This window comes from Hetaerina americana, unplaced genomic scaffold (genome assembly GCF_022747635.1).
Source record: "Hetaerina americana unplaced genomic scaffold, ioHetAmer1.1.p SCAF_3, whole genome shotgun sequence".
Classification (NCBI taxonomy): domain Eukaryota; kingdom Metazoa; phylum Arthropoda; class Insecta; order Odonata; family Calopterygidae; genus Hetaerina; species Hetaerina americana.
The window spans coordinates 84,593,026-84,665,114 of record NW_027286874.1 but is presented as its reverse complement, the minus strand read 5'-3'; the positions used below and the strand labels follow the sequence as shown (position 1 = coordinate 84,665,114).

General features: G+C 37.1%; 3 long non-coding RNA genes across 3 annotated transcripts; 2 read left to right on the top strand and 1 right to left on the bottom strand.

The window, feature by feature from the left end:
* Positions 1-1,224: 1,224 nt before the first annotated feature.
* On the top strand, positions 1,225-2,324 carry LOC139690037 (uncharacterized). Its single transcript, XR_011701447.1, has 3 exons — positions 1,225-1,308; positions 1,904-2,003; positions 2,209-2,324. It is a non-coding gene; the product is annotated as an uncharacterized lncRNA (long non-coding RNA).
* A 31,519-nt stretch (positions 2,325-33,843) lies between these two features.
* On the top strand, positions 33,844-45,507 carry LOC139689970 (uncharacterized). Its single transcript, XR_011701446.1, has 3 exons — positions 33,844-33,943; positions 34,801-34,977; positions 45,393-45,507. It is a non-coding gene; the product is annotated as an uncharacterized lncRNA (long non-coding RNA).
* Positions 45,508-45,941: 434 nt separating this feature from the next.
* Positions 45,942-61,404, bottom strand: LOC139690938 (uncharacterized). The gene is made up of 3 exons (XR_011701538.1): positions 61,331-61,404; positions 55,639-55,748; positions 45,942-46,351 (listed from the first exon to the last, which is right to left on the bottom strand). It is a non-coding gene; the product is annotated as an uncharacterized lncRNA (long non-coding RNA).
* Between the last annotated feature and the right edge of the window lie 10,685 nt (positions 61,405-72,089).

The following is a 72,089-nucleotide window of genomic DNA, read 5'->3' as shown; positions in this document are numbered from 1 at the left end:
ATGTACTAAAGACTAGTCTTGGGCATTACTTATTTAAATACTTTCATGTTAAGGGAACAAAACACACTGCATTACACAAAATAATTAATCAGCACACGACCAAGGTTTTGTTGCTAGCCATAACCTGATGATGGTGCACAGTATCGAAACCGTGCACGTATGCTAATAAATTATTTTGTGGAATTTTAATATTTTTCAGCCTCATTATTCATTTACTAACTTAGCTCATCGATGACCAAATGTTAGGACACAATGTACTACAATAATGATGATGGAATATGAAGTCATGCTAAGTCTTTTATTCAACTAAAATTCACTCTGCTGATGATGAAAATCTCGATAGATAGTGAAAACATAGGGAAGACTAATTACATTAAAATTAGTTTTATTATTTTTATCCCTAACCACTCATTTAGATGTCACCTCATTTTTAAACAAAAAAGTGTTGCCCGAATTAAGAATGACTATGTTAATTCGCGGATTTCATTACTACCTTTCACATTTCCGCATATCTTGTCTAAGTTTCTTCGGTGACATATGATTGTTATTGACAGATAATTGCTCATAATAATGCTCTCCGTAAGGAGAGACCGTAATGAACTGTACTTGAGTATTTCTTCATTCAATCTATTTAAGCGACACAAGCGAAGGAAAAGCTCTCGCTTCAAAATCAAAAATAAATTTCGAAAGAGCTTCTTTATCAATTTATCAATTGACTTGAGCTTTCTGAAAAAAGCGAAGTTTGCTTGATCTTTAGCTAAGGCGGCATTATAAAAAAAATAGACTTAATTATGAGAAAAATGGAAGACAAAAAAATAGATTTAAATACTAAAATGTTATGCATTTCATCCAGAGAGACTTACGAAAGTGTTTAATCTTACATCCTTTTGGATAATTAAAACCTTTCTTAGGCTAATGATGACGTTTCATGACCATGATAAAGATGCGAAAGTTCTAGAGGTCAATATAGATGCTTTTGAGTCATTCATATTTCTCTAATCAGCTGGAGGAGTAGATATTCCTCGTACAAAATGGCGTATTTCGTCTTTATATTTCCCATTCAGTTCTTAGTTTTCCAAATCGTAGTCACAGCGGCTCTTCTAGATCCTCCCTGTGATACAAATTCCACGTCGAACCAGGCATTGAATGTCTTCATTAACAGTTGGAAGGAAGCGGACGGTGAATGGCTGACAACGTTTCACGCTTCCAAATCAGATTCCAGCACAACCAACATTACTGTGGACTTGACGCAAATTGTTTATCAGTGCCATAAAAGTCAAACTGTTCATATAAAGGGAGTAATCAAAGGTGAATTTTCTCCTAATTTCGTTCAGAATATTATAAATAAATTTATAAATTATAAAGTTCCTTACAGTTTCTGCCTCTATCATTTCATAGTAAACATTTTTATCTCACTAATATCCCTTGAAATTGAATGATAATCGAAAATAATAAATATTTTAAAATCCTGTAATACACCGCTTATTTTTGCATAAAATACTAATTTGAAGTTTTACAAAAGGACAAATAGCTCAAAATCGATTTAGTCTGTGTTATCTAAAACTTTCCTGATCGTTCTTTAGCGTTCGAAATAGATTTTTTAGACTAATTCCCATGTTATTTTTAATATAATTAATTATCAATTGTAATATATAATACCTTATATCATTAATAATCAACTAACATGTACCATTATATCTTTAAGATATTCTATCACTGCCTTCTACATACACACTGTTTAATGATGTTACTAGTTTGGCTTTTTAAAGATAATTGCTTCAATGATAAATCCATGAGATAAGTGAATAAAAAAGTAGATTTTTTCGATTCTGGTGTTAATTTTCAACATTGATTAAAATGTTGACGTAAGTAAATATAAACAGATTTTTTTTCTTATTTTCAGCGAACCGAAGCAACGGTTCCCTCAATAGACTCACATTCCATCCGAAATGTGGCACTAACGTGGCAATTAGTAATGACGGAAGAACAGCGGAGAGGATAAAGTGAGTGTAGGGGTTAACAATAAACTATGACTCAATGATAAGGAATGTGTCCAAAATTCTAAAATTTCGAAGCCTGCATAAAGCTTTGAGAAATGTATTTGTTGAATGATGACTCTAAAATATATATTTTTAATGATAATTACTCCACCAGGACAATTTATCTTTTAATTCTGTGTTTTCTATCATTTAAAATTTTCTTTTGAAGTAAAAACGAGCCATTTAAAGCGGTTCTACTGACCCAAAGACCGCTCAGGAGGAATGAGTTGTTCGAAGTACGTCTGGATAATAAATTAACGAGCAAATTCGATTTCTGCTTGGGGATTGGAGTAACCAGTTACATTCCGGAGTCATTCGATATACCTGATCACATGTATCGTTTAAAGTAAGTTGATGATGATTTTAATACCTGGAGTACACGTTCTTTTAGACTGTGTAATTGGTTAATAACATGGATGTGATATAAAATTTGATCAAGGATTCTTTATGATTCCTCAGCTCTTGTGCTCTTACTATCGATACCACCTACATTAATATTCACCTAGAGAATATTAGGCTAACTAAATTTTATTTGCATGATCACAATCTCTTTCGTGATGAGCTTCAGAATAGACTTGCCTGCCGTTTGAACAGCATTTAATTATTACCCATTGTACAGGGTTCGTCCGGAAAATAAGTGTACTGAGCTCAGGAAAAAAAATTTATTACACTTTTACATATCTTAAGCTAATACTATATTCCTCAAATTAGGACCCTTGTGAGTCGATACACTTGTTCCAGCGGCGTTCCCATTCCTGGAACGCTCCCGCGAAGGCATCATCGGGAACCTCTCGAAGACACGTCGTCACGGCCTCTTTGACGGCGTCCAAAGTCCCGTATCGCGTTCCTTTCAAACTCCTCTTTATCTTCGGGAACAGAAAGAAGTCCGGTGGTGCCAAGTCCGGGCTGTAGGGCGGGTGCGGCAGCGTTGCCACGCCGTGCTTGGCCAAGAAGTCCGACACGACAAGCGCGGTGTGAGACGGCGCATTGTCGTGATGCAGCCGCCAGATGTTTTTGATCGCTGGCCGGACGCGGGCGACTCGTTTTCGAAGCCTGTCGAGCACTTGGACGTAAAATGCAGCATTTACAGTTTGTCGTTCAGGTACAAATTCGTAGTGGACGACTCCCCTTTTGTCAAAAAAGACAATGAGCATCGCCTTGATCCGAGATTTGCTCATGCGAGCTTTCTTTTGACGGGGTGATGATGGGGTGTGCCACTCCGCACTTTGTCTCTTCGACTCCGGGTCGTACTCAAAGATCCACGTCTCGTCACCCGAAACAACGTTCTCTAAAAAATGTGGATTATTTTTGCAGTGATCCGCAAGTTGTGTCGCGATTTCCAAACGATTGAGTCTTTGATCATCACTGAGCACTTTCGGCACCAACTTTGCACAAATTTTTCGCATCTGTAATTGCTCCCTAATAATCTCGTGTACTATTGTTTTTGGCACATTACACTGCTCTGCTATCATCCGAACACTAAGACGACGATCAGAGTTCAGTACATCGCGAACTTTTCGCACATTTTCGTCGGTGAGTGTCGTTGATGGGCGTCCAGGCCGTGGTTCGTCGTCGACCTCTTCTCTGCCCTCCACTAACATCTTGTGCCACCGAAAGATCATGTTTCTGGACATGGCTGACTCCCCGTAAGCCTGGTTAATCATACCGACAGTTTCGGTAGACGATTTCCCAAGCTTTACCGCAAATTTGATGGAATAACGCTGCTCCAAAAACTTCGGCATCGCGTTCCGTGACGTGGGTCGAGCGTGGAGGTTCGCGTTAACAGAGCTCCTCACTACACCACAGCTCAGAGCCGACTGCCTTTTTCAGGGTCGCTTGCCAACATACCCCCCTCCAATCGCAGCCCGTCAGAGCGGTGCTGGGCGCGCCTGGAGCGGCGGGAAAAAATCAGTACACTTATTTTCCGGACTAACCTTGTATCTTGGTCGGTAAAAATACTTGTGCTATACCATAAAATTACCTTTCGCCTAGCCACGGATGAGGGCTTGACTTAATATTTATTAGTTGGCCCACGCCTTTAAAATATTTAGTTTTCGAAGTGCAAGTGCTCCAGCTTGAAATTGAAGGCATCAAATATATTTTAAATTTCTTCAACAGCACATATTTTTCATTATCCAACGCATTTTGATAAGAGATAGACCCACAAGAAGATAACCTCTATTGTTTTCACTGAGGTACAGGTGTAATTTAGTGATATAACTCATGTGCTTTGTCAATAATTTCCCTGCTAACTCAAACCAACTACAAATTTAGTATTTTTAATTTGGATATGACATAAATATCCTTAAATAATTTAGCAATATTATTTAAAAAGGTTTTGCAGTTATTGCGTAACAAAGCTCAAATAAAATTCTTTTATTTTCATCTAATTAAATTTTAGTACCCAGTTTAATCCAACCCATCCAACCAAATCAATCCAACCGCATCCCGCCTCAACTCAACTCAAACAGCTTACGTTTTGTAGAATATTTTTTGTCAAGATCGAATTATTTTTTACATATTCAGTAATTTTCAGAAATCGCAACCGTCATCGTCGTTATTCCATTGTATCTCACTAATTTTTAGAGGCATACTAAAAACAATAACAAAAGTCGATAGTCCTTTTCGAAAGGGCTTTTCAAAAGGGCATTTTTAATGACACATTCATAGTTAGCGTTCATTCTCGTCAACACAGTGACTGATACATAGTTATTTTCTGGTACGTAGCCGATTCGGCATACCACTTAAATGTTCCCTTTTGGTGTTTACTATTGACTTTCTGGAATGTATTGTTACCATGAAAATTCTATTTCGCGATCGATTTATTTAGCCCTCATTTCAGGATTTTCAGAAGTCTCCCTCGTAAATGTCGTATTTCTGCCTTATACCAATTGTTTTCTAAGATATGCAATAACTAAGTTTAACAATCAAAAGAACATCAAATGATCTTCTCAAGATCGTGAACAAATATACTTTATCGTCCAAACAAAAAAAATACGAGTTTCTTTGGGATGAAAAAAATTCGACGTTCACTTTTGTGTACATTTTTGTCGTTTACTTTTATTATCATGACTTTAGAAATTGAATACATTGCATAAATTACTACGCTTTTCCATAAGGTTCAAAGCATATTCTCTTATTAATTTCTGAATGGATATCATTATTCCTCAGCTCAGAAAATATGTGCTCTATTTTAACTGGTACAAAATTTTTTAGCTCGACGTGAGTGTCTCCGTCGACTTCAACCTTGGCGAAATTAAAATAAATAACGAGTGATCACGGCTGATCATGACGTTTTCAATCGAAACACCAAATTGCCAGACATATTTTTTATACACAGGAGGTAGGTGTACATCTCCTCTTCTGCAAATGTTCTCAGTGTAATCCAATTGTTAAGCGGGTCGCGATCTTGAAATTATGTAACAATGAGGGCCCAATAAATCAGAGTTGTGGGCATAAGTGATGCAGATAAGAGCAGAATGAAGTGCCAAAAGCACAATGGTCCAAAATCTTAATGCAATGCTTAAAATGCCGTCTCTTTATATATTGATCGGACTCCTTGCTGTACTTCACTCAGTGGTTAGTAGAGGGTTTTAGCTTTAGTGCAGACTCAAACGACGTTATTCTTACCGAAATTCTATAAGGTGAACTCTCTTCCAGAAAGTTACAAATCACCAATGTTTACGTACGTTCAAAATATCTACATGTCCAAAATAATTTCCCTTTACAGTTATTAACTCTAATGATCCATAATTGCTTAGAAATGGATATCATCTTACTTTTATCTAATGATTGTATACATAATTTTGCCTTCTCTATTGATTTCTCCACGCCATCTCTTCCGCCAGCGGCGTCCTTAGCGCCGACTCTTGGCGCTCATAGCCTCAGCTGCAAAGAGCCTTTTTAGGCAGAATGCGGCATGTTTTCCCCTTGTGGGAACTACAAACGCTACTATGTGGTTTATATTAAATCTAGTTTATTTCGGTACCTACTGTGGTAGTCTAAAATGGCCTTGTGTTAATTAAAATAAATAAAATGCATTCATAATTTGCCATTCGGAGAATTTTTTTCTCTCCCTTCATAAAAAACAATATTTTTGTTGAAATCAAGTGACCTTAATTGAATTTTTGGAAATGTAAGGCATTAAATTTTAGCACAGAACTATCAAACTATTATGAACCATATTTAAAAATTATGTGTTCAAGTAAAAGTAATCACCCGCAAACAGAGATGAACAGCTATCAGGTACATTTTTATTTCAATTACTGGCTTAGAATTATATCTTTGAAATAGCTCACCCTCATTATAATGGCTATTGTTTTTTTAAGGTCCGGTAACTGGATGATGTACCATTCACATGTATATAAAGATGGAGCTGTAACTGTTAAGGATTATGGAAAAGATTTAGACCTCTTGCAGGAAAGTGTCTATTTTATGCCATTCATGTTTGTCCCTGTGATCACATCCAATGAAATTACTGAATTTAATGCTTCAGCATACTGGTTATCATCATCAATACTTCCACTAATACTAATATAAAATAAAGAGAATTTATTTATATCAATTATACTTATTCATATACGCAATATATCATCAGAGGACTATTGATGTGGTCAGCGTAGACATTGCCAATATCTTTTCATAGTAAATTTATTCGATGCATCAAAATATTTTAGGTAAAATGCTAAGAGTTTTCAACCTTCCTTTCTTATTAGAATAATGATATTCTTTTCGTCTTCTTAAGGTTGGAGATCGTGTTGGTGTAATGGTTAATGACTTTGGAACGGCGCATTTCTTTGTAAATGGTGTTGATCAGGGCCCTGCTGCATCAAACGTGCCGTTAAAAATTCATGGCGTGCTCGACATGTATCATAAAACGGCAAAAGGAACTATTGTCAGTTAATTGACACATGAATTAAAGACTAAGATGTTTGTATGTTCTTCTCAAAAAATGTATTTTTTTCTAAATTGCATTTTGGCACTTTTTAAAAATGACTGAATGTTTATCAAATGCGGTTTTACTATTTTTGCAAAAATATTTCAGATAATATTTTGAGTATATTTCTTAAAGTGTAATTTTGTCTCTCATTCAGTAAATTATTTCCCGAACTAATCTCTTCACTAATTCATTGATGAATAGAATACTTTGTCCACTTTAGACATTAGTATGAAGATTTGTCACGTTTAAGCATATCGTAGTTAGAGTAATTACTTGTTTAGTTCAGTTTATTAGAATATGAATAATTTGTTTCACAGGTAGACGAGCTAAACCATTTGCATAGCCATTAATTATTCAAGGTAGTTTTGGTTAATACCTACATTTCATGTTCATTTCCTAGAGTTATATTTTGTTAGAAAATACGCATTTCAAACAAAATGTGGAATCTGAATAAATTTCACCAAAATTTCGAAGATATTATAGCCAATTTTCTAACTCCAAATTTGCCTTTTGGAGTTTCATAATATTGCAGCGCTCTGATAATAAATTGGTGAAGTTCAATGAAAAATTAGTGTTAGGTGTTTTTGCTTCCAACATTAGGTTTATCCTGAGGAAATCAAAATCCAAATTTCCGCGAAAAGCATCATACAAATCCTTTCTGGGGACTCATAACTAGGTAAACTTAATTTATATACGTAGAGGAAGATGATGCCCTAGCATACTTGTAGAACCAATTGACTCAGGTTTAAACGTGTGGAAATACCCAATACCGTTAAAAAAATAAAACAATATTTATTGTTTTATCGCATTTACCCTTTAACCTCAATCATGATTTCAACTGCCAACTGTTGAAAGATGGATGTCATTAAATATTAAGAGGAGAAGAATGTTGAATTAAAGAAACAGAAATTTAAGGGAAATATGAGGCCGTAAGAATATATTTAACTGCTCATTTGGGTACGAAAGTGAGTACCTTTAAAAGGAATGACATTAATTTTCGGAAACTAATGTATGTACTTTTGTTAGCCAGATTTGAATTTGTATAATCATTGTATTTCCGAATAGAGATTACCGAACGCTTACTTGCATCAAGCCTTAGCATTTCATCCTCGTAAAAATACAATTTTTTCTTGATTCAGAAGGAGCCACAGCGATGGAATATATTTTTATGGCACAGCAAAAGAAACGCACGAATAGGAAAAGAAGAGTTCGAGCAATGCCCTAATTTTAAGACGAAGAGGGTGAGTCAAGGTGTGTGGCAGTCAAGTGAGTACAACTCAAGGCTACTGATCGTGTAAAAGAAATAAAAGACGCAAATATGAAGGTGGCAGAAAAGGTTATAAACAATATTTTATCTTGATGTTGGCCACCAAAGAAATCTACAAAAGCCTACAAAAGAAGTTAGGAACCAGGTCACAAAGAAATGCAGAGAAGAGAATGTAATGTTGGCCATAGAAATCGTCAAGAAAATTGGGAGAGCAAGAAAGAATGGGATGCAAGCTGCCCATTGTTTTAACTTAAATCTCTGCAACAAAAGTCAACAACGATATCCACTGTTGTAAAATATAGTATAAAGAAGGTAACATGCAATTTAACAGCGATGAGATATGTGAACGTTGGAAAGAGTACGTTGAGGATCTGTAAAATGATTAAGACCTCGTCGATGAAATAGGAGTAATAGAAAAAATCTAAGATACTTGTATAAATAAATATAATTTTATCCTATAATCAACAAGAATGGAATAAGATATTCATTGCTGAACCTTAAGGTTAGAAAAACAACAGATATACATCTAGATGGCAAATCAGCTGAGTTTCTGAAAAGGATTGGTGAAAATGAAGAATTGTTTATTTTGAGTGGTCACAGTGTGTAACAAACTGGAAGAATGCCCTGAAAATTTCGCGTAAGCAAAAAAAAATAGTATTACCTGTAAATTAAATACCATAAACTCCAATATTATTGAAGCGTTTCTCCATTGTATCGCACGTAAGAATTATTTTCGAATATTTTAAAGAATAATAATAATAATTAGGCTTTATTCGGGCGAGATTGAGTCAGTGGCAGTCCCTTCTTCCATCTAGACCATCGTCAAATAATAGAATAGGATTATAAGAATACAGGCAAGAATACCTGTAGAATTATAAGCAAGATGGGAATGTCAATCAGAATCAGTTCAGTTTTAGAACAAGCAAAGGACGCCCTGCAATTGCAAATAATATTGGAAAGAAAATGGGAAATTGAGATGGCAACTTTCTGGTTTTTTATGGACTTGCAAAAGCCTTTTTGCGTGTAAAATTATAAATTGATTAATTTTAGCAAATTTAATATATCATTACCCAAAGTTCTTTTGATTTGAAAATGATGGCATTATCGATTTTCCACTCAAACTTTTGTTTTCATTTTTTCATTTTATTGGGTGCATTCAAGGATGTGAATGAACTCATCATAGTCTCGTTAGAAAGCAAAAATTGCCTAAACACTTTACATTGTGAAAAAATTGCAGAGCACTCGTCTTTTTGATTACAATTATTTTTGAAAACATGATTTTAATGCGTTCGACCTCGATTTCTAGTCCGCGCGATTACGCCGCCGACGATGACATACTGAAAAATGATTCCTTCGACGTCTTCAGTGAATCAATTCAAGAAATATTGGTATTTTGAAAGTGAAATCACAGGCGATGGTGAGGGCAATTGAAATATAAAAAGCAGATATGGCAAAGATAATTTTGTATAGGATGAAAAAACTGCTATCGACATGTTGAATTAGTCGAGTTGATTGCTCACGGATTTTTCTAAGGCGTCGGTCTAATCTGGGAGCTTCACCTTACGCTCCCCGCGACACAGCTTCCCTCAACTCCGCCACCACAACCGCCTCTGCGCTGCCTTGATCAAATCATTTCCGTTGTGATCGCCTTGACAACTGAGTGTACCCCAAAGCGACAGGCGGAGAGACTACGCGTATTGTGGGTTGCCGCTTCCCCAGGATACCAACCACATGGTGGGTGGCTTGCTTTCCGGTGGCTTGCGTGGAGACCGGGGAGACGAATGCGAGGGATAGGAGGCGTTCTGGGAGACTTCGGTGGCGGGGGGTCCCGGGGACAGCGACAGTGGGTGGGGTATGGGATACGAGTGGCAGACGACGGCAAACAGGCTTACCCGACGAGTGGGAGTCGGGGACAAGTTGTTTACGTACTTGTTCGAAGGAGGCTTCCGTGAGCCAAAAGGAAAGAACTTTTCAAAGTAGAGAGCACCTCCGTATGAACGTAAGGCAATTCCTTTTTCACTTAAGCTACACCAACGCATTGAATAATTTTACTCATGCTTTCCTACATATTAGTCCCTCCCTCCGCAGAACATTTCTTCTCTGCCATAATGATAATCACGAAGTCATTTCAAGATTGAAGCAATTTGTTTCAGGCAAAAGTTGCCCAAGAGTGACTATGCTACTTCAATGGGCTACATCACTGTTAATCCTCTGCGTCTGGCTTGCTAAATATCAGAGATATATTTTATGATATGCAACTCTTTGTTTGAACTTACATGCTTAGCAAACGAAGATATTCAGCCAAATTTCTAAACACATACGAGGTCATAGGTCGTAGGTCAGGAGTTCACATCACTTAAATTATGGTGTACAAATAATATTTTAATGAAAATGATAAGCAAATTTGCTGTTTATGAATATTTTTATGGAAGCATTTATTTTATGGTAAGAATAGAACTATAGTCACTGAAGCGTTCATTGCAAAAAAAGCAATATCTTCGTGGCGTGTACGAGGTGGCGCGAAGAGTCGTATACTTTTCACAATGGTGAGTTTTCTTTTACCCGGCATCTGCATGCCTTTCTATTCGCACGCACGCTAAACCTACTGTTTTCTACCTTGTTTGACTCGACTAATCTCTCTTTCCCTTCACCGTTGTGTTCCTTATGACGGTTCTTATCTGTGTAAGAATTGGTATTACTCGAATCTTCGCTCCTCTTTCATATTACTTCTTCGCAATTTGAACCCAATTTGTAATTCAATTGTGATTTATTCTGTTAATGAGAAAAATCTCCATCGTAAATGAAAACATTTGAAAGCCAAATTAAATAATAAATGTTTTTTTTATCATTTATCTCTTAAGTAAACATCAAGTAGTAAAAGAATGTTATCCTTAGCAAGTCTTTCAACTGCCATTACACTTATATACAGTCTTTCAACTGCCATTACCTGTATATTCAAACTACCCTCATCGGAGTGAATATTGAACATTTTGATCCAAGGATTTCGTTTCCGAATTTAATTAATCAATGCAATTTCATCAAAATTTCTTCAATGATTCATATTTCCAATTAAAAGTACTCATAAATACGTTCGTCACTAGATGAGATGCCAATGAATTTCTTTGGAACCTTTGACCATTTAATCCCTTCATAGAGATTTTAAAACAAGAAAGAGAACCACGGAGCAGAATGAAAAATAGCTTTCTAAATGGTTTGTTTTCAACAAAGTACAAGGGCTCATAGTACTTACTACTGTACTAGTACTAGCACTTGTACTCGTAGTTGATCTTAATCTTCCGGAAAAAGTAGACGAAATCATTTCCTTAATCTTTAACTCTGGCAGCGGAATTAGAAAATCAGACCTCAATCTTTGAAAAAGGAATCAATGAGATGAGATAAGTAAAATTAATGGGATGAATATTTAGTGGCTACTTAAATATTTAATATAGCATTCCATTAGATAATCAAAACCCCTCCTCGACAAATGAAGACGGACATTCTAGAGGTCCACATAGAAAATTCTTGGTCAATGCCAATTGGTAGAATTAGCTGGATGAGTCGATATTCTCCATCCTTCCATGTCTCATTTACGATGTCACGTTTCATGGAGCAACGATATGCGATATAATTTTGTGTTTAGCTTGAAAAATCGAGTTCTGAGACTATAACCATGGTTAAGGATTCTTACAGAGATGAAACTATGTCCCAAGGAATGTTTTTCCGCCGGCCCAAGTTGTTTCGGGAGAGTGGAGAGGGGGTTGACGACGAGAAATTCCCACGACGTTCGTCGAAGACTAAGCGCGACGAAAATGTGCAAAACGTGAGAGACATGCTCAATTCCTATCTACACTTGATTGTCAGAATGTTATCAGAAGGGTGCATCATTCCGAAATCCACAGCGCATCACAAACTTACACAAGATTCAGCCATGAAAAACGGTGTGCCAAGATTGTCGTCAAGTTGCTGTCGGCAGCAGAATAATTTTAAGTTGGGTTGGCATGTTGCAAATTCTTGACCTGCGAGCAAGCAAACCCCTCACTCGCGGTAGGGACTCGCTTGTCGCATCCCCCTCGAGCGCCCGTAACCAAGGACGACGGAGTGAACTTGACACTTCTGCTTTTTTCATTCGACGGCCGGTCATTCCTCTCTCCCCACCACCCCGGTATTCCGGTACTCCTGACCCTCATTCTCGGATGGCTCGGCGCCGCATCAAATGCAACTTGCCTCGAGGGAACAAATCCCCGAATTGCATTTCCCCGAAATTCTAACGCCGCGTGGGCACCGCTGCCTGCCGTCTTCCAAGCGAACCATTCACTTTCTCGCTCGGCTCCAGTTGGCACGCATCGTACATGGAGACGTGGATCACGAAGAACCGGATTCTTCACGTGATACAAGAAGTAAGTATTCACATGCGTGCAAATTATTATACAACTTAAAATATCTGTTTAGATAGTAGCATGTGTCGTAAATTTTCGTAATTATTACGAATATTCACTGCATGAAAGAAATTAAACTCACGACCTCTAGAATATGAGACGAGGGAGCTAACTCGCCGCCGTCAAAGACGGCGGGAAGTTAACGGGGTCCTCATTTTCATTATTTATTTGTTGAAATCCACCGAGGAGGAGGAGATTCATTCAATGGTACTGATATGGTAACTAGTTCGAAGTAAGGATATCGCCTAGAGGTCATCGGCGAGTGAAATATATATCCCTATCTCTTTACCATTAAAGTTACAAAAATATTTTTCTCCTTTGTTGAGATCGCAGTGAGATGACTCAGTAAGACAATCTGACGTTATAATTAACTGTTCTTCGCTTCCATTAACGTACATTCTCCCTCCCTATATACTTTACAACATGCCTATCTCCCCCCCCCCTTCTTCGCTTGTTTTACGTCTTCCCCTTCATCAGGCTTTATCATTCGATCGCTTATCGAAATCCTTAGCATCCACCTTTCCTGCCTCCTTTGGATTTCTCTGTTGAGAAAACATGCCATCACCTCATCCCCTCGACAGGTCCGCCTCTCAGAGAAGCATTAGTTCCTCCCAGAGTGTAGGATTCGATCCGCTGCGTGCGTCCGAGCACATACTCTTGTCCCAGTTTAGACCCGAATGTGTTACATCCATCAGACGGCCGCGGGTGTAGACGAAATGCAAGAGAAATTGATGTGCACTGCATACGGTAGCCCGAGGTCGGCATATGGCAGCTCGTACATGGGCTGTTTGAGGTGTAAAAGATGGATAAGAAGGGAGAGCTTTGAAGAGATTGGAACTTGCAATTTTTTACCAGGGTTAGCAGGAGATAAATCCTTTTTTGCAGTATGTTAAAGAAAAAAAGAAAACCAGAAAAAAATATTCAGAACATTTACAGTGGAATACTTAGTGATATGGACGGATCAATGTAACAAGAGTTACTTTGATCCGTCCTTTGCTATGCCTTTTGTAGTAGGCGTGCACAATCCTGCAACAAATGTTTACTTTTGTTTACTTTTTATTTTCGGTCTATCATTTCAAATATTTGGATTAGCACTTTTTCATTTTTTCCAATAATATCCAAGTACATGATATAAGCTGAATAGATTTATTTCCATTCGTTGCACCGGACATTGCTTGATGACACATTAGCTGAACAATAACTGTGGGAAGTTGTTACTGAACGCCTACAGTAATGTAATAAACCATAAACGCAGTAATCAACCCAATTGTTGGTGTCATAGGTGATGGTAGAGTTCACCTAATACTAAGCCCGATGGTGGGAGAAATTGACGCATCTGGGTGGGGGGAGCAAAGCCTTTCCCTGTGCCGTGCAGTAAGTTCTGGTCCTCGAAAAATCACACAACATGGGGTGAAGTGAGGTAACTCAGAGGCGTCCTCAGGAAAATCGAACTCGGAATGACTCGAACTCTGGTCAGAAGTCCAACAGTCTACTCCTCGACTACCACATCCCCAGTAATGTAAGATGCATTTCATTCAATTCAGCCAAACAAGTAAGTTTCAATCATCACGCCCTCCCTATACCAATTCCAATTTCATATTCGGTAGGACGCTCTACGAAACATTTTACTCTTTTAGTTCTTCCATTGAATGTGTCATGAGTCCATTCGTTTCAATTCCACTGCTTTTAAAAAATCTCTAAAAAGGACACGTCATCTTGCGCCTAAGATATAAAGTAAGTTTCCAATAAAGTATGTATACCCGATAGTCTTTGATAGCGTCCTCACACGCTGGTAGGAACCGAAGTGTCATCCAAACGAATACCAGCCAATAACAACAGACATAAATGGCGAATTGTTTTTCAGTCCTCAGTTTCTAATTAAATGCACAATTCCGATCTTATTTGTTCACCAGTCTCGTGAGGGACCGTGAGGAATAAGACAGCCTTCCATAGATGCTTATGAAGTAATTAGTTTTGTGTTATGGTAGCAGGAGTAGTAGTTGTGTTTAGGGGAGGCGACCGACAGCTAAGGTCATTTGCGCCATAGGGGATGGACAGGAAAGGATGAAGGGCGGAGAGAAACTCGGCATCGGCATTAGCCTACTCTTTACGAAAGGCGCCAAGGGGTCCGCAGTTTAACGTCCCATCCGACGGACGGCGTACTCACTCAAAGTGCCCTCCACAAGCACCTCAAGTAGGGATCGAGATACCTCTGAAAAATATTCAACACCGCCGGGATTTAAACGCGAGCCCTCAGGGTGGGAAGCCAGCACGTTAGCCTTCGCACCATCTCGATCCCCACTATGGTAGCAGGAGTGGCAGTTGTAGGCTAATGCGTGTTCATGTTATTACTTTTTTGAATCAACGTAGAAATGAACCCCGAGCTAAGCTAATCATTGCTAAGCTGTCTCCATCCTCCAGGCAATTCAAGCGATTATGATTCAATGTTATCGAGTATTCATTTCCTATCTAAATATAGCAATTCATGCAAATTTTATCTTGAAAAAAGGTCATGGAGATTTTGATTAAAACGGCATCCTCGCATCCAAAAAAGGTAGATTTTATTGCGTGGGGATGCTATTGACTTAGGTCTCAACTTAGGGAAAACTCATGGAGGGAATATAATTTAGCTATCACTAAGGCAATCGATGAAATTTGTTTTTGTCAATTATAGAAATCATATTTTATCAATAGAGGAATGTTAATGCTGATCATTGTGAAGAGGATCAGCACAAAAAATAAATTGGCAATAAACACGGAGGATTGACTCTGTCAATACTTTTGGTTCTATAAAGAAGTATATGATAAATGTTGAAATTACCTTTAGATTAAATATGATACGGAATATTTAGCAGCGTATTTAATCCATCTGCAAAAGATTATCATTGGTAAATTTTGTATCCATAATATGCTTTCACACGATTTCTCAAGGATCCAATATTCTGTTCGGATTCCTCAAACAATATATTTTGTTTCTAATTACCTTGCGATATAATGTGTGGTGGACATAGTATGCCAGTGAGTAGGGCACTGTACTCCTGACCCGAAGGCTCAGGTTTGATTCCGGATGACATCTCTGGACACCCTCAGCCTCATCCAACCTGTGTGATTTTTTGGTATCTTCCAGGAAAATTATTAATGGCACCGCAAGAGAAACTGGCTCCCCTACGATGCCCTGTGATTTTCACAAAATTTTGGGCTTAGTATTGGATGAGCTATAGATCATCCTATTGCCTCAAATACCTGGTCTTGTATCCATAAAGTACTACCCTTCATATTACAGTCACTTGGGAAGTATTAAGGAATAAAGAGGATATAGGTGTGTGAAAAGAATCAAGTTGTGCAAGAATGTGTATTTGATGCACCAGTAATATGAAGTTTGAAAGGTATGTGCTATGCAAATGTGTTAATATTAAGAGAATGGATGAGATTCATATCATCAAACAGATGTAGGTAAGAGAGAGGGCTAAATGTTTTGAGAGCATGAGTTAAACAGGGGAATACAGTTGATGTGACTCTGAAGACAATGAATAATAAGTCTCTAAAGAGAGGATTGCGTATAAAGCAGGGCATGAGTATGACTGAGGCAAGGGAATCATACCAGGCATGGTGAAATTAGTAGAGGAAATAAAGCTCTTCAGATAACTACGAAACAAATTTATTGAATATGCACTCTAAAAGGAAAAAAAAATTGGACTGTAAACATCTGTGTGTTCAACTAATCTTTATATCATTTGATAATTAATTTATCTTCTTATTCTTATGAGGGTGGTCTGAAAAGTCTCGGACCTCAAAAATTTCATAAAAAATGTCTTGTACACTTTTCAGACCACCCATGTACCTTCCTGATAATTAACCCAAAGCACGTTTTAAATAGGTTATATTAGAGCTCACATCAACCAATCCTTTATGTGTGTGAATTTCACACCTTTAAGGTAGGGGAACTTCGGTCATAGGTTACCCACAAATTTCTAGTGACCTATCTGCCACCGGAGTATTGGAAAAGTATTTGAATATTTCAAATATTTTATTTCAAAACAACTAAAGCAATTTTGCATGATAGTTTCCTTCAATTTTCCTTTCAGTGTAGCTGAATGGTATTAACAAACTGAAGTTAACAATTTTTATTTATGTCAAAAATTTGCATTTTCTTCATTTTGAATCTTTCAGTTTCCTTAATTGTAAAGGAAAGAAAGCTTCCATAACTGATAGTGAGAGGGTAGTAATTATGTTTTTTTGCATAAATATTGAATTTTATGAGAGTGTTATAGTTCCTGTGAAAATGTTTATGAATTTTGAAATCAGCATGAATATACATCAAAATGGAATTGATGAAATGGCATCTCAGTTGGAATTTGCTGTTTTATGCGACACATTTATCATGTACACCTTATTCAAGTGAATTAAGCACTGTGAAAACTTTTTTATGCCAAAAAACTGAATTTAGAAATGAGAAAATTGAGACAAATTCTTGAAAAAGTTGAGTTTTCAAGCTGTGTACATCTTAATGGCAATGAAATCATGATTAAGTTGATGACAAAATTGAAGACATGCATGATCCATTTAAACTAATTCTACAATAGTGTTTGTAAACTTTGCTTGGACAGAAAACTCTACAAATTCATTTTTGTTTTAAGTTACAACTGCTTCAGCAAATTCAAAATGTCATCAAAATTAAATATGGCAAAATATTTTGCAGCAAATCGAGGAAATGCCTTACTAATAGTTGTTTGCATGTAGAAAAATGCTTCCTTGGCATTTTGAATATTCAGAAACTTTAAAATACCATGCTAGACCATCAATAGTTGAATAAGTTAATAGTATTGATAAAGTAAGTGAAATACACTCTTAATTCCTCTCAGTGAGAAATACAATTCGACCCATTCATTCCAAATTTATATAATTAAATGGCATTTCATTTTGAATTATTTTCATGAAATTTAACATCTACCAATGAAACCATTTGGTTCCAAATTTTGTTTTCATATAGCATAATACCAAAATACATCTTTGAAATTATTTATTTAACAAAGCAGCCAAAAACGTTGAAAAGGCTTTTACATTGGATTGGATGGGCATTGCTATGAAAACAACCCTTTGCAGAACTATGAAGATGAATCAATAATAGTCCCTTTAGCTGCATTATAGTACAGCTCAAAAACTCCATGAAGTGTTAATGGTAAGTTTGATGCAGCAGGACCTTGGTCCACACCATTCACAAAAAAATTCAGGACTCCATATTTGTTCACCATAACACCAACACGATCACCTACCTAAAAAGTATGGACAAAAAGAAAAAATGTAATTTATTAAAAGGCTCATCGACTGTAGGAAAGTTTTCAACTTCCTAAATTGGAAGCAACATTGTCTGAATTGCAATTGCATAAGAACGTTTATGTAGTATATTTTTTATATCTACTTATTAATGGGTGCCATTAGCAATGACATGTATTCCATTCTATTTCAAATATTTTGGGTTATAGTATCCTAATTTTTTCTGACAAATTAGTGAAAAAAAAATTGAAACTTCTACTACCTTCCAATGTTATGCTCTCATAGAAGTATGTTTGCTATTAATCTATGGCTACCAAGAACACTTCTTTAGGGATATCCACTGGAAAAGCAAGCTGGGCCATCACTGAGGTCTTTTGGGTTAATTGTCACACCAAGTTATTCGGCCTTCTTTGAACTGTCACACCCATGAATGAACCCTTTTTACATTCATCATACCATCACCGCATACCTCACTCAATTGATGATAAATTAAAATGAATTACATTGAGTATTACTGCACAAAGGGAATAATGATGGCAAGCTTTTTTCATTAATCAATGCCCCTTTAAGTATTGAAAATTCTTCTCACTGGTAGCAGCGATATCCATACTGTGTACTTAACAATGCAGCCCTGTATGTTTGGAATTAATAATGACTGCCCAAATATTTTTAGCTCAACCATATCTTTATTATTACTCCATTTTGACTAATAAGTAACTTTATAATTTGAACGCACCTCATTAAACCTAAATTCCAGTGTTCAAATAAGCACTGCAATATGTTCCTCACCTTTATTAATTGTGCAAAAATATAAATTTAATGCTCCAATAATAACAACAATAAAAAGAAAGCTTTGAGCAACTAGTAGTTCTATGTGGTGGTCAGATCTTTAGTAATTGTAATGATTTTCGTTTTAAAGAATATAGTAAAGAAGAAACATGTATATGTTAATTGCATATATTCGCATGCATTTAAGCTTTGAGTGGTTACCTACAACTATAATAACTTTAAGATCTGGTGCTTTCCCGGCGTATTTGCTTGATGAAGTTTTCTCGGGTCTTCCACCAGGTTAGGGGTTCCATGTTGGCCAATATGGAACCCCTAAACCCAGTGGAAGACCCGAGAAAACTTCATCAAATATAATAACTTTGTTTTATGATGAGACTCTTACCTTAAGTTCATTAAGATTTCTTCCATAATTCGAGATTTTTTGAGCTCCATTTTCATACAAATTAGTATGATACATCATCCAGTTTCCAGACCTGAAAATTGAAGATAATTTAATTGAAGAAAAATGTTGCACAGAATTATCCTTGGCTGTTTTGAAGACTAGGTGACAAATTGATTGAAATTCATTTCACTTGTTTATCACAACTCTTTTAAGGATTTCCATTTTCATTGTCTTAATTCAAGAAATACATATGCATTTCATTTTTTGGCATAATCTTTTAACTGAGTTGTAAATGCCAGTTGAGTTATTTGTATGAAATGTATATTTCCAGTGATTAGAGGAAGAAAGAGAATATGATATAAATGAAGACAGCCAAGGTATAAATAATTTCCAATTTGAAACTTTGCTGATAGATAAATATACAAACTAGACTCTGGGAATAGGTGATATCTCCACAGAACTCTCACAAGGTTAAGGAAAATGGGGAAGGAGGATTATTTTGGACTCAATTCTACCATTTATTAGAAGCAACTTGGCCAGAGGACTTTGTTTGATTAGTATCAATATCCAACCCTAAAAACAGAAAAGAGTAGCATGTGGCAAATATATTACCATAAGTATGATTTCAAACCCAAGGAAGTTGGTGCATAGGATGGTAGCACTATTAACAAGTTGATGGAGAATAGCACAGTGTTTAACTAGGAAAGGAATAATTTGGGTTTAAAAACAGAATGAGTACCTGCAATAACATGGCAGCATTAAGATCTTAGAAAAAAGGTATAGATTATAAAACCAGGATTATTTAGTTTGCATCATGGATTTCAAAAATTGAAATTCAATTGAAATTTTCCTTTTGTCTGAACAAATCATCAGCTGGGACCTATTTTATGACTCAGGAAGCTTATGGAGAGTTAGGACTTCAGCACAACTAGAAGATGGTTTAAAAGACTTAAACTGGGGAGACAATTTAATGCAAGGTGAACAGTAGAGCTCCAGTCACTGGTTTTATGGAACATTGACGATCTTTTCAGAAATATTGGTTATTTCATTGGGAACCACTTACCTATTGCTAACAGAATAAATTAAATGTGAGACATGTTTGCATAGGGTGGATGCTGAGACTGCTTATACCCAAAAAACAGGATGCTTGCAAGCAGCTTGGTTTGCTGTTCAAGTTTGATTTCCAGGAAAATAAGGAATTTTTTTCTAGGGTTATCACTACTGATGAATTTGGTCAAATCATTTTGATCCTAAGAGGGAAAAGCAAAGCTCTGTGTGGAAATCACTAATATTGAAAATAGCCAATGTTGTGGACATCTTCTACTGGGAAATGTATGGTCATATTGTTTTTTTTAATTTTTCTTCTATTTTAAATAGCTCTCAGTATGTTACACCAGCCCATACTACTACTTAAGGAATTGGAATGTATTGAAATTCTCCAAGACAATCAAAGGTCCTTAATTGTGAATTTTGTTGCTGAATATATCATGAAAATCACAGTGAAGTAGTAGTTCCTCATCCTCTCTATACTTCTTATCTAGCCCATTTAACAGTTTCCTGTTCTCCAATTAGGGAAATTATGTCTGTGGAAAGCATTTGTATCATCAGAAGTAGTGGTAAAGCAATGAAGCAGTGCTGTTGAGGAAATGTTGAAGGATCTGCAAAAAAAATGGCTTCCAGGATGTCGTACTCAGTACTGCAGTAAACAAATGTGGAGGTGGATTTGACAGGTGACTGTAGAGGTCAACTCATACTAAACCCTCTGCCATGTGAAAATCATACATCAGAGTAGCAGGGAATTTCCTTCCCTTACAACACCTGTGGTTTTCCAGGAAGATCTGGCGCCCAAAAAATTACAGTATTGGTGAAATAAGGCTGAGCAGAGAGGTCTCTGGGAATCGAACCCGGGCCTTCTAGTCAGTATCCCGATGTTCTGTCCACTAGAATACCATGCCCACTTACATATCATTGATTACTCGAAATAAATTTGGGGCAAGTGAATTGCATCACAGGGGAACTATTTTGAGAATGACTATCAATACCTGGAGGATGATGAAGGTATGTTGTTGAAGAAAGGTATGATCATTTTTTATTGAACAGCTCTCATGAATGCAAATAAAGTGGTAAGAGAGACTTTGGAAGGACTGGAGATAGTAATATGCAAAGTAAGTGAGGAACTAACAAGTTCAGTTGGATCTGCAGATAATTAAGCTTTCGTTATCCAGTCATCCTAAGGATAATAATCATCACTAAGTACATTGGGGTCAGTGAGATAGATATGGAATTAGAATGTATGATATATATGATGAAAGTGATTAACTCCTACAAAAGTGGAGAGTCTTTATTAAACATTAAAATGAGGGGCATCCCATACTACAAGGGACCAGGCAGGAAGTGACATTTACCGTATTTCCAAGCCCATAAGTCGCACTATGACTTTTGAGGTCAGAATTTACGAAAAAACTTAGATCGGACAGAAAAGATCAAAGTATTTTGCTATTAACACTTAATACGATGAAAATTGAATTAATACATTAAAAAATTAGCATCTAAACGTACAGCAATGTTTATGATCCCAGGAATTCATCATCAGCAAAATGCCTGTACGATGCATTGTTTCCATTACCTGAAGTTTCATTCCAGTTTAAATATAATATTGAATGAGACAACTTAACTCGCTGGCAAGTATCTCTATCAGCCCATTCAATAAAATTGTCAATGGTGTGCCATATGGCTGTGCTGAATTCAGGTACATTTTTTCACTATTGATGGTACAAAAATAACCAATAATATGCATGCATGTTATATTCATCCTTGCAATATGAGAATTTCCCTAGATGGATGACTGTTTTAGGGTGCATGATATTTATCCAAAACTCCATCCAGCTCATCTAAACTGGATAATGGGGTATGAATTTCAAATGGTAGTTTTTGGAATCTTGAAAATCCAAATTAAAATTTCATACCATCAAATCAGTCATTTTAAAATTGGCTCATAACCATATTTGAGGAAGGAAAGTATTAGGCAAGCTCAACTCAATGAAGAGAGGCAGAGAGTAGATGGATTCAAACAATGGTTTTATGTCTAGTAGAAGAGTATTTTTGGTGTTTTAGGCAGTGTTTTGAAAATGACAGTGTTTAGTTCTTCACTCCATCAAAAAACTTACCCTGACCCATAGATGGATGTCAAAAAGTTACTCCTAAAATCATATCACCACACACTTGGAGTAAGACAATGGAAATATGCTTTTATTATATCCATGTGCATACAATGATTGAAGTTTTTAAATCCAAAAGAAATGATAAATTTTAATAACGGGGAACAAATGAACGGAATATAGTCATCTTGAAAATTAGCTAACTAGGTCATAGTGACAAACATTTTAAAATTTCAAATCTTTTTTTAGGATGATATTGTTGGTATATTATATTTTATGTTGAATGGAATGAACACAAAACATTTTATTAAGAATGGCATTTTTACTATTCATCATATCTTGATACCAAGAGAGTAATTACGTTTTTAACTATGGACTCCTTTAATCAAGTAGCCCTAATTTAATTGGCTTGTAAACAAATAAAAAATGTCTCATGACACAAATTTTGCATAGCCCTACTTTCAGCATTCGACCCTTTGAATATTATTTAATAGAAAATAGGTTCACCAAATCACTAGTAAATGATTTATTACTTACTTTAAATTATACATGTGATCAGGTATGGTTAATGATTCTGGAGAGTAAATGGTTACTCCAATACCAAAACAGTGATTAAATTTGTTGTGTTTTTTATCCAAACGCACTTCAAATAGTTCATTCTTTCTGAGAGGCCTGTGTGTGAGAAGTACTCCATCAAGACCGTCGTCCAATCTGAAAAATTAAGATTTAAGCAGAATGGGAAAAAAATTTAGCGTTAAATTATATTTACTTTCATAAGAACTTGATTTCATGCCAGTTTGATTGGAATTGTGATTCAGCAAAAGTAGCATCAGAATTTGTAAAAGCAGAAATATTTAAGGAGTTAGGGTTTCATAAACAAATTCCTAGTTCTCATCGTTTTTTTCCATACAGACTCACTTTATCTTCTCTGCCGATCTGCCATCATTACTGATAGCTGCATTCTTTCCACAATTTCGATGGAATGTTAGAGTATCCTTGGTACTGTTGCCTCTGCTTGCTGAAATTTGTAAAAAAGCCTTTCTTCCACAAAGATATGTCTGGTGGTACTTTTTTGAAACACCAATCAATTGGTGAAATTATTTTCTTAAAAATATTTTTCATGCAATTTGCAAAATCAGGTACTATTTCAAATCATTAGAGAAAACTATTAAGTCTATTCAACATCATTATAAGAATATTTTATGCGTCAGCAAAGAGGGTAGATAGATTTGAGCGTAAGTACATGTAAGAATTTAAACCCAATGGCATACACAGTAAATTTACAAGGTAATTCTAAGAAGCATCATACATAAATAAGTACCAAATTCGAATACTAATTGTGAGAATATTAAATTACTGAGGGGAAAAAAAAATCTGGACTCAAGATGTGTAAAAATTATGCAGTGTAAGAATTCTCTCTAAGTTTTGAGTATTTGATGGAAGAAGTTCTTAGCTTCGACATAAAAAATCCAGGAATAACTTCATTCTCCAACATGTAATATCCCTCAATTAATATTTAGAATATAGCTTGATTCTGAAATTAATTTTTCTGTTAAGGAATTACTTGCTCACAACAAGCTATTCTTCTATAATATTTGGATTTTTAATATTTAAGAAGCAGAGAGGCATGCAACGTCTGTATCCTGTTTTCAAATTTTATAAACAAATCAACTAAATAGAGGAGCAAGCACGAAATCCTCTCTTTATATCAAAATAATTGAATATTTTTACCCAAGAATTACGAAACAAAGATAAAGGCACTTCAAAATGAATTACTGTCAAATGAAATCTAGAACGAGAAGCATAAGACTATAAATTAAATAATAACAAGGAATGATAAACTTAGAAAGAAACACTCACTATGAATCAATCCTTTGATGTGAACAACCTCACCATCTTCAGACTCGTAAACGCTATGCTTCAAGTCCAGTGTGATGTTGGTTGTCCTGTGATCTGATTTAAAAGTGTGAAATGTTGTCAACCATTCACCGTTGGTGTCCTTTCTGCTGTTAATCAGGAGATTTAAAGTTCTGTTGGAGGTTACCTGTGTTTCGCATGTGGAATCAGTCAAAAATGCTTTCATCACACTTTGCATCATGAGAATTTGGAAAAGAAGAATTAAAATTGAGAAGGCCATGCCAAAAGGAGAATTTTCACTCTTTCTTGCTGTTGCACTGATACCAATGAGCAAAATGGAATAATATGTGGCTATGAACTGTCTTACCCACTTATCTTCTCAAAATACGTTTCCATTGGTTGAGGAGTATTGCGTAAGGTTTGACAACAGAGATATATGTTTTTCTAAAAATGATGTATTTATTTGAGACTTATCATATTATTTATTTGGCATCTCATGTCTTAGATATGGGTATGAACTCTGATGACACTTTGAAAGTCAAAGATCAAGGAGAAACTATTTTTTTGTTGCTCTTTTTATGAAAGTTAAAATCACTTACAGCATTAATAGCTGAGCATATTCATAAATATACTCTGATTATTTTCCAGCTTTGTTTTTACCAATTGAAAATTATCTCCAATCAACTTAAAATAGCATGAAATCACTAATCACCCATCACTAATAATTCAAGAGTATTTCACTCTTGAATTATTAGTGATGCTATTTCCTGTCATTTCATTGCCACAGTGAACCCAGATTTTCACAAATTTTTCTTAGCATTGTTATTCATTATTAGCTAATTTTTTATAACAATCTCTTATCTAATGTAGAACATTCCTCTTCAGAGTTTTTTTTTATAAATTGCATTTGGTTAAATTGCAGTAGAAGCTGAGGTTCTTTAAAAATTATGATAGTGATAAGTTATTATGGTATTTTTTTGGATAGGTTAAACCTCTTGTCAAGAGTAATCAGTCCTTTGAGATAATGAAAACTGGGCCATCACCCACAAAGTCGCTAACTGCAATCTGCATGAAAATAACTTGTGTATTAGCTATTCACATGCCTTTTTAACCATACTAAAGACAGTAATCAACCCGAAGGTCGGTTTAGTAGGTGATAGTAGAGTTCACCCAGTACTAAGCCTTATATGGTGCCTGAAATTCACACATCAGGGTAGGGGGGCCAGTTCCTTTCCCTGTGCTGGTTATGGTTTCCCAGGAAGATATGGTACCCAAAAAATCACATAGCTTGGGTGGAGCTGCAGGTGCCCAGAGTGCCTTGCCTGGGAACCGAACCAGGGACCCTCCAGTCAGCAGTCCAATGCTCTACCCCTGGACTACTGCGACCCACACCTTTAAATCAAGCTAAATATATTGTACCCTCTTCTTGTATCTGTGTCCCTTTAAGAGGTTGAGTTGGTAAACCTTACAGAGTCAGTCTTCACTTCGTGGAAGTTTTGAATATCCATTAAATTAAAGAGAGAGAATATTTTTCAAATGGAATCGCTCATATTGTGGGAACCAGTGAACAATAGGAAGTAAAATTGTAATAATTCTGCAGGATAGGGAATGACAAGAAATCAAGGGGCAGGAGAATGTGGGGAAGAGAGTTGCAGTCAACAAGGTGTGTAGGGATAACGAGAGGATTGTGGAGGAGGGGTGATGGAAGGGTAGAAGTGGAGTATGTGGGGGTTTATTGGATTCAAATGTGCAGAAGATAATTGGGATAGGAGGGGAAAAATTTGTTCATTGCAGTGTGTTACACTTGAGTTGGATGAAGATGTTAACATTTATAACTGTTCAAGAGAATCCAATTTTAGACCTTTAGGCACAATATGTAACATTTCAGGAATAAAGTCACTGTTGTAATTTGGGGTCTTTTAAAGGCTTGACGAAAAGGGAGGTTGATGCAGAATTTTTAAAACAACTGAAATGCTCTAGACTCCGTTTTCAGATGGTTTCTGCCAGTGTGATGGATGCATATTGTATTGCAATTGTTCTATTTTAATACATTAACTCCTGGTTTTAACAATTTATTCTGACCATCTTTTCCAATGCAGAGAAGTTGTGAAAGGGCCCGAGATACATGTATAAAAGGCTGCTCTTAAGGAGGTTGGGCCCCAGGCGATTTGATGATTTCTAAGAGATAATATACAGAAATCTAAGGGAACAACATTTAGTATTAGTTGGTTTTTGCAACTGTACAAGTGAGAGATTTGATTGATAGCTACTTTCTTTGGGTTTTCTTAAATATATTTTCAATCAGGCAATGTGTGTAACCAAAAACTTTTATTTTTTTATTAAACCGTTATTAACGCTGAGAATATGAATTAGCAAACAGAATTTTGTAAATGGTGACTGAATTTGCAATCCTTTAATTATCATCTTATGATGCAACAATTTTGAAAGTGTAAAAATCATTTGCCTTGACTGATATTTTTCCACTTTTATCCTAGTCAAGGCGAATGAATTTTACACTTTGGAAGTTGTTGTATTGTAATGCGCATTAGTGGATATCTCTGTTAAAAGCTACTTGTTGGGCACCTCCCGCAGTATCTTTGAATTTAGCTTCTAATGCATTATTTTGTTATTTTAGGCATGCAAGGAAAGTAAAGATATCTCTTTTAGTTGCTTTGGTTATGATTTTTCTGTGGATACGATTTTAAAAGCTATTAATAATAACAATTTGAGGTATTTTTCTGTTATATTTTATTCGTCATGTAATGCAAATATTGTGGGAATTGTCATGGGTGGTACCACGAGGTGAGATTGTATCCTAGACGTCCAGCAACTCACAATACGCCTGTTAATAGTTTTTCCCTCAGTGGAGAATACTGAGATGTTCGGGCATGTGAATTTAGTCTCGTCCGTGGGATGACAGCAAAGAAACGATGTAGTACAGATGGCGGTACAAAACCTTGGAAAACGGATTTTATTGCTTTAAAACCCAGAATCAGGAACAAATCTCTTTGCCGGTCACTGAAAAACATTAAGATACATTTACTTCGATATATTTTCTAAATTTGAAGTTTTTATGGATGTCATAAGGTGTTCATAAAATTCTTCGCGAGGTCTTTTCCCTGTGGCCAAATGTCAAACGTATGGTCTACGTTCCGAGGGTCGGAGGACGGTTTTCAATTTTCGCACCCCATAACAAGGTTTTCGTAATTTTTCCCAACATAAATCAGCTTTGGCGGGAAGTAGAGGATGACCCACTGTCACCCCTCCTGTTGCACGTTTATTTACCAATTGAAAGGGAGATGCCTACTTTGTAAGCAAAATTCTGAAAGTTCCTGGGCGTAATTCCCTAATCCTTAAATGGATAAGTTCTTGAGAATTTCGATTGAGCGGTTCCATGAACCTTGATAAAAAGTAACACCACTTCAGAAACTCCAAAAGTGTCGCCATTCAATGTTAATGAACCTTTCAGAAACTAGATGAAATGAAACCAAATTATTTTATATCAATTAGATGAGTTCTACTAAGAACTCGATATCCCTTGCTATATATATATATATATATATATATATATATATATATATATATATATATATATATATATATATATATATATATATACACATATCATTAAACATATATTATTTATTATTAGGTAATCTACCGGTTAAGGTAGGTTTTTGGATGGACGTAATTACTAATTAAATAATTTGTGGCCCCCAGCAAAACACAACATCCTACTCTACATCAGGTCTCTCTTCAGCTCTGGGAACTTTCTTCCTCCCTTAATCCCGTCCAACATCCCTATCCTGTTCCTTCCCTTTGCTCGTTTGCCTAACATTCTCCCCTGAATTACAGTCTTCAACATCTCGCTGCCGGTCAATACCCCATTCAGCCACAATTCCTGCCTCCATTGGATTGCTCCCAACAAACCCCTCTCTTCGCCCACCATCCCAAGTACTTCCTCGTTTGTTTTCTTCTCTGTCCATTTCACCTTCTCCATTCTTCTCCACACCCACATTTCAAAAGCCTCCAGTCTATGTCTATCCTCCTGCTTCAACGACCACGGTTCCGCGCCGCATATAGCTACGCTCCATATCAAAGTTTTTACAAGTCTTTTCTTAACATCCTTACTCAGCGTCCCCGTCATCAACTCCCTCCTCCTTGTGAATGCCTCTTTGCCTAGCACAATTCTTCTCCTTACGTCCCTACTACTTTGACCGTGTTGGTCCAAAACGCTACCGAGATATGTGAACTGTTTTACCTGCTCTAGTTTTTGCCCTCCTATTCTAATGTTAAGCTTAGCCTTTTTCTTTCTAGAAATCGCATAACCTTTGTTTTATTAATATTGATTCTCATCCCATACCTGTCGCACTGAATTTCCAATTCACTCAGCAATGCTTGCAGCCCCTTGGCTGACTGACAAACTAAAGCTTGGTCATCAGCAAACCTTACTAATTTCACGAATCCCCCCCCATTTTCATTCCTACCTCCAGTTCTACCCATGCCTCTTTAATCATTTCCTCTGCATACAGGTTGAATAGCAACGGTGATAATGGGCAACCCTGCCTTACACCTCTTCCTAACACTGCCCATCCTGACTCCCCGTTTCCCACCCGCACCTGAGCAGTCTGAGGCATGTACAGTTTGCGGATTAGCCTCCTGTCCCTCCAATCTATTCCTATTTTCTGCAATATACTCATTAGTTTTTCCCAATTCACTATATAAAATGCTTTTTCGAAATCTACGAAACAGGCAAATTACTCCTGGTTGTGTTCTATATTCCTCACGATTAAAAATCTCATTACTGCAATGGAATCACGCCTACCTCTCCCCTTCCTACACCCAAACTGATCATCCCCTAAGTAATCATTTGCCCTACTCTCTATCCTTTTGTTTATGATCCTGAGAACAACTTTAGCTGCGTGGGATATCGAACTTATCGCCCGGTAGTCCTCACATGATGTAGCCTTTACCTTTTTCGGAATAGGAACTAAAACTGATCTCACAAAGTCTTCCGGCCATATACCTTCCTGATAAATACTACGAATCAACCCATATAGCCTCTTCCTCCCACATTTCCCTAAACATTTCAATAGTTCCGCGGGAATGTTATCCACCCCCACGGCCTTATTTAGTTTCATCTCCCTTAATGCCCTTTCTATCTCATTGTCTATTATGCCTGGACCTAAGCTGTCTTCCTCTACGTCATATTCTTTTTCAATGTCCAACTTTGTTGGTCTAAGTTCTTTACTATACAGTTCTTCTGTATACTCCTTCCATCTATCTTGGATCTTTCCTGCGTCAACTATTACCTTACCCGCCTTATCTCTAACTGTTAGCATAGCTCTTCCTTTCTTACTTCCCGATAACGATTTAACTTTGCTGTACAGCGCACCGATTTCACCCTTCCTCTGCAGACTTTCCATATCCTCGCACTGCGTCTTCCACCATGCTTCTTTTGCTTTATTTGTTGCCCGCCTCAATTTATTGTTCAATTCTTTGTACTTCATTTTGCCTAATTCTGTATTTACATTCTTCCATTTTCGCCGATCATCCATCTTTGTAATCATCTCATGCGTGATCCATGGTTTCCTAGTCCTTTTAGCGTTAACGGTTCCAATAGTATCTTTTTCGGCTTTAGACAACCCTTTCTTGAAACATTCCCATTTTTCTTCGATAGTACTTAGTTCTTTACCATCCCCCATGATTTTCTCTACCGCCTGTTTTTATTCCTTCCTTTTCAAACCATTTAATGCTTCTACATTCCATTTTCTAACTCGCCGCCCCTGCCTTATCTTTTTGAAACGGACGCTACATTTCATAACAACTTAATTGTGGTCATAGTCCGCATCCGCTCCCGGGAAACTGTGCGAATTCTTCACACTGTTCCTAAACCTGTGTCTAATCAGGATATAATCTAGCTGATACCTTTCTGAGTCACCTGGCATTTTCCATGTATACCTGCGTCTTTTGTGATGCCTAAGCCATGTGTTGGTGATGACTAAACCCTGTCTCCTGCAGAACTCAACTGCTTTCTCCCCGCGGTCATTCCTCGTGCCTAAACCGTAGTCCCCGACCTCGTCACCATCTCTTCCCTCGCCTACCGTCGCATTGCAATCCCCCATCACTATCAAATGTTTCCCTGCAGGAACACACGCGATTATATCCTCTAACTGATTGTTTATCCTCTCGACATCTTCTTCCTTATGGTTGCTCGGTGGCATGTATACCTGAATAATAACCAAGTTGGTCGGTTCTGCTTTTATCTCTATTAGTAATAATCTATCCGTTACCTGTTCTATGTCGACTACGCTTCTTCCTACCTCTTTATTTAATACTATGGCAACCCCTCGTTGGCTCTCGTCCCAGCCGCTGTATATTATTCTATAATTATCACTCCAGTAATCCCCACTATCTTTCCATCTCACCTCGCATAGACCTAAAATATCAATATTTCCTCTTTCCATCTCTCGCTTAGCATTCGCCAATTTCCCTGTCCTCATCATTTTCCTAACATTCCACGTTCCAATTCTAACTAATATGGTCTTCTTCTCCTTCGTCTTCTGTCCTGCTGCTGCTGGTTTTCCCTTGCAAGGGTTTCATGGGATGACGACCGCGGTAGCCTTGCCTCCCCCGCTGCCGGGCACGACACACGGCCGGTTGGGACCGATCCCCGTAGTTGCCAGGACTCAAAATATCTGTATAGTCCATCATGTTAATCTTGGGAATAATAATTGAGGTGGTTTCCCGTTGCCTTCCTCAATAGTGTTTTTGACGTGACACCATCACTTACTGGCCGCCCCCCTGGGGTCAGACGCCATTGCAGCCGCCTCACTGAGGAACAGACGCTGCGTGGACTAACTTTCGTTGGCTCCTAACCTGCGACCTATCTGGCATGGGTGACCATACCAGGAGCAATAATTATTACTCCCGCCAGCACAGCTCTAGGGGTCATCGGAACGCACAAGTCTTTCCACCACGTCAAGGTTGTAGTCCGAGGAGGGATATATATATATATATATATATATATATATATATATATATATATATATATATATATATATATATATATGCATACCTACACGTGGGCAATTTGAAAAGTAAGGTCTCTTATTTTTTGTCATGAAAAAAACAAATTTATTCTCAACTTTGCGTACATCGTTGGAAAGGTTGAGTATTTAGCTATTTTTTACATAGACGCCTTGACAATCAATCACTTTTCGCACCCTTGTAAGCAGCTTTGTAATACCTGCGTCGTACCTTTCTTCCGCCGCGTCGCGAAGCCAACTGACGGCTTCTTCTCCGATATAAATTCATCGCCATTTAGTGGGGAGTGTACGGTGAGAAGTGTATGGACATCAAAAACGTGCGGAAGTGGCGCAGTGAGTTTTTTATGGCCGGGAAAATATCCACGATGAGCAGCTGTCGGGGCGGCCGAGTTTGCCGTAATCAACGGTGGCTCCAATTGACGAGATGGTGCGCAATAGCCGGAGAATTACCCTTCATGAGATAAAGGAAGGTCTTAATGGAGAAAGGGGCTACTTCTCTGTGCAGAATATTGTGTCGGAGGTCCTCGGTTACAACAAGGTGTCTCACCAAAGGAAAGTGTATGCATCATGACAATGCACGTCCACATGTGTCACATCAAACGACCACCCTACTCAATGAATTCGGCTGGGATATCATCGACCACCCTCCTTCCAGCCCAGACGTTGCCCCCAGCGACTACTACGTGTTTACCGCTCTCAAAAAACACCTTGGAGGACAGAACTTCAAGTCAGACGAGGAAGTTCAAGAAGCGGTCGTTGGTTGGCTTCGTAACGTGACGGGAGAAATGTACGACGCCGGTATTAAAAATCTGGCAATAAGGATGCAAAAAGTGATTTATCGTCAAGGCGACTATGCAGAAAAATAGCTAAATGCTCAGCTTTTCCTACGATGTACACACTCACACACACACACACACACAAACACACACGCAACGTTATTCCGTGAAGTTTTGTGCGAAACTCGGGAACACGGCAACTGAGACCCTCGATATGATCACGCAGGCTTATGGGGACACTGCCTTAAGCCGTTCCACAGTATTTGAGTGGCAAAAGTTGTTTAAAGAGGGTAGGGAACTCGTTGAAGACGACCATCGCTCCGGACGGCCGTCGACGGCAAGAACCGACACCAATGTGGACAGAGTGAGGACACTGCTGAACACAGACCGACGCTTAACCAGTGAAGAAATCGTAGACCAGTTGGGTCTGTCTGCATCCAACGTCCAACGCATTATTTCACAGGATTTGGCCATGCGCAAGGTGTGCGCCAAGATGGTGCCGAAAATTCTGCCATGGCGCGCTCGTCTTCAGACAGCTCCTGGCCAAATACGGCGTTGCCACGTTGCCGCACCCGCCCTATTCTCCCGATCTGGCACCACCGGACTTCTTCTTCCCCCTGATGAAAAGACCGCTCAAGGGACGACGTTTTGACTCGATAAAGGCCGTTCAAGAGGCTTCGACGAAGGCCATCAACGGCATCCCCAAAGAAAATTTCCAGCGGGCGTACGGGGAATGGGAGCAACGTTATACTAAGTGTGTAGCAGCTCAAGGAGCATACTTTGAAGATTATTAAGTCGATGTAAGTATATCGTCAATAAAATTCTTAAATAAAAGGAGACGGTGGGAAGACAGTTCGAACAGTTCGGCGCGTAAAGGGATGTCCCGTGGATCCACGTTTTGATTTCCATTCAAATTTTTAACCAGTGACCTTCTAGTCGATGACTGGTCAATTTGAGCATACCTCCGGCCGGCGCGAGCGGAAATCTGACCCGTGCTGAAGGAACACACTCGAATTGTCGACGCATTAATCGGACCCGGGGTGAACTTCGTCTACTCGGGACTATCTAAAGGGGGCAGTTATTCAGACGAAGGGATCAAAATTACACCGCAGTCTAATTGAGAACGCCTTTGACTTCAAGTAATAGAAAAATGCCCAAAGATACTTGGAAACTTTCACTCTTTCAGTGTTAATACCTAACAAGACGGTTGTGCTCTGAATAATAATTGCAGAAAATTTGGATTACTTTTATAGATCCTAGATCATGTTCATTGCCCAAGCCTGGATCTTTCATAGCCTAGATTATGTTCATTGCCCAAGATGTTGTGTTATTGTCTTCTTGGTGATACTCTTCAGCAGTTATTGGTTTTAATTCTTTCGGTTAGAACTTATCACGTGACCTTTTAGTTTTTATTGTTATTAATATCTACCTCCTCTTGCGCGAACGTCTTTTTTATTGAAAAAATAGGAAATAAAATGCTTTTTTGTTTGCATATAAGATACACCTTTCGCATCAATGAGTGTGCACAACTCAAGCAAGAGCATTGCATTCCAATCAGTGTTCTGAAATACTTTACTTTAATCACATATTTGTATTTCGTATGTAGTTCCATCAACAAATGCTTGTCTCATTTCGCGTTCAGCTGCCTCTCTGACATTATTTCGTCATCGCCCACTTTCCCTCCTACCCTCTCAGAAATATTCCATATATTCCATAACCCCTATATCCCTCCTCCCCACCCAAAACTACATCCCCCCAACTCTTCCCCTACCTCCTTCCCGTTAGTTCAAACCGCCCCCTTCCCCTAACTTCGCCCACCAATCCCCAGCGTCCGCCGAACCAGGCTCTTCCATTCTCTCAACATGCCCTGGCCTGGGACGACGTACTACTGAGAAGGCGCCCAAGCTTTTACTGCATGGGCGAAGGAAACGACATAGCGAGAGCGACTGAAGATCACGCGTGGCTCGAATAAATCTAGTAAGTGGCCATGTATTCTTAATTCTGTCATTTTTCTGAAAAACTTAAATATCAGAATATTCGTAATATTTTTAAAACATTTCCCGCGATCATGACTTTCTACTCTGAGCTCGATGTGATTCTCTCGTAACCTACTCATTTTTGTTTGATACATAATCTTTTGAAAAATACTGGTTCACGTTTAAAAGGATACATTTTTCTATGCATACTGCCGTAACTGAATTGAGGTATCGAGGCACATCGCAACCTTCGAAATTTTGGGAAAGGCGACTTTTGACGCGAGGTTACTGAAGGCGCATGTTCTTCTCTTTGTGGGGAAAAATACTGTTCGGACCTTATATTTGACTTGGGAGAATTAAGTATCCCTTTAAGAATGCTCGAGATTTGTGGAAATACTTTGGAATAAGCGAATCTAGTAACTATTTATTTGGAATTATTTTTCAGTAAAATTTAAAATATCGAACTGGATGATTGCTCAAAAGGAAAACGTGCCAAATTTGATTTGAATCTCATGCTTAATAATACGTGATGTAATCCATTATTTTCGGTTTGACTTCGGTGTTCACCCGAAGGTGGTGTGCGAGGTAACGCAACTGGGGGGGGAGGAGCGGAGTTTAATGCATCACAATTTCCCGTCAATTGCAATTAAACCTGCTCTGAGCATTGGTGATTCTCTGGCAGAGTATTAAGAGTCCAGCTATTAATTTGAAGAATTAATGAACATGCCTAATTTTCATACGTCAGTTCCATTTCACTTTGTGAGCTTGCTGATTTTGCGACGATAACAACAAAATCTTACTTTATCAGCAAATTATTTTTTCCAAAATCTTATCCTTACTGCTCCCATTCCTTTGCAGACGCTTCAAGCTCAACCTGCCGATCGAATCACTTGGGACTCCTTACCAATTCACGGCGGGAGGATGCATTGTATCGCCATTTCATCAAAGGCCCGCGTCGAAGTGGGAAGACGAAGAATGCTCGCTTCTGATCGGCGTGACGGGAATCATGATGCTGGTTATACCCATTTCAGAGAGGTAACCCCAATTTTAGCGCTTTACCTCTAGCCTTTAGTGAATTTTGACAACTCTGAAGATTCATTTTACTGGATTAAGTGTAGTACTTAGCCGCGGGTGCAGCTATATTCCCAGCAGGATGAGCATCTCGTACTCGCTTACAGGATAAATTCCGCCTTTTGACTTAACGTAACGATTTAACATCTTTGATAGATTATTTACGGTGTTGATATTAGGATTTTATATTTCCACTTGTCTGATGACTTGTATGTGATATTCAAATCCACGTCAGGAATGTCTGAAAATCCTGTTAAGCATTGCTTCTTGCCGAATATTTTTCCTCTCAATTTTGTTGACGACCACTGCGTTGATTTCGGCCTACAAATTTCCGGGCTGATTATGTAGTAATTAAGACAGAATTATTTATTTCTGTTTATTATTTTGGGTCGCGGTAGTCCAGGGGGTAGAGCGTTAGGCTACTGACCGGAGGGTCTGGGTTCGATTCGGGCAAGCCTCTCTGGGCACCTACTCCACCCAAGCTGTGATTTTTCCTATTATAGCCTGCCGAACCGACCTCCGGGTTGATTTCTATTTATGGTTTTTATTTTTAAGGGTTAACATGTTTGTGATTTGTACATGTCTACCATGGTTTTTGTCTGTTATTCTCTTTCACTCTAATTTAATTTTTTATTGTATATGCAAAGTTAGATGTTTCTAAACTAATGACAGACATAGTCGTACTTCGCGTTCTAAATATTTCTTAATTTCATGAGACGATCGTCTGAATTGTAAAACTTTATTTAATACTTAAATAGTCGTAGATGATGTACTTAAGTTTTGTGCCGTAATTGCAGTTTCAACCACTTAACAGGCGGTTACATTTGGCATACCAAAAATCGTATTTTAAGCCTTTATGCTTGAAAGTAATAACTCTAATGAAATAAATTTCATAATTGTAAAAGCCCTCCCCGGACTACAACCTTGACGTGGTGGAAGGGCTTGTGCGTTCCGATGACCCCTAGAGCTGTGCTGGCGGGAGTAATAATTATTGCTCCTGGTAGGGTCACCCATGCCAGATAGGTCGAAGGTTAGGAGCCAGACGAAAGGTAGTCCACGCAGCGTCTGTTCCTCAGTGAGGCGGCTGCAATGGCGTCTGACCCCAGTGGGGCGGCCAGTAAGTGATGGTGTCACGTTAAAAACACCATTGAGGAAGGCAACGGGAAACCACCTCAATTATCATTCCCTAGAAAAATATGATGGACAATAGAGATATTTTGAGTCCTGGCAACCACGGGGCTCGGCCCAATCGGCCGTGTGTCGTGCCCGGCAGCGGGGGAGGCAAGGCTTCCGCGGTCGTCATCCCACGAAACCCTTGCAAGGGAAAACCAGCAGCAGCAGGACAGAAGACGCAGGAGAAGAAGACAAAATTAGTTAGAATAGGAACGTGGAATGTTAGGACAATGATGAGGACAGGGAAATTGGAGAATGTTAAGCGAGAGATGGAAAGGGGAAATATAGATATTTTAGGTCTATGCGAGGTGAGATGGAAAGATAGCGGGGATTACTGGAGTGATAAGTATAGAATAATATACAGCGGTGGGGACGAGACCCAACGAGGGGTTGCCATAGTATTAAATGAAGAGGTAGGAAGAAGCGTAGTCAACATAAAGCAGGTAACGGATAGAATACTACTAGTGGAGATAAAAGCAGAACCGACGAACTTAGTTATTATTCAGGTATACATGCCACCGAGCAACCATAAGGAAGAAGAGGTCGATAAGATATACGATCAGTTAGAGGACATGATCGCGTGTGTTCCTGCAGGGAAACATTTGATAGTGATGGGGGATTGCAATGCGACGGTAGGCGAGGGAAGAGATGGTGACGAGGTCGGGGACTACGGTTTAGGCACGAGGAATGACCGCGGGGAGAAAGCAGTTGAGTTCTGCAGGAGACAGGGGTTAGTCATCACCAACAATTGGTTTAGACACCACAAAAGACGCAGGTATACATGGAAAATGCCAGGTGACTCTGGAAGATATCAGCTAGATTATATCCTGGTTAGACACAGGTTTAGGAATAGTGTGATAAATTCCCACAGCTTCCCGGGAGCGGATGCGGACTCAGACCACAATTTAGTTGTTATGAAATGTAGCGTACGTTTCAAAAAGACAAGGCAGGGGCGGCGAGTTAGAAAATGGAATGTAGAAGCATTAAATGGGTTGAAAAGGAAGGAATAAAAACAGGCGGTAGAGAAAATCATGGAGGATGGTAAAGGGCTTATTACTATCGAAGAAAAATGGGAAGTGATCAAAAAAGGGTTGTCTAAAGCCGCAAAAGACACTATTGGAACCGTTAACGCTAAAAGGACTAGGAAACCATGGATCACGGATGAGATGATTACAAAGATGGATGAGCGGCGAAAATGGAAGAATATAAATACAGAATTAGGCAAAATGAAGTACAAAGAATTGAACAATAAATTGAGGCGGGCAACAAATAAGGCAAAAGACGCATGGTGGAAGATGCAGTGCGAGGATATGAAAAGTCTGCAGAGGAAGGGTGAAATCGGTGCGCTGTACAGCAAAGTTAAATCGTTACCGGGAAGTAAGAAAGGAAGACCTATGCTAATAGTTAGAGATAAGGCGGGTAAGGTAATAGTTGACGCAGGAAAGATCCAAGAGAGATGGAAGGAGTATATAGAAGAACTGTATAGTAATGAACTCAGACCAACACAGTTAGACATTGAAAGAGAAAATGACGTAGAGGAAGACAGCTTAGGTCCAGGCATACTAGACAATGAGATAGAAAGGGCATTAAGGGAGATGAAACTAAATAAGGCCGTGGGGGTAGATAACATTCCCGTGTAACTTTTAAAATGCTTAGGAAAATGTGGGAGGAAGAGGCTATATGGGCTGATCCGTAGCATTTATGAGGAGGGAATCTGGCCGGAAGACTTTGTGAGAGCAGTTTTAGTTCCGATTCCGAAAAAGGTAAAGGCCACGTCATGTGAGGACTATAGGACAATTAGTTTGATATCCCACGCAGCTAAAGTTGTTCTCAGGATCATAAACAAAAGGATAGAGAGTAGGGCAAATGATTACTTAGGGGATGATCAGTTTGGGTGTAGGAAGGGGAGAGGTACGCGTGATGCCATTGCAGTAATGAGATTATTAATCGAGAGGAATATAGAACACAACCAGGAGGTATTTGCCTGTTTCGTAGATTTCGAAAAAGCGTTTGATAGAGTGAATTGGGAAAAACTAATGAGTATTCTGCAGAAAATAGGAATAGATTGGAGGGAAAGGAGGCTAATCCGCAACCTGTACATGTCTCAGACTGCTCAGGTGCGGGTGGGAAACGGGGAGTCAGGATGGGCAGTGTTAGGAAGAGGTGTAAGGCAGGGTTGCCCATTATCACCGTTGCTGTTCAACCTGTATGCAGAGGATGTGATCAAAGAGGCATGGGTAGAACTGGAGGTAGGAATGAAAATGGGGGGGGGGGATTCGTGAAATTAGTAAGGTTTGCTGATGACCAAGCTTTAGTTTGTCAGTCAGCCAAGGGGATGCAAGCATTGCTTAGTGAATTGGAAATTCAGTGCGACAGGTATGGGATGAGAATCAACATTAATAAAACAAAGGTTATGCGATTTTCTAGAAAGAAAAAGGGCAAGCTTAACATTAAAATAGGAGGGCAAAAACTAGAGCAGGTAGAACAGTTTACGTATCTCGGTAGTGTTTTGGACCAACACGGTCAAAGTAGTAGGGACGTAAGGAGAAGAATTGCGCTAGGCAAAGAGGCTCTCACAAGGAGGAGGGAGTTGATGACGGGGACTTTGAGTAAGGATGTTAAGAAAAGGCTCGTAAAAACTTTGATATGGAGCGTAGCTATGTACGGCGCGGAAACGTGGTCATTGAAGCAAGAGGATAGACGTAGACTGTAGGCTTTTGAAATGTGGGTGTGGAGAAGAATGGAGAAGGTGAAATGGACAGAGAAGAAAACAAATGAGGAAGTACTTGGTATGGTGGGCGAAGAGAGGGGTTTGTTGGGAGCAATCCTATGGAGGCAGGAAAAGTGGATGAAGGGGGCGTTGACCGGCAGTGGGATGTTGAAGACTGTGATAGAGGGTAGAATGTTGGGCAAAAGAGGAAAGGGAAGGAACAGGATAGGGATGTTGGACGGGATGAAGGGCGGAAGAAAGTACTCAGAGATGAAGAGGGACCTGGTGTAGAGTAGAATTTAGGGTTGTGTTTTGTTAGTAATCACAAAATATTTGTTTGGTAGTTGTGTCCATCGAAAAACCTACCTTAACCGGTAGATTACCTTAAAAAAAAATTGTAAAAGCTATGGTTGGTTTGAAAGAGAGATCTTGGTACCATGCCAATTTTAATATAGTGACAGTGATCACTTTTGAGTGTGGAGCGAATTATTTGTGATCAGCTAACTTGCGATGAGTCAGTTGTCGCTCATCTCAGCTACTCGGAGATATATAGTATAACTAAATTAATACTTTTTAATGATTCGTTTTAATGACATTACGATAACGCATTGTGAAATTTTCATACTCGTCGACTCACTTGTAATAAATTTGGCCACACTGAGTGAGGGGTGTGTGTCGCGCGCTTTCGGCATTGCTAGATCGAATTCTGCCTCCTAATTTTCGCGATTCATTTTCTGTAATTGCTATGGCGATAGCAATCATCTGCTCCATCGGTGGATGGATGTTCCGGGCTGAAATTTAATAATAAATCTCAAATTGTTCAATGTATCGCTTTTAATCCCAATTTATATTTAGTATAGACGTCATTTCAACATTCAATTATAGTCTGTACGTAAATGAATAGTTCGAAGAAAACTTTTGTAATTATTGATGCCATACTGATGAATGTTTGCAATATTTTAGTTTTATTTTAAAATGCTAATTTAGATTTTAAATTTCTTTATGAATGCATTTTCAAATTGCTCTTATGGTAAGGCTGTTTCTCTGCTGAAGCTGCGCTATATTTTAAATAGACTCTAGCTCCGGCATAGTTCCCTTATAATAACGTAATGTTACTCCTCGATATATTCCAATCCTCGGAATATTTTCTCCGCACAAGTTTGACATTTCAACTGAAGAATCCTCGAGCTAGTGGCATGTCTTCACTTCGGATTAGAGCTAAGATTTTGGATCAGGGAAGAATACCGTGCTCTGAAAATCAGCTCATCGGCGAGGTGTCAGCTCCCAAGTCCTTCGCTGTTCCAGCTGATACCTTGGCTCTTCGGAAAGCTACTACTCGGTACAACAGCAATGTCACATTTCTACTACTACATTTTTATGCACGATTGTCTTTGGAATTTGTCGCTATTTAATTGGGATAAGCATTTATTTGAAGTAGATCTCGACGAAGAGGTCATAAAATATTTTTGGAATACCTTCAGTCTTCTTCTTTGAATTGGATCAGCGTTCAAGAACCCACTATTAAAATGCCAAATATCTTTCTATCTTGGGTGCACACAGAATTCGCCATGGCATCACTTTCAAAATATCAATTTAACTTTTAATAACAACGCAATATAGCTGCTTTGTTTATAATTTGAGAACCTAATCATTTTAACTTTTTCAAATAATTAATTGTTATCAAAATGGTGACAACTACTGCATTTCCGACAACTAATTCTTTCAACAGAGCCTTTTAGCCACTTATTGACATAAACTTTTTCTAAGTAGATTCATTAATTGACATTGAGAAAGAATACCTATCTAATCTTTAATTTGCCCAATACTACAAATCTTTTAGCGTCATGAAGCCCAAGTTTCAGTTCACCTGGACATTAACATACTAATTACTTGGCACTTCGCATAGAATTACTTAGCTTCGCATAGTCATTTAATTGGGTCCAAGTGCACATGCCCTCGGTTGTACCATTAAACGGAATCCCCACTGTATTCTCTTGCTTAGCTCTTTTAATGGTGGTGCGACTTTTTTCGTAGAAGTCGACCATTACACTGTTGTTCTGTGGAAACACGGCTTATATAGTTTAGGCAGAAAAACAAGAGCTAGGAACGTGAGGAATAATTGTGAACTTGACCGTACTCAAGTTTACTTTGAATAAACGGTAGGTCGAGGGGAGGGAACCCTTTTGGCAGGGTTCGAATCCCACCTGAAAGGAATCATGTCAACTGGGATATATGGCCGAAGAGCCTCAGAATTGCTTGCATGCGCATATTTAAGTACGCAAAGATAATGAATTTTTTTGCTTCATTATTTAGTTTAATTCGCTCCTCTATTTTCTATGTTTTTATTTTTCTCCAATATTTTGTTTTATTTATTTTGGTTTTTAATTTGTTTTATTTTAATTTTGTTAAATTTTTAAAATTTATAATTAATATTACATTTAATTTCTTATTTGTTTTCTTTTCAGAAGTCTACTTAATGTTGTGTGCATAGAAAATGTGATTTAACTTCGTATATTAGTAGATTAACACCGAATTAGCGTTAAAACCTTTAGATATTGGTGATAAGTTAAATTGAAATGTAAAAAGTTACATTTGTAGCATACCAAAGTTTGATTCACTTCGATAAAGCTCAATGCGCACTTTCGTTAGCTTCATAATGTAGCTAGAAACTATTTTTCCGTTGATTACTTCGGGAGGGATTTTACTTTTAGGGGGTGTATTTTAGGAGGCGTTTGGACTCTATGGACTGAAGAAAGTTTTTGGAAATTTTGGACTCAAACGCCTCGAGTTTTAATTTCCCATTTTCTCCACACATCTGTAATTGTATAGGCGGTTTATAAGAATCGAATAATGTGATCGGAAATTAACGAGAAATGTATTGATTGATCAAGTACAGTAGCTCCTTGAATGCGAAGAGAAATCTCCTTATATGCTATAGTGAATTTGCTTTTAGTACTCATGATTTAAGTTAATTTGAACACTTAACACATGAATATTATAGCTAAAATATAAGAATTTTTTTTGCTGTTGCACGAATGGCGTTGAATTACCCCGTGCCGCCCACCCTTGCTGTCAGGGTGCTACGTAAAATGGAAAGAAAAAGTCGAACGTCTCTAGAAAGGGATATCCAGAAACTTGATATATTTTTCAGATTAGGGATCGCCATACCCGAATTAATCCATGGTGTTACCACCACTGATTATTTTTTGAATAAGAACATATTTTAAAGATATAATAACCGTAATTTAAAACTTGATTGCAGACTTCCATGGCATCCCCAGCATAGCCCGTTTGTAGGACATTGGGAATTATTACCAAGTTTAATTTTTAAAAGTTTTTTCAATTTTCTAATTATTTTTCATATAGACTTTTTCTTTTTCATTGTACACCGAATGCAATATTTTTTTTATTCATTGAATAAATACGCGCGACAGTTTCTAAAAACTAGGCGTAGGGATAATGTAAAGCTTCTTTCAGAATATCGCAGGTACTGTCTACAATGTTCACATAATTTTTTTATGTATGTCAGTTTTCATTAATATCCCACTTTAGTATTTACTTTAAAAAGATAATTTTTACAGCCAGTTAAGAATGCTGTATCTGTGGTACTGGGTAGTAAAAGGTATAACAGATGGACAGCTACATTTCCAAATGAATAAAAATTTATTCACCACCAGTTTCGATGCACTGCATCATTTTCAAGTGAAGCTCTCACCCTCCAGATCATATATTATATATATATATATATATATATATATGGGGGAAGCCAGGGTTTTTATTGATGATTGGATGACTTTTTGAGAAAATATTCTCGCGAGGGTAATAGCTTTCGACCCGAAGGATATGTCAGAGGGGAGCGAGGTACCTACTTAAGCGTTTGCGCTTAGTTTCTTGACGGCGTTTTGAAAGTTTTCAAATGAAAATCAAATATTTCAAAAGCTCCACTGTTGTCGGTTGTTTCAGAAACTTTAATTCAGTGGGCAGGCGTGGAAAAAATCTGAGGACTAATTGAAAGCCAATATTAATCTACCGAGACGATAGTCAATTCATTTTTTAGACTAGGATGTTAGTCAAACTCCGGAAACTTGGAAATTGTTTTTCTCCGAATCGCGGGGAGTTAAGCCTTCAGTATATTGTATTTGTATAGCCTTTTCGGTATAACTTGTTTTTTCCTTCTAGGTCACCTTTCAGGTTTGGTGGTTTTTAATTTCTAACTTTTACATCCGCTATTTTCATTGTTAATCAAATCATTTAATTGATACTTGAAGTCTGTTTAATCATTGTACCTTTGATCAACCTTTAAATTATCAATTAAGGTTTTTTCAACATAACTCAAAATAGTTAATTATAAAGTACTTCATAAAAATCATTTCGGGGAGCCTTTAAGGTACATTACTTTCGTAAGGTTTGGGCAAAATATTTAAAGTTCAGCTGTTAGCGATTCACTGTTCCTCCAGTGTGAAATTCCTTCGACCATGTTTTACTCAACAGGATAACTTAGCCTTGATACATTAAATCGTTCTTCTCATAAGTGCGCGAGGCATTAAATCATGCCAAGAAAACCAATTAAGGTTTAAAGACCTTGCTTGGTTACCAACTATTTCAATTTTTGGAATAATCATGATTTAATGTTTACAATAATTCATTTTACAATTAATAAATTTGGAACATGGATCCGGAAACTAATTAACTGGGAAATAAGACCAAGAAAACTTCGACGTTTGCGTGCTTCATCATTACTAAATGATACGATGGTATTCGGAAAATTAGACTACACTTATCCACTCAAGTTTTATGAACTGTACTTGCATTCAATTTGGTGTAAAAGTTTTGAAATTTGTGAGTTCATAAAAAATAAAGATGTCCCAAATTTTAATGTTTTGTATACATTTTATTTTGTCGCTTGCGTCATACAATAGGTTAAGCATTAGTCTCATAATCGCATTCTCTCTTTTGATGATGTGTTCAAGGTTTTACCTAACTCGAGCTCAAAATAATGAAAATTTAAAGTATTCATTCGAATTTTTATAGAAGTGCATTAAACTTAGATTTATTATATAGAGCAGGTTTTGATAAAAGAACTCCAAATCAGCTGCTGTTAATAGGTCACGACACTGGTCATCTTTGTGAAATTATTCATCGAGCAGTGTATGTAAATAATAAATTAATAGGATTTAAACTTCTCGCCAGAGCTGAGATCATTTAATGTTGAATGTGATTGCGATTGCTGCTAGATATGAGTGGGGTTACGTACCCGCTATTAAAACGAGACCAGTCAGTCAGTTCATGCTAAGAAAATACAGGTGTCCGCATAAAGTCGAGGTGTGCAGAAGTGCGTAGAATTTCTTTGCAGTTAGTTTCGTTATGTTGCGAAATTAGAGCAGCAAATGTTACGTAAACATTAAATAAATAACATTTCAACTTCATTTAATCAATTTCAAGTATGCTATTACTTTAACATGTTCGTATGATATTACTTAATGTTGAATACAAGTGTGATTGGTGCTAAATACACGAGGCAGTTATCTGTCGCAATTCAATTTAATCGTTCATTTCAGCATTCAACTTTATAAACGATTAAAATGTCTGTATTTGAATAAGAAACTAATGCGCCGTTCGAATTATATCAGGTGCGTTAAATGAAACTTTAAATGTATCGTAATGTTTAGATTTCCTCAATTTACTTTAAAACAATTTTTAAGTCATATATCAATATTTAAACTTTGTTGGTTTTGTTGGATAGTATTTACAGAAATAGCAATTGAAACAAAACTGAAGAAACATACTTTCAGATTGACCAGATGTGATGATATCGTGATTATTAAAATTTGTTACAGAAACTTTAAACCTTCACTTTGCAGTTATTTTTTTCAATAATATGGTAAAAGTTTTGCTCAAAGGTAACTTAAAGTAGTTTAACGTAAGCATTTCTCCCAATTCTTGTAAAATTGCATTCAATTTTAAGGAATTTATCTTGTGTACTGCAAGCATTTGAACAGCTAGTAAATCATTAATAGTTTGACAGCTATCGCCTTTGAAATTAAACCACCGTCCATTACTATATAGCCATCAAAGAAACAGAATTTAAGCTGCGATGTTTGAGATTGGCACTAAATACTCGAGCGGGGTTGGCTATTCAGTTCAATCGTTTATTTTAGCATTCAATTAGGTAAACCATTGAATTCGTAGATTCATGTCAAAGATAAAAACCCTTAGTTTGAATAATTTTGAGGCATAATCAAGTGCATTAAATACAAAATACCAAATGATATAAAATGAATTATAGATACCATATTAATCTAAAACCTGGTCAATTTTCGCAATACTTGCCAACGAAATCAAGGGAAATACTTTCGGCATTGTACACATTGGTTAACCTTTTTAATTTAAGTAATATTTAATAGAAAAATGAACGATTTCATGAAAAAATGACAGGTATTTAATAATCGCATAATGATAGTATCCGAGACACTAATGAGTCTTTTCTTTTTTACAGAACTGCTATCAGCCTTTCTAACGTCAACTCCTGACGAAAGATAGATCCAATCGACTGATAACTCACTAAATGGAACTTCAATTGATACATACACCATGGAAGACATTATGCAACATTATCCATTACGGCGACGCCAATCACTAATTCATTTGCCAACTGGAATGGATCTATGTACAATGCAATGTATCTTGGACTTGTGCTCTGAAAATAAATAACTATTTGTACATACCTACATGTTTTTGTCAACCCTGGCCATGGAAAATTTTGCTCTGGACTTAGAATAATTTTTTAGTCGCACGTGAATAAATAATTAAATAATAATAAATTCATAAACATTTTATTTCAAATATATTGAAATATTTTAAAATATATGAATATATTAACAATTTATAAATAAATAATTTATATTTTTATGGAAAAATTGACCTAAAAAATACCTTAAGTCCTAACTTGATTAAAACCAGATTCTGTCCAGCGTCGAGACTTTGGTAATTAAAATAGTGGCGGGGTTTTTTATAAATTGTTTATTTCACCTGTAAATAAAATTTATACAGTACAATATTTACATTTTGAACAATTAAAGTGTCTATAGTAAAAAGAATTTAAAGAAAAACAATTTACAACATTGTTGAATGCATATTATTTATCTGGGAGCAATGAGAGTTCAAACGAGTTTTCACAGAAGTTCTGTTTAAGCCATTAGACTGTACGGCTAAATAAGTCAACTGCTACCAGTATATGTCTTTCATTCAACAATTTTGTTAATTGTTTTTCTATATTTAGTTCGTTGCCTTGAGAGGGAAGTTCCACCAAGAGGAAACTTGTGAACAGCCTCATATGATTAATTGTCCTCCACTCCCTCCTGCTGAAGCACAAAGGGCGGTGGTTTCTTTTGGATTTTGTTGTTGAAGTCCGACAACACAAGTTTGACATATTGCATTAGATCAGGAAATGACGACCTATAAGGAGAGGAAGAAAAAGATAGAATTAGACAACTATCACTCCTAATTTCTTAATTCCTTCTTAGGCATTAGAAGGAAAATGAACAGTACAACGATAAAATGGTAAATACGGGGTTAGTTGTATCATGATCTTTGTATGGAATGGCGAGTAAAATGAATGGGGAATTAAACTGCGATAAAAAGTTTTGTTCCTCTCATATTCTCCAATCATGCAAAACAAAAGCTTTTGCATTATGATTTGACAGAAAGGGAAGCTTTAGAGAAAAATGCTATCACCCTTAACTTCTTTCCTGCTGGCATCACATTGCCACGATGTAAATTGTGTGCTGTGATCCTTTGATGCCATTGCTAAGCATGATGCCAAGAGGAATTTATGAGAAAGATCTGTTTGTAAAATTTAAATATGACCTTGAAATTAATTACTGAAAAAATGTAGTTATGATCAAATTCACTCCTTCATAAACTAGAAACTATATCCTACACTAGACAAAGTAGGGAGACTGGCTGTATGATTTTCCAAAAGTTAGACAGTAATTTGATTACATGTTTGAAGATAATTCAATAAAAAATCTCCTGAAGGAGAAAAACTTTTTCCTAGAGTGTTATAAACTCTGTCAAAGAATAACTATATCATTCACATTCCTTGGCAGTACCCACAATCAATGACTCCAGGTTTAGATCCACTTTGTAAAACACAAATTGATCTATCTGTACTTATTGAACTGAATTTGAACTAGATATGTATATGTATATACGAGGGTCATCCGGAAAGTAGTACCCGTTCGTGCCGCATGAAGTGCTGACGACGCGAGTAGCCGCTGGACGAGGTCAGATAGCTTCAGTGGCTTGTCTGCCTTCTCTGAGCCAAGTTGCGTGACGCTAGCATTGCCTGTGTTGTTTCTGTGATTGTTTACAATGTTTAAAAAAATTGAGAACGCCGCCAGTTGTGAAGTGAGGGCAGTGATTAAATTCCTCAATGCAAGAAACGTTCGCCCATGTGATATTCATCGCCAATTAAAGGAGGTGTATGGAGACAATGTAATGGACGAGTCGTCTGTTCGGCGGTGGTGTCGCAACTTCAACATGGGGAGGGGGAACACACACGACGATGAGCGTTCGGAGAGACCGTCTGTCATTACAGACCAACTGGTGAGCTCAGTTGACGAATTCGTGAGGAACGATCGGCGCGTCACAATTGATGACATCTGTGAGCATTTTCCCAATGTTTCTCGAACAATTGTTCATGAAATTGTTAAACACCATCTGCATTATGCAAAAATTTGTGCAAGATGGGTCCCTCGCGTATCTCAATGAGCTGGCGGCGAAGGACTATGCAGCAGGAATACAGAAACTTGTCACACGTTATGACAAATGCCTTAATTTGCTTGGAGATTATGTTGAGAAGTAGTTTAAAGTATCCTCTTTCAAATAAAATTTTTTATGTTTGTTAATATTTACTTTTGTCTTTATTTCACGAACGGGTACTACTTTCCGGATGACCCTCGTATATATGTATGTGTATATGTGTATATGTGTATATGTGTATATGTGTATATGTGTATATGTGTATATGTATATATGTGTATATGTATATATGTGTATATGTATATATGTGTATATGTATATATGTGTATATGTATATATGTGTATATGTATATATGTGTATATGTATATATGTATATATATATATATGTATATATATATGTATATATATATGTATATATATATATATGTATATATATATATATATATATATATATATATATATATATATATATATATATATATGTATATATATATATACATATATATATATATATGTGGGTCGCGGTAGTCCAGTGGGTAGAGCATTGGACTGCTGACCGGAGGGTCCCAGGTTCGATTCCCGGGCAAAGCACTCTGGGCACCTGCAGCTCCACCCAAGCTAAAGTGATTTTTCGGGTACCAGGTCTTCCTGGGAAACCATAACCGACACAGGGAAAGGAACTGGCCCCCCTACCCTAATATGTGAATTTTCACACGCCGTATAGGGCTTAGTACTGGATGATCTCTACCATCACCTACTAAACCGACCTTCGGGTTGATTAATATGTTTATGGTTTTTTATATATATGTATATATATATACACACACAAATATGTATATGTATAGTTATTTATATATATATTTATTTATTTATATGTATATATATATATATATATATTTATTTATTTATATGTATATATATATATATATATATATTTATTTATTTATATATATATATTCATATGTCTTTTTCAAAATGAAAATAACTACCTAACCTTCCTTTTCACTATTTCAAACTCATCAATTCCATTCATTTTTTATTTTGTCTGCCAAAGCTTTCTAAATTTGTCTTTATTCTATGACATAGCCCTCATGTTAAAAGGGTCACTTATAGAACTCTGAGAATCTTATGAAATTAGAATATTAATTGCATTTGGAACTTGAGGGTTCATGCATTACACAAAATAAAAGGAAAGTTTAATGATTTTGACAGTGTAGTTTTAATACAATTCCTCAAATGTCTAAGGATGTCTTCAAGTTAAGTTTCTTACACAATCAACAGAGTAAAAATAAGTGAATTCTAATAATCAAAACAGTACAATATACTATTTATCAATAGCCTGATTGGGAACAAATGAGAGATTTTGAGCCTAAACAAGAGTTTAATGAGTGATACAAGCCACAATATGTATGTATTACACTTGTTTATTATACAAGTTATGGCCTGACTGCATTTATATCTTTGTGATGATTGTGTAATTTTAACAAATGATAAACATTTATAATCATGTAATTAACACAACTGAAGAGTAATGTGAACTATGTATTGGATGATGAAAACCAGGATTCTTGAGGATAAAATTAGTCCAAGAAATATGCTGAAAACAAGGGGTCGACTTAAACAGAAATGCTAAGGGGCAAACTAATAACATTTCCTATCTTAGGAATATTATGAATAATGTAATTATGAAGTAAGTCAATCTCAATAAAGGGATGAAATTGAATGGGAATTAAAATTACAGCAAAATTTGTGAACTAATGAAGAGGAAGTCAAGTAATTAGATGTTATAAAGATGTGTGTCCTTCAGGTCAACACTATGTCCCAAAAAAATAGGCCAGCAGTCATTACTGCATACTCAACATTGAAAAATGATGATTTTTCACACAGAATTAATAAGTCATTTTAGTTGAAAACAACTATGTACATTAGGGTAATGTGCCACAATGACAGTTTGGGGAATGATGAATGAGATGTTCCTTGCAACCAGAAAAGTTGGTGTAGTGATGTTTATTTATACCATTGCAGAATTAAGGGTGATAGCATTTTAACCCATTGTACACACAATCAAGACATACAGGTGAAAAAATGTAATAAAACGTATTAGAAGCAATAATAAAAATAGAGACACACAAATATACATATAAAAAGCATGCAAAAATACAAATCAATAGCATTAATGGCAACGTTCAACATAATTTTGCACTAACAAAGTCAAATATAATCTTAGATCATGAAAATATTAATTTAGCCATTGAAACTCCTGTAAAATTAAGAATTACAAAAACGAGTCAGCACTAGATTTGGAAAGTTTAATTTCCATGTATTGCTTAGGAAAAAATGTCAAGAATTGGTACTCATGTGAGAGGTACACTACTGTCGGATAGACACCATGTCCTAAAATGACAATATGCAACCCAGAAAATTGTTCCCAAAAAAGAGTGCATCTAAATAAGTTGGAATTAAATAAATGTTTTAGTAATGCCGTGTCTTGATTAATTATTTGGGTAATTTATAGTCTATCATGATTTTATGTGGAAACTTAGGTTGGTGCATTCACTACCAGCGAGTGCCACTACATAATCATTAGGTGACATTCATAGCATAAATCTCTTTAAGTATGAATCCATGTTTTACATATTATCCGATTACGTGTATGTCCAATGTCACAATGTATTTCAAACTCGAGCTACCAGAAAAAATTCCCAGATACTGTTTCCAGAAAGTTCAATTATGAGTTAAGATTAGGAAAGAAGTAGAGATTCCAAATGGTCAATCTAGGTAATTGATTCCACACAGAGTGAACTACTCCCATTAAATGAAATCTAAGGATGAAAATGGAAGAAGGGAGGATTGGAGAGGAATGAAGGAATATTAGTATCCACAACAACCCCTTGAAATTGATATGGATAGAATGAGAAGAAGATGAATTTTGAAGGGGTTACAAGATTTTGAAACTCATCCAATGAAATTGTTATCTAATTTGAAGAGAAAAATAAAGACTGAGGCAGGAGCAGGGTATTTCAGAGATGAGAGAGAAGGGAAAGAAATCTGCAATAGATGCATCTATCTCGAATGCTTGTTGGACAGTATTTGATTAAACATTAAGGTAAAAGAGAATATACAAGTGCAGTTCTAGTCCTCTAAGTTCTGCAGTAAAATAGGCAAAATTTAGAGTAACGAACATTAGCAGAAGATTTTCTGTGTTGAAATAATTATTCACAAGAATGGAATCAATGACAGATAAAAAAATGAAGTTTACAAAATCTCCAAACCTGTACTAATTATAATGTCAATCAATTTATGTCAGCTGGTACTGTGCACAGTTGTTGGATCTTTTGAAAGTTTCCCTACACAAAAAGACTTCTTTAATTGGATTCAATTCATTTAAACCAAAACTGCATCAGACTGAACAGAATACATTACCTACTTAGGTCTTTCTAGAGATTTCCCTGACATATTACAGGCAAGTTTTTGAAGACGTTAACAGTTTAGTAATAGTTTAGATCAGTTTCAGCAAGAACTCATTCTACAGCAAAAGTGAAATTAAAAAGTCATCAAAAACGTACTCATTTTGAGAAATAAACTACAGAGAAGATGCAACTATTTGACAAGAACCGAATGAAGAGAATAAAATGAATGAGCTAAAATAATAATAAATAGAGAAGATAACAGAGTACAATGGAAAATAATGATGCCAAACCACAGGAGTCTTTACAAACAATTGCACCATCTGTTCAGTAGGTGATACATAGTTGCTTATCAAATGAAGCCATCAGAATTAGGGCTAATTAGAAGAAGTGGAGGAGAATATCCATAAATGTAGATAGTACACCAATTGGCAAACAGGGCCTTCAGAATAAGCTTCTTTCATCCAAGTTGTAGATTGACAATTCAATACTATGGCATTAAAATGCTCTTCATAAAAATAATAAACAGTGCACTTATATTAAATACCTTTTGTGAAATAAATGACTGAGAAAGTTTCCCTGATTCAACCTCTATTAAGTTATTATATTTTAATAATAATAACTAATATAGGTTGAATAATGATTAACTAAATAATAACATATATTACTTAGTTAATGTGCAAAATCAGTGCTAGGTTATGATGAGCAGGGAGTTATTTTTATGTCATGTCTTTTTACAGGTCAGTTACCTTATGAAATATTCAATATTTGTCTGGTTATATATCTACAAATTTTTCTCTCTCTTTTGTATCTTGATTTAAAATTTTACTTAGACCATGTTTCATTTATTCCATCAATTTAGAGGATTAAAAAAATCAGCTAGTTTAAGGATTTTTCTCAACTATATATTAGTGATTTTTTTACACAATAATTTAACAGTAATCAATACAGTAATTAAGTAGATATTGTAATGACATACCCCTTTTTTTGAGTTTAATATACTCTTATTAGTGTAAGATGGGAAGCCAATGTGCAAAATTGAAAAACTGATGCTTAAGTCCTATCTCAAGTATTCCATTCGAATTGCATATCCTTAAAATGGAAATACTTGCATAGTTTGCACAACGGAACAATTCCAAAACATTCCCTTCATATCCTATGGCAATGTCCCTTGATGTGTTTTCCCTGAAGAAGAACAACCAGTCAAGTATGCTGCTCACCATGGAGTTTTCTATTTCAGTAAACAGTCAAGCAGTTTGAATGTAGAGGATTACAAGGCTATGCTGGACCTCTAATCGAGTAACGTTAAAAGGTTCAAGAACACCAAATTGAACAGTCATTAATGAGTGACACAGATGACAAGGTGCTTTCCCAATATAATAAGGGAGCAAGAGTTCTCTCTGCTTTGAATTCAATGGTGGGTAAATTTTAGCTTGCTATCTATGATAACACCTACAAATTTAATAAACGGGACTTTGCTCTCTAGTATATCCTAATGTTTGTTCGCCCTTTCTTTAATTTTCAAAATTTTTTACATTAAGGATTCAATCATTTCTACAGCTATATCTTTGCAAAGCTCTATCATCAGTGTACAGATGCAACTAGAAGTAATTTAACTTGATGAAGATTAATTCATGGGCTGAGGCTTTGTGTGCAGCCATATGATATTCTTTTATTTAATAATCAGAAAGCATAACGATTCTCTATTATCCACTTTTAATGTTATCTGCAAATAACAAGACAAGTTATACAGAATTCTCGCTCAGTTGAATGGAAGAATGACCTAAATTCATTAGAATTATTAGCAATCAAAATCTTTTAACAGAGTTGCATTTTTGTAACTAATTATTAATTTTATTACATTTATCTACACAGCAATACGTCACCATATTTATTTAATCAACCAAAACAAAACTTCATCCCAGTGAAAAAAGATCCTCGTATTGGTTTTCCAATAATCCAGTTTTCAAGGAAAAATTTAAAATAATTCTTTTTCATTAAAAAAGCATGTGACTACCATATATTTGCACTTTCTTTTGAAGTGGCTGATAGGCATTAGATTACATGGATCCAGAATTTGAACAGCATGATTCGACGGTTAAAACAGGAGGGTTTACAGGAGTACATAAACTTAAGGGATTGCTGAAAGTTACATTTAAATGGCTAATGTAGACAAGGGAATAGATGCACAACTTCAGGGAACATGTGTAAAAGGGTCAACTTAATGTGATCTCTGATTACTTCTTTCAATAAATTGTTTACAAACCAACTTTAAATGAAGTACAAAATGGTTCTCCCATTATCATAATGTGATATTATTCAAAGTGTATTATTATTATTATTAGTTTGAAAGCAAACTCATCCCAATAATTCAGAACTAGATCTTTGACTGATTTCCTGAATTGAACTTGAATAAGTATTGAGAGCATTAAAATCATATGCGGTACAATAAAAGCCAAAATATTAATTCTATTAAGCTAGGCCCTTAACTCTAAGATATCAACCTTGATCTTTAACCCACGTTGGGATATCACTGAACAATTTTAAGTAAATAAAAAAGGATAACAATTGCTTAATGGAATTACTTTATGTACTTGCAGAAAAGAAAAAATATCCGACAAGAACATTACAAGCCAGTATGGAGTAGAGGATTAAAAAAATCTAACACCAGAACAGCATTTGAATAGAAATCAATGGTTTGTTGTCATCTCAAGGAAGATTGTCTTTAAATGAGAGTTGGGAGAGAGACACTGGAGGAAGTGGAAGAATTTTACTACTTAGACAGGTTAGATAACATGGGATGAAAGAAGTATTATGTCAGAATAGACAAGTACCTATAGCAAAGCACCAGATCTTAGTCATAAGGAAGTGATTCATTGAAAGATGTATATTGAATCTATGGACAATTGAAGAAGCAGAGGAAAGAAGATTGGGGGGGCAATGAAAATGTGATGCAATAGAAGAATGATGAAAAGAAAATCGTGTGAGTATCAAGTGAAGTACTTTGAACTGTAGGTGAGGAGAGAAAGTTTATGGTGGACATTTACAGAGAGGGAAATCGATTGCACATATCCTGACGCAAAACAGTTTACTGAAGACCAAAATTGAAGGAGAGAAAGGTGAGAATAGCAGAGATGGGCCTAGGATGAACAATGAGGAGCAGGTGGTGGAAAATGTATATGCAAGGAGCTCAGAGGGAATTTAGGGATTGGCTGGGAACAAGATATACTGGAGAGTTGCTATAAACCAATCCTTGTATTTTTAACCTATGTTAATGATTACAATGCATTATAATCGATGTCACCTTTGATATTAAGATTAAATAAGTAATTTTTTTAATTGCTTAAATATTGATTCTCAATTTATGTTATTTGAATGTAACGAAATAATTAAAATTAAAGCTTTCATTATGATTATAATAATCTTAGGAAATTTTGCATAAATTTGTGTCACTCGTTCTCATACTCATTACTTTTAAATCAACTCCCATGTGATCACAGCAAGTAGAATCTAATGTACTGGGATATTAGCTGAATGAAGTTGGCTGAAGTCATTTTGAATGATTTTCATTGAAACACTGACTACTAGAAATGATTAAATGGTGATCATCAACACAGAATACAGGTATCTACCATCTATTGACTCAGTAAAATTCATGTGATTCAATTGGATCGAGATTTTTACAAAATTAGGATGATGATCCAAAGATTTTCTTTTGGCATAAATATATGTATCACATTAACAAATTTTGAAAAACTAAAATTTTGTCCTCATTAATGAATGGCCAATGACCAACAAAACACTTTTTAAAACTGTACTACTTATTCGAACACAAAATGCGTGGACTAATTAGACAGAACATTTCTCTATAGTTTTACCCTTTAAAAATATCATTACTATAGAATAACATACTTGACCAAGGAATAGAGAAGGCTTCAGGAGCAAAAAAAAATGAATGCCTGGGATTTTGTAAAATATTGCAACACCTACCCTTAATGGAAATGAAGAAATAGTAACATTGTGATTCCATAGAAAATTTATTTCGATGTGAACTAGGTTTGGATCTATCTATATATAAATCGATGTATGTAAGAGTTGATCCCTGAAGATGACGTTGAACATCAAAACCTGGGTCGTACATTAAACTTGATTATAGTATCAATTATTGAGGTGTCTTTCATATTTTGGGTGATCAATCTTGAATTCTAAACAATATGTTCAATATTTTTTGAGGAAATGCTATTCTCCATAGGATTCATCTGTTCCTACATGTATTTCTAGTGCAATCTGTGGTTCCATAAAGACCATTGGTTTGATATATTGACAAAAAACTCAAAATCGCAGGTTACCTTGGTACACCGAGAGGAAGCGAGTTTTCTTTCTTTAGGAAAACCAATCACACAGGAAGCAATTTCAGTCAAGATCTCATGATGGCCATAGTGACTCTATAACAAAAATTCAAAATCACCCCAGCCAATTACTATCATCCAAGACTGTAGAGTGGAAACCAGTGCCAACAATCATTAAATTGAAACTACATATACAATCAATTAGCAAAAATAGGAACTTACACAGCGGAAAAGGAAGTTCTTCCCACTGCATCAATGAAGGTTGGTCAGTGGGCATACAGGACATTTTCAGGGCTCCATCCCTCCACTCCATGATTTCCAATCTTCCATAACTCCAAGGATATGCACATACAAGAGTAAAAAGAGGAGAAGAATTATATTTTTCACTATAGAAGGCTCATCTAATTAAATGATCTTTGAGGTGACATCTATGAACATTGACCAGTGGCCTTAAATACATGGATAAAGTTTGGAGAAAATAACTTTGAATACAACAATTTTTTATTATGCTCTGGGAGAAGACCCAGAGAGCTAACAAAGAACACGAATGAACCATGATATTACAAATGTTATGATGAATGGGTACATTAAGTTACTATTCGATAAGAATTTTTTCAAAATACTTCCATTGATGGTTACAATATTGTGTATTCATACAATCTATATTCCTATGATATCTGTAAGAATTATTTATAATCATCAATATCAATTCAAAGTGGTGTTAATATTTCTAATAACTTGCATAATGAGTCTGGGAAGTAATATTAGGTGTGAATAAAATAATATATCCAAAGGCAAAAATATATACAATGCCCTTTCAAATGGTAAAGAACAACGTCACCTCACTTAACTGATGGAGGTTTCATGACCACTCCAGAAAAATGTGGGTACTATTTCAAATTAAATTATTTCATGTATAGCCCAGATCTGCAACTTAGTTATTCTTTTGAGTTATTCTCTACAAATTACAAGGTGCATTGAGTAATGGTCACTTTTATCATTTTCAACTAAACATTAGCAAAGCAAACACAATTAATTATAATTATTATACCCACTCCAAACCTAGTATAGTGTATAATATCACGTTTTTCATGAGTTTTATATGGCTTCCACTAAAAATAAAATTGCCATTGGAAGTATTTTTAAATATAAATCTCAATTTTTATTATTTTAATTGCAATTTATAACAAGCTGCCTTATCATTAAAAAATGTAAACATAATTTGAAATAAACAAGATAACACAAAACCTGAACAATACAGGATATTTAACAATGGACAATTAATAGGAGTTTTCAATAAATGCATTCATTAGCTGTACACATTTATTAAACTCGAAATAATAGTATGCATCCTCCACCTGAGGTTAACTAAGGTGATCCAAACAGTCAAGATTACAGAGAAAAACTCCTCATGGGATCACAAGCAAAAATTAATGCTGCTGCTGTAAATTGTGCAGGGGATATAATAAGGAATATTTCAATGCATACTTTGCTGAAATTTGAATTTTTTTGTCGGGGATAAGGGCTGACATTTTGTTAAAATTAATCTCTAAAAATGACATTCTGATACAGAAAAAAATCTCTGTATAAGACAAAGATAACTGAAGGGACAATGATAATATTCCACAGTTAAAAAACAAAGATTACTTAGTGTTTTATTCACAGTTTTTCTCTCTACATGAAAGAAGGATGATATAAATGAACGGCAGGTTTGGAAAATGGTAATGATGGCATTTTCCCCTCCAAAACTACTCACTTGCAACCATATATTTACTAATGGCCTGTTCAGCCTTCTTTCCTCAAAATGGTGCTAATATGAACATATTAAGTCATGACATGATTCGGCTGAAATGAAATTATGATTTGCAAAATCTTATGTTGTGATGGAGGAGCCAGGTAACTTTGGTGCAAAATGACTTCAGCTGTCCCTTTAAGCATAAAACTTATTATCATTTTCAGGGACAATAGACTTATATTGAGGAAGAAGAACACCACCCAGCCAAAAGGATGTAGTGTTATGATATCCATAACCTTGCCCAGGTGCAGGCACAACTTGCCAGGAATAGTATCATAGTGCGAAGAAAAAAGAAAAAATATGGATACTTTTATGAATATAGTATATTCACACAATCACTAGAGGTTGTTCTCACTTGCAATATATATGTACAGAAATCTATCACTGAAAATTTACATCTATTTTGAAATTTTTATTAAAATTTTGAAGTAAAGAATAAAACATTTTAATTTCTAGCAATGAAAATTACTTAAAAAATAATTTTTAAATTGGTTTTTAAAACTTAGTCTTTCAACCTAAATAATTAAGGAATTTTTCACATTGAAATAAATGAAAACAGACATTCGTGACAAGCTTAAACTTTACTTTCTTTTTTTATAATGAATTATAAAACCATAGGAAAGACTTTATATAAAGCTGAGTCTGCACTTAACGAAGAGCAATTGCTTCCTAATCATTTAGCCATTCAGTCTTATGATATTTAGAGTTCATACTTGAAATGAATTAGAGTCACAAAATATTTTTCATCGCTCCTTTTGAAAGAAATTAATGAGGAGCAAGCATAAATTTAAAGAAGCACAACTGAATGACCCTCAATTTATTCGCGACCTGTATGTGAAAGTATTACACAAAAATTGTTTTTTGTCCTCCCAGACAGAATACAGAATTCCCAAAATTACATTGTAGAAGAGGGAAAAGGGTTATGAATGGATTAATTGTTGGACAAGCCTGAGAAGAGAAGAGGAATTCCCTAACAATACTCAATATTATTGGTTATAGATAAACAGCTGATTAAATGCTGTTACTGCACAAACATGAATAGTAGTGGTATTTCATAAGGTGCTCGGACATTTGAGGTCATACCTTAATTCCATTAAATGAATAAGGCAACATATCACCTAAGTCATTGCAGTAATTACAAGCAACAAGCTATATGGTAGTCAGCGAGCTCATTGGTCACTAGCATAAACTTTTCATCCAGAAAGCCTGTCTCTTCACTAGAAAATTGAGTAATTCAGGTTCCTCTTTACAGAAGTTTAAGCCTTCCATAATAATTTCATATTTTTGTCTCTTCAAGAAGACCATCATGAAAAATTAATACCCAATATTTTGCAAGAAAAATGCATGATTAGGTCACTTGAGTGGGTTTGTAATTCTTTTTCAAATATTTTACCGTAAATTGCCAATGATGATGGAGAGGAAATGTGATAATTGATCTGTTTGCTGGTCGGAAAATTAATAACACTGCAAAACACTTCATCCGACCATTCCATGGAATCGACTGCATAATAAGTTCAAAAGAACAGGCTTACGTTGAAGTCAATCTGTAACATTAAGATGAAGTTTTCTCGGAATCCAAGGTTTTTATTTTTATTATTTGCTCACGCCAGTAGAGGCTTGAAATATCCGCATAGAAATCCGATTGAGACAAAACGTAGTACAGGTCAATTGGTGCCTAGCGTCTAGGACTGGCACACACGCCTTCAGATTCAAGAAGATCAGCGTTTAGGTTACTAGGTCTCGCTGATCGCCACCATCGGGTTATCGGGATGGTGTAGTGGATAACGAACTAACTTCCCTCCCAGAGGGCCCGGGTTCGAATCCCAGTAGGCGGCAAATATTTATAAGGGGTACCCGATCCCTACTTGAGGTGAGCACTATGTGTGAGGAGTGATTGAGTACGATGTCCGAAAGACGGGCTTAGTAATCACTCAGTGCAGTGTCCGTCTTAATCACCTAGGACGTCCGTCGGATGGGACGTTAAGCTACGGACCCCTTAGCTCTTTTCGTTGAGAAATCGGCGGTTTTTCTCCACCCTTCAGCCTTTTCTGTCCCTACCTAATGGCGCAAATGGTCTCAGCTGTAGTGGTCACCTCCCACAAAAACTACTCGAGACGTAGTCTTATCCCTTTGGCGTAGCAGCTGACTGCCTCCTGCTGCGTCTGCACAGACTTAGATAAACATCACAGATTCGGGGCATGAAAAACGTTGGACGTTAAACCGGCCAGTGAAGTTCTTTGGAGCGAGATTCTGCTAAGTATTAACTTGAATCGGTAATATGCAAACACGATGCTGGGTTTAACGCTTATTTGAGTTCACTCAATAGCTATTCAGCGTTACGCGCATAAAGGCTTTGTAACTTAATGACAATGTTGGAATTTTAGTGATAAAATTAAAAAGGACACTAAAAGATGATATAAGAAGACGTTCACGTTTGGAGCAACATTTATTTATCGTACAGTCGATTTAAGGCATCACTAGAGCAACTTTCTTCTTCCTAATCCCCAAGGGTAAATATCCCACCGTCAATTTTATAGATAATTCCGATTTTTCTTGAGATATATAGCACAAAATTATATTTTCCACCTGAAAAATCTGATAATGTCTAGTCGGTGACGGCCATAACAAAGCGCTCCACCTCGTAGGTATGTCGCATGCACTGTGATGCATCTAATTCCTATGGCTTTCGTCTACACACGCGCCAGTCTGATACGCAACGGTCGAGTCTCAACTGGGTATCATCAGCGTGTGTTCGGACCCGTTGGACTGGGGTTCGAGTCCCTTACCGGGAGCGGTTGCCATTCCCTCCCCTCTTTGGCATTTTGGGGATGGGTCTGGGGGGCCTGTTTTGACCGAACGGCTAGGCCTCGATCAAGTCTGCCGAATGATTTGCTGGACTTCAAAAACATTCAACATTTGGATTTCCTACAAATCGTTCACGGCTACCGTCTGAATGGCGTTCGCTCATGCCCGACTAAGGCGGTCTTCACGTGGAAATAGGTAAACTCGGGTGGAAGGGTGCTCTCTCCATTTAACCTATGTGAAACCGTACTCGGACCTCAATTGCACCTTTTGGCAAAATCGTACTGTGATAACAAAGAGAGGATTAAGATGACAGACTAGCAGCCGAGGGTCGAGAGGAAACCGAAAAGCAGGTCTCGTCACGTATTTTAAAGAGACGAGGGTCGGTGAGGTGACGCATACGGGATCACCCCCACCCCTCCTTGTTCGGCCTTTCTTCTGCCAAGCGTTCATCAACCACAAAGACTATTTTCTTTCAGCTCACTACCCTCCCCTTGGATGCCTATCTATTCCAATTTATGACATTGTCAAAACAAAATTGTACGCCGAGCCGAACGCGATAATACAGAGATCATTCACGATCGCTTTCTTCAATGGCAGAAACTGCTGTTCACGGAAAGAAGATACGGCAAAGAGTAAACAGACATTGCAGGGAAAATTGCTCGAAGACGAAATTTCACAATAAACTACCTCAAAACAGAGTTTTAAGGTGGCACCTTCAAAGCGTGGGGTGGAAATGAATCCGGAATAATGGTTAGGTGTCCGATCATTCAAACTATATACCTTCAAAATATAGCATATTACCGTTTTTAGTTCTTGACATAACTCTACTGCCTGACATTAGGTAGATAAAAGTAAAATTCTACTATTCAATTGTCACGATGAAGAGTCTAAAACGAGTTAGCCTGGATCATTCCTTCTGCGTTCCCAAATCTGATTAGATCATGTTGACATTTATTACGTTTTACCCATACCACACACACAAAATAACTAGAATTTTAAAATGAACATACAGATTTTTCAGCCATCTTACTGATTGGTAGATCAGCTTCGAGTACAGAGTATTCCGAGATCGTAGAATACCTCTCGAGGGATAAATGTACTACTACAGTCTCAATTACAAGATCTACTAGGGAAAAATTGACCACCAATTTACGAGAGGGAGGGGGGAGAGGAATCGACGAGGTGAAAATGTTATGGTGAGAGATTGGGAAAGATAACCACATTTAAGGCATTGCCTGCCTCTAATCGGATTCACGGGCAAAATTTTGGGTAATAACTTCGTAGTACAATTAGTAAAGAGTACAATTTACTCACCGATGTCCCACGGAGTCATCTCCGAACTTATTCAAATCACTTGCGAAATTATGTTCGGCTCTTTCGAGTAAAACCTGAGAAAAGGAAGAACAAAAATTAGATTGAATAAGAATTGAGATCTCCAACACATTGCTAAAATGTTTTCCCCAGACGTTAAGAATTACAATTTCCAGTTCTCGAACTGTTGAAGATATCTGATATGCGCCTATCTTTCCATTGCTTCGCGAGATGAGTCCAGCCCGTCCTGTTCTCACCATCTTACTGCAAGCGATGGAGTGAGTGTTTCACTCGTCAGACGAGAGGTGGCGATGCCCCTCCAGACTTCTGTCGCTCGGGTGAGGGCACGATGCAGCAGGGGCGTTGGAGTAATAACTTGTATTCTCGAGAGGTGGGTTGGATTCGATCATACTTGTGTTCCAAGTGATCCACGGGTGACGATTATAGCCACTCGAAAATTCTAATGGATCCACGCCGGCAACCGAGGTCACCATTTTGAGTCCTTAAAATTCTGAGTCAGGTGAGGATACCTGCTGTAGAGTACTCGGAACATGTGAAGGAATGGACAAACAAGCAGGGGAGCAAGCCGAGGCACCGTGAGATGATGAAACAGTGTGAATAGAAATAGGCAAAAATAGGATATTGCGACGGATGACTCGTATTTCCTCTGTAATTTCTGGAAAAGGATTTTGAGAAAATTTCACGGTCGGCGATATCAATGGATAACCAGTTTTCAGTTCCAATAATAATATCTGCACCTATGCAGATTTTGATAATCAGCGACTCAATTTTTATAACTTTTTCAGTTAACCACACATACAGGTTTATTTCCTGTATAGTTTCTTTCCTACTTTCTTGACATCTCGGTCCCTTGAATATTTGACGGGGTTCGTTTTGTTATAATCCTTTCGAATACCTTATAAAATTTTCCGTCACACGCAATCTGATTTAGGTAAAGTAACCTATTGTATGCATCTCTAGTACTGATCCTCCCTTCATTTACAGCTTAATTTTTTGTTAAAACACTTTCGACAGCCACTATTTGACCAACAAACTGAACTGCATATTAATCTAAAAAACCCTGCAGTGCTCTAAAATCTTAGCTGCTAAACACCTGCAGGCCTAGGACGTGTAGTGAATACCAGAACATAAAATTGTGTGCATCACTCTGACGAGTGCTAATGTAAATGAACTTCTGGTAGACTTACAAGTGAAACTGTTGGGAGTATCATTAAACGAATTATTGGGCGCAAAGAATTTTACTCCCATTAGAATGAAGATGTTATTCATTATAATTCCTGGACTCTTTTTACCAAGCTCTACATGACGCCATTTTATTCGCTGCGTAACGGCGTCGATCTTTTTCGAAAATGTTGCCCAATACTTATGCTAGGAATATTTTTTATGAAAATCATGAAATTTTGGCATTTTCCCCATTTATTCATTTGTATATGGCCGCCACTCAGTACTCGATATTCGGAAACTGAGTGATCGCAGCATTTTCAAAGCGGAAAATTGCCTACTGTAATTTACTTTCTTTTTGCTCTACTAAAGAATTAGTTGCAGTTTCACATGAAATTCAATCTGTTTCACCTTAATAATGCAGCACGTATCGAAGGTGGTGTTTGCGAATTATTGATTGACGTGGATCAGACCACGGACGATTTGGGGGAATGTACAGACGCATTTACTTCAATGGTAGTCATCATTTCCACAACTAATCCTGAACCTTTGAAGTATGAAAACAAATTTTCCAGATGCTGTCCTGAATTACGGATCGCCAGAGGGAAATTGAATGGGAGGGACTTCAAAGAAAGATTCTGAATGAGATGCAGACCACCAAAAATGACATATTTGTTAGGGAATAAACAAAGGAGGCTAGAAGAGATTAATTGACAGAAGATTTGAGTGAGAGCCTGAAAAATCCGGCCATAACATGGAAGACTTATTATTAAGTGAAAAACAATCACCCACTCATCTTTTTTCTCTGTCGTGTATGGCGGACGGCATAGCACCACAACTCTTGAGCCTATTGTCGCATCCTCAGACGATATTGATATTGGCTGCCCGTTGCTCTCCATTCTGATATTCGCCCTTTGTTCATATGTTGAAGCCCGATGGGAAATATAAGAATAAGCAATTTACCCCTTTTTAATTTTTATTTGTGTCAGGCGCAAAACTAAAGATTATCTATTATAAACTTGGACATCATTTTTATCAGAAAATGGGCACGGCGTGGGAAATGTAAATTGTGCCCCAAATGAGTGTCTCTACGGGAGCATATAGTAAATAACAAATTCTTATATCAACTGTTTAGTTCACCGGCTTCATTTTCCCGAGGAGAACTCAGAAATATAAATCACAAAAGAAGTTTTGCCTAATTGAAAGAGAGATTATAGCCACCCGCATAAGACGATAGTTACAGATTTGATTTGCCAATTTTAAAATTTTTAGCAAACACCGAAATACTAAGGATACGAGGAATTACCACCTCCATATGAAACGCTTAACGGTATGCCAGTACATACCAAGTAAATTTATAAAGTATAATATGGTCTAGATGATACGAAGCGAAAGTACAAGGTCTGTTCAAAAGGTTCCCGATCTTTTTTAATAGCCTCCAGTTGGTTATTTTTTAACCCGCTTGAAAGCGTGGTGTCCGTGGAAACTTCCGAAATAACCGACTGCAAACAATTTGTTGATATCTTGTTTTGTTGATTACTTACGGCCGCATATGTGAAGGGTTGTTCGTGGAGTGCGGCAAAAATCGGATCCGCGGAAATGAGCTCTTTTAAGGAGCAGCGTTGTTCTGTGAAATTCTGCGTGAAACTTTGCAAAACGTTCATAGAAACTTTTGAGTTGATTACCAAGGCTAATAGAGAGGATGCTATAAAAGTGTTGAGTGGTTTACCCTTTCCAGAAAAGGGTGGCAATCAGTGGAAGAAGATGGTGTTCCAGAAAACCATCAACATCGACTGATGACCCCCACATCGAGCAGGTGAAGGATCTCGTTGGTGCAAATCGACATTTGACTCTGAGAGAACTTGCAGAGGAGTGTGGCATCTCGACGAGTTCGTGCTATGAAGCCCTGACTGAAAAATTGAGGATGAATCGAGTCGCAGCCAAATTCGTACCTCTTCTGATGATAGCATACCAGAAAAAACATCGAGTTCAAGTCTGTCTGAAACTGTTTGATGCATAGGGGACTGTACGTCACGAATAACTATCCAAAGGCCATAGAGTCAACTATCTACTACTATATATACAAGTACTACTATATATATACAAGTACTATCTGTGGGTTATGAAACCCCTAAGAGAAGGAATCAAGCGTAAACGGCCCGAAATTCGGAGGAGCAGCGAGGGGTTTTTTTCACCACGACTCTCATTCGGCTCATTTGTCTCTCAGAACTCATGAGTTTTTAGCCGAAACAAGACCGCTGTGCTTACCCACCCACCTTACTCACGAGACCTGACCTCATGTGATCTTTGCCTTTTCCACAAACTAAAAACTACGCCTAAAGGAAAAAGATTTGCCATCATTTCAGAGATAGAGAAAAATTCGACAAAGGAGATATGAGTATTCCGGAAGAAGCGTTTCAGGACTGTTTCAAAACGGGGAAACACCGTTGGGATAAATGTATACGTTGGGTAGGAGACAACCTTGAAGGTGATCCTAACCAATAGTTGGTGGGTGAAGTATTTTTTTTCTAGTAAAAAGTTCAGGAAATTTTTGAACGGACATCGCAATGAAATTCTTAAAACGCCAATGCTTATGGCAGAACAAGATGAAAAATACACGAATTGAACACATGGGAAAAAGGTCAATATTATATCACATATTAGATATGCTAGCATGGTCAATGACTCGAATCCCTTTCTAAGAGCGTGAAGAAAATACCGAGGACAAAATTGACTGATCACTAGTCGTAGTATACAAACTTTATTTTTGAATTAGTATTTAATGGAGGTTAAGAGGAATAAATAAACATTGAACTCACAACTTACTCGTTGGTTCTTCAAACCGATGCCCCAAATTGAAATTTCATATAGCGGATAGTAGACTTGCTGAAAACAATAACCCAAATAAGTCCAAATGACCCTATCAAATATTATATTCCATATAAAAGAAACCTGCATCGAAAATAGCGCCCTGGTTTGAGATAATATTTTGGAAGCCCCATATAGATCACAAAGCGCTCAAGAATATGAAGACAGCCAGTAGGAATATATATATATATATATATATATATATATATATATATATATATATATATATTAAAGCGAAAAGAGGAAGGAACCGGTTCATTACAATCTTATTATCTTCCTAATCTATTAATGATGTAATGTCATGGAATATTTTGTTAGTTCAATAAAGAGGTACTTATATACCAGTTCTATTTATTAAAAATCAGCCCGATTTCATCAGCAGTAGATCCTTAACTTACCTATGAGCAACTTATACTTGTTGCTCATAAAATTTTGTTTGCAAGAAAACAATGTTTTAATTGACACGGTTTTCTGGGCTCTAAAAAGATATCGACACAGTGCCTAATAACATGACATCACAAAGTAATAAGCCTATGGGGTATAAAAAAATATCATATATTGGGTTACAGACTTATTAATCCATTGCATACGTCGAGATGTCGAAGATAACATTTGCCCTGGCGCAGTCGAAGCCAGACCAGGTTTTCCCCAAGAGAATGCCATCGGACCTGTTTCACATCTTCTTTTCATTAACAACATTGACACCGTGGTGGTTAGAAAAATTGGCATACGATATATGATGACGACGCAAGCGTTTGCAGAGTTTTTTCTTTGTCCTAAAGATAAATTATAGGCTAGGTATCATTAGCAGACGATCTTCAGGCAATGCAGCGTTGTTGCGATCCATTAAATTTGAAATCAAACTTAAATAAAGGTGTGGTGATGAATGTTTGGAATAGGAATCCTTCCCCAAAATGCCTCCCGCATCCAAAATACCGAAATAGCAATGTAAACTTCATTGAAACAATAGTTTTCACGTGTGAACTCACGATGCTTACGACATATACGAGGAATTAGGTAGTCGATTATAATATCATATCTGATCGGGTGCAACGATGAGGAGACAGAGTTGCGTAATGAGAGGTGTACATAGAATATTGGAGGGACAAATTTAGGAATCACACAATGAGCGAGGGCTAAATTATAAATTACATATCTAGCATAATTTGGAATCAAACCTCTCTCAATTGATAATAAAATATAAATATATAAATATCATATAAATAAAAAACTATAAAAAAATAAGATTGGAGGAATAAGATGGGGATCGAGATGGTGCGGGGTTCAAATCCCGGCGGTGTTGAATATTTTTCAGATTTCGATCCCTACTTGAGGTGCTTTGTGGAGGGCACTTTGAGTGAGTACGCCGTCCGTCGGATGGGACGTTAAACTGCGGACCCCTTGGCGTCTTTCGTAAAGAGTAGGCTAATGCCGACGCTGGGTTTATCTCCACCTTTCATCCTTTCCTGTCCATCCCCTATGGCGCAAATGACCTCAGCTGTCGGTCGCCTCCCCTAAAAACTACTACTAGGAATAAGATGCCTTATTCCCGCGAACAGTGAAGGATTCGAATAATTGCTCACTTCGAAAAAAATATGGAAACGCCAACTCTTGCATTACGGGATTTTTGTTAAATTTATCTACGATGGCACTTGGGATTTTATCACTGTGTTGTGAATTACGACGAGAAATTTTCAAAATGGTACCGATATTGAAACAGACTATTCTAGAGGGAAATGATTGTTAGACTCGAAAACGTTGTTTTCAATCAATTACGGTGCATCTAAATCAAATAATTTGTATAAACAGTGAAATTAAACTTTACGTCAATCTCAGTGCCTTGTTTTGAGGGACAGAAAAAACTGCAAATTGAAGACCGCAAGCCATATCCGCATCACAAGTTCATTGGATACTGTGGAACGTGGAGTGGTGTTTTCTGGACACTTTCTTAACCTAATTTTCCCACGCGACACCATAGTGAATGGTAAAAAGACAAGAATCTCGAATGATGAAAGCCCGGTAGTTAAATTGTCAAAAGCTGACCTTAGAAATTCACATGAATAGAATTGTCTTTAATTTTCCCTTCCCTCATTTCCGATCGTGGTTCCATATGCGTCAAGGTGCGAGGATTGCTTTACATCGAAAAACACCGTAAAAAGTTTCGCATCACCTATAATTTTATTCAGCTATTAATATTTAAAACTATGTTTGCCTAATATTTCAGAAATAGATAAAGCAATAATAATATGTAAGTCTTTATGACCATAGTTAAAAGAAAAATACGGAGAAACTTTTACTCAATGGCTTGCTCTGCCACTCCTGAATAAATTTTAATTTTCACTCCCACATAACAACCGCAATTTAATCTGCAGTATGCAGCAAATTTCAGAAACACAAATTTTTACTTCTCAATTTGGTGCTAATATGTGAATAGTAAAAATTCATTGTCCTAGTATCTTATGAGAGAACGAAGGCGATTTTGAAGTAACTGAATCACTTTGTAAATTCGACACTTATTCATTTTACCGACCATAGGTACCGCACAAAATGCCATTTTCAAGCTGTCCGGAAAGTGAATCTTCTTAAAACTTACACTGTGTCGAAAACAAGGTCCATAAAAAACTAAGAATGGAATAATATCAAGCGCTTTTTATTTCCCTTACTGAACATAGAACGCTTCCAGAAATTTAAGCCTAGTACCACATCAAAAGAAGATAAAATATTTTCGAAAATAATTAGCATTCGCCTCGCTAAGTAACGCGATAAGAAAGGGTAAAATTTTAACACAAATCAAGACTATTAACCTGAAATAAATATTATTGAAACTTCCGAATGACTGAGCGAATACTTCGACAATACCACAAAGAAAAAATGAGACAGGACAGCAAGCGGCTAGAACAATTCCCTTGAAATTCCACTTTCAACACACTAAGTTTTAAATGACTTTAAAAAATTACAATGCAAATACGTGTGTAGGAAAAATATAAAAGAAGATACGTTAATTTTAATATAGTATTTTTCCCGTCATAAAGAATATACTCGAGTCTACTTAATTTTTTTCTCGACCGACAGTGTAACGCTTTCAGTCTACAGTCCGCAATCTATTTAACAAAAATCAAAAGAGACATGAGGGTGAAGATATTTTAAAAATAAGAGATAATACCATTATGACATCACTCCCAATTAACGGCGAATCTCCTTACATTCCACTATCATCCATGTCTCAGTGTTATACATTACAAATGAAGCCCAAACAACTGCCCTTCTCTTACCTAATCAACATTTCATGGAGATTTGTTTGGGACGCTTAAATTGATATTTCGGTCTTATCTGGTGGACCATATCCCAAAAACTTCCTTGATAGTCTCACAGCGATATTTTCTCAGAAGCAGGAGAGTCAGAGTAATCACATTTCCCATTAATTAGACCAATCAGACCGGCACCATTTCGTTGATACTTTTTTTCCTCTTTAAATTTCAGCTCTTCTTTATAAATAACATGATCCCCTAAAGTGGAAACGTTTCCATTTGCTTCATTCTTCAAGTAGATATTCGCAAATTTTAACTTCTAACCTACATCTACCAATGATGATTAATTCAGTGTTGGTTTAAACAAAGTCAGGAGTGTTATCACATCCATGCCAAATGTCACTCGTGCGTTTCTTTCGCATAGAATTCCAAAGGAATCTAGAATATGACCACTGCAGCTGAAGAAGCCTTTGATCGCATCGTGATAGACATCGCCAAGACCTTACCGATGACTTAAATTGTATCTCACCTACCGATGCTTATCATACGTTCTATCTTCTTCCGGCCTGAGTTTACCAATCGTCCTATGGTGCATCTTCTTGTAACTCCATTCAGAGCCCTCAACTGACCCTCGAGTGCTTCTCCTTTTGGTTCACGTGACAGTCTTCTGTATTGAACATAACTGAAATGTAAGAAAATAACGGTTAGTTTAATTCCGGGGTCATTGATGTTATAAAGGACGCATAGGTGTTACAAGCATACTATTCCGACGCGAGTGAACTCGATCGCGTGATCCGCTGAGGAAAAATTCATGGTCTGATGTACTGTAGGCAACAGTCACATCAAGCCAAATTATAACTTGGGAGAAACTACCAAAAGTTATACGAGCATTCCCATTTATCCTCATCCGGTACGAAGTTGAACTGCAATGCGCATTGTGTCATCAAGTTTCTCCAACTTTCAAATGCTCCTTTAAACATTCCATCCGCGACACCATTTGGACTATGACCAGAAATTAATGAAAGGCCATCAGCAATCTTCATAGTTTACAAGTACTCATTATCCAATTTGATATACGACTGTAGTCATTTGGCATGAACGGAAATTAGAGAAAAGTTTGGTTAAAGATTCAAGAGGAGATTAAGTATTGCCCTCTCCCCCTGCCTTCAGGAGATACAGAAGCCTTGTAGGCTACCGGAGTATTGATCATTTCCTCAACACAGGTCTCCCTCTCTTCGGAAGAATTTCTGGAAAAATAAGGCTAATAAGGATCATTATGACCATGAATTCAACCCGCATCTCCCTTACCTTGAAGATTATTTCTAATCATGGGAATGTGTGTGATTTCTGCAGCTAATTACAGTGCGTAAGCCAAAAGCCACCGTAACCAATCCAAACGTTGATCGATAGGTGATGGTATAGCCCAAAACATGCGTGAAATTCACACACCGGGTAAGTGGGCCAGTTCCTTTACCTGTGCCGCATGCAGTTTCCTAGGCGACTCTAGTACCCAAGAAGTCACACAGCTTGCCCCAGGGGTGCAATCCGGAATCGAGCCCGGGCCCTTTGGTCAGTAAACCAGGGTTCTACTAGGGACTACATCCACATGTTGTTTCTAAAAGCAAACATTGCACGTGTATCAAGACTTACTTCTCATTTCACGTCGTAAATTCGAGTCTTCATACTCCACAAACTTCCCCTGCGATGCACATCGAGACGCTCGAAACGAGGGAGAAACTAAATGTTACCCACGGTAAACCAAAGACAGCGCTGAGCAGGTGGCGTTAGATTTTTCGGGAAATGGTGGGATTCTCTCCAATGGGTATACGGCGCATTTGATGGCAACAGGCACTTCTGATCTTTCGCCCGCCTAAAGGACAAAAGGGAATATGAGGCGTACAAGAAACCCAGAGGAATCACCGGGGGAATGGATGAAAAGGAAGGGGGATGAAGGGAATTGGAGTGGTCGGTCGGACGTCTTTGGTTTGGTCTACGCGTCTCAGATTTGAAACTTCGAAATGGAATGCGGATACCCTGCAAGCCACCTGAAATATGTGTGGTAGAGGGTGAATCTACAGTAGGCGTGGACCGTAAGCAAAGTGTAGCGGTTACACACAGTACATGAAATGCTGGTAGTTTTCAAAAAAACTTGTTATACGGTATTACGCAATGATAATATAGCGCATTTCAAATTTTTGGAGAAGGGCCATCAGCAATAGTAGAGAGAGCGCGAAAACAGAAATAAAACCCTGCTATCCTTGAGAAAAATATTTTTAGCATATTAAGCAAGATTGCTAATTGCGAAATTGGCAATAGGTGTTGCATTGGAAAATTAACCCCCCCTACCCTCATGTACATTGTATAGGGCTTAGTATGAGGCAAGCTTTACCTTACTTTTCCAACCAATCTTTGGATGGTTGTACTGGTTGGACTGTGGTTGGTTGTACATTACACCAAAAGCTGAAAAGACCAAGCAATTAACTTACTCAATACAATTCAATCTCAATGGCTGACATTTCTGCAAGCCAAGGAATGGAGTGATGGAATTCGTGTAGTTCACAGTAAGAGTAGTATTTAGCGGAGTCTGAGGTAATTTGCGCCATAGGGGATGGACGGGAAAGGATGAAGGGTGGAGAAGGGATGCGTCGGCATTAGCCTACTCTTTACGAAAGGCGCCAAGGGGTCCGCAGCTTAACATCCCGTCCGACGGACGGCGTACTCACTCAAAGTGCCCTCCCCAAAGCACCTCAAGTAGGAATCGAGATACCTCTGAAAAATATTCAACACCGCCGGGATTTGAACCCGAGCCCTCTGGGTGGGAAGCCAGTACGATAGCCACCGCACCAATCCCAATTCCCTCATGTAGTTCATCTTTCATCGGTTATGCTGTAATATGACTAATATTTGTGCCCAAGGATAGAGTTAATGCAAATAGGATTATTTTTACGAACAATTGTTTTTAATGGAGGAAGGAACAGGGTTGATTAAGGTCAATAGTAACTTATTGAACATGCAGGTGGCATCTGAGGTCAATAGTGCCAATACAATGGGCAAACTGCCAAGCTGGGGGGAGAATGAGTCTTGAAACTGAAGGGTGTCTGGAGAACAACCCAGACTCAGCAAAGGGTGCGGCTACACTGGATGCAGACCTCACCTGGCCAGTCCAACATGGTCAAATTTCACCAATCTGCAGGATAGTTAAGTAATCAGATCATACTTAAGGTCATTTTCAGCTTTGTTGCCCCGTTCCTGCCTTCATAAGGATCCATTAAGGTGAACATTCCCACCCCATCTTACATAATCATTGATGTATCAAACAGGCACCTGTTTCTCAAAAAAAGGAAAACATACCCTCAGGCTCTACATAAGCATATTATCCAGCATGATTACAGTTCTGTTCAGCAAAATGTTTCTGCTAAAAAAAAGGGCACTACCTCTAAATATCACTAAAAGTTGCATTAGAT